The sequence below is a fragment of the Engystomops pustulosus genome, chromosome 3, assembly GCF_040894005.1.
Source record: "Engystomops pustulosus chromosome 3, aEngPut4.maternal, whole genome shotgun sequence".
In the NCBI taxonomy this organism is placed as follows: Eukaryota; Metazoa; Chordata; class Amphibia; order Anura; family Leptodactylidae; genus Engystomops; species Engystomops pustulosus.
Window position 1 is genome coordinate 222,380,634 of NC_092413.1, and position 67,500 is coordinate 222,448,133.

The 67,500-nt window shown below is 46.0% G+C and overlaps 2 protein-coding genes across 3 annotated transcripts in view; one reads left to right on the forward strand and one right to left on the reverse strand.

Moving 5' to 3' along the window:
• Nucleotides 1–16,426: 16,426 nt before the first annotated feature.
• Nucleotides 16,427–41,915, forward strand: CLU (clusterin). Its single transcript, XM_072143893.1, has 9 exons — nt 16,427–16,567; nt 23,221–23,303; nt 25,776–25,924; nt 32,509–32,679; nt 33,035–33,443; nt 34,612–34,719; nt 37,017–37,246; nt 41,364–41,530; nt 41,661–41,915. The coding sequence occupies exons 2-9, from the start codon at nt 23,225–23,227 to the stop codon at nt 41,671–41,673; spliced, it is 1,326 nt and encodes a 441-aa protein (XP_071999994.1). The 5' UTR covers nt 16,427–16,567; nt 23,221–23,224; the 3' UTR covers nt 41,674–41,915.
• Nucleotides 41,916–46,369: 4,454 nt separating this feature from the next.
• The window catches only part of SLC35F6 (solute carrier family 35 member F6), a 22,427-nt gene continuing 1,296 nt past the window's right edge, over nt 46,370–67,500 (reverse strand). The window contains exons 2-7 of one of the 2 annotated variants that reach the window (XR_011854368.1): nt 57,719–57,791; nt 56,776–56,947; nt 56,229–56,441; nt 50,163–50,273; nt 46,950–49,155; nt 46,370–46,757 (exon numbers count right to left, since the gene is read on the reverse strand). Coding sequence is in view for 1 of the 2 variants with exons in the window: in XM_072143895.1 (XP_071999996.1) it covers nt 48,698–49,155; nt 50,163–50,273; nt 56,229–56,441; nt 56,776–56,947; nt 57,719–57,791 (1,027 nt within the window). In the remaining variant the exon portion in view is untranslated. Of the gene's footprint in view, nt 49,156–50,162; nt 50,274–56,228; nt 56,442–56,775; nt 56,948–57,718; nt 57,792–67,500 lie in introns of both variants that reach the window. The other variant, XM_072143895.1, reaches the window with a different exon arrangement.

A 67,500-nucleotide genomic window follows, 5' to 3' on the forward strand; every position in this document is an offset into this window, starting at 1 on the left:
GGAGAGGAGACTGCATCACTACAGGAGAGGAGAGGAGACTGCATCCTACAGGAGAGGAGAGGAGACTGCATCACTACAGGAGAGGAGAGGAGACTGCATCACTACAGGAGAGGAGAGGAGACTGCATCACTACAGGAGAGGAGAGGAGACTGCATCCCTACAGGAGAGGAGAGGAGACTGCATCACTACATGAGAGGAGAGGAGACTGCATCACTACAGGAGAGGAGAGGAGACTGCATCACTACAGGAGAGGAGAGGAGACTGCATCACTACAGGAGAGGAGAGGAGACTGCATCCCTACAGGAGAGGAGAGGAGACTGCATCCCTACAGGAGAGGAGAGGAGACTGCATCACTACAGGAGAGGAGAGGAGACTGCAACACTACAGGAGAGGAGAGGAGACTGCATCCCTACAGGAGAGGAGAGTGCATCACTACAGGAGAGGAGAGGAGACTGCATCACTACAGGAGAGGAGACTGCATCCCTACAGGAGAGGAGACTGCATCACTACAGGAGAGGAGAGGAGACTGCATCACTACAGGAGAGGAGAGGAGACTGCATCACTACAGGAGAGGAGAGGAGACTGCATGACTACAGGAGAGGAGAGGAGACTGCATCACTACAGGAGAGGAGACTGCATGACTACAGGAGAGGAGAGGAGACTGCATCACTACAGGAGAGGAGAGGAGACTGCATCACTACAGGAGAGGAGACTGCATCACTACAGGAGAGGAGAGGAGACTGCATCACTACAGGAGAGGAGAGGAGACTGCATCACTACAGGAGAGGAGAGGAGACTGCATCCCTACAGGAGAGGAGAGGAGACTGCATCACTACAGGAGAGGAGAGGAGACTGCATCACTACAGGAGAGGAGAGGAGACTGCATCACTACAGGAGAGGAGAGGAGACTGCATCACTACAGGAGAGGAGAGGAGACTGCATCACTACAGGAGAGGAGAGGAGACTGCATCACTACAGGAGAGGAGACTGCATCACTACAGGAGAGGAGAGGAGACTGCATCACTACAGGAGAGGAGAGGAGACTGCATCCCTACAGGAGAGGAGAGGAGACTGCATCACTACAGGAGAGGAGAGGAGACTGCATCACTACAGGAGAGGAGAGGAGACTGCATCACTACAGGAGAGGAGAGGAGACTGCATCACTACAGGAGAGGAGACTGCATCACTACAGGAGAGGAGAGGAGACTGCATCACTACAGGAGAGGAGACTGCATCACTACAGGAGAGGAGAGGAGACTGCATCACTACAGGAGAGGAGAGGAGACTGCATCACTACAGGAGAGGAGAGGAGACTGCATCACTACAGGAGAGGAGAGGAGACTGCATCACTACAGGAGAGGAGAGGAGACTGCATCACTACAGGAGAGGAGACTGCATCACTACAGGAGAGGAGAGGAGACTGCATCGCTACAGGAGAGGAGAGGAGACTGCATCCCTACAGGAGAGGAGAGGAGACTGCATCACTATAGGAGAGGAGGCTGCATCACTATAGGAGAGGAGAGGAGACTGCATCACTACAGGAGAGGAGAGGAGACTGCATCCCTACAGGAGAGGAGAGGAGACTGCATCACTACAGGAGAGGAGAGGAGACTGCATCACTACAGGAGAGGAGCGGAGACTGCATCCCTACAGGAGAGGAGAGGAGACTGCATCACTACAGGAGAGGAGAGGAGACTGCATCCCTACAGGAGAGGAGAGGAGACTGCATCCCTACAGGAGAGGAGAGGAGACTGCATCACTACAGGAGAGGAGAGGAGACTGCATCCCTACAGGAGAGGAGACTGCATCACTACAGGAGAGGAGACTGCATCACTACAGGAGAGGAGATGAGAGGAGACTGCATCACTACAGGAGAGGAGAGGAGACTGCATCACTACAGGAGAGGAGACTGCATCCCTACAGGAGAGGAGACTGCATCACTACAGGAGAGGAGAGGAGACTGCATCCCTACAGGAGAGGAGACTGCATCACTACAGGAGAGGAGACTGCATCCCTACAGGAGAGGAGAGTGCATCCCTACAGGAGAGGAGAGGAGACTGCATCCCTACAGGAGAGGAGAGTGCATCCCTACAGGAGAGGAGAGGAGGCTGCATCACTACAGGAGAGGAGCGGAGAGTGCATCCCTACAGGAGAGGAGAGGAGACTGCATCACTACAGGAGAGGAGAGGAGACTGCATCAGTACAGGAGAGGAGCGGAGACTGCATCCCTACAGGAGAGGAGAGGAGACTGCATCACTACAGGAGAGGAGACTGCATCCCTACAGGAGAGGAGAGGAGGCTGCATCACTACAGGAGAGGAGAGTGCATCACTACAGGAGAGGAGAGGAGACTGCATCCCTACAGGAGAGGAGACTGCATCCCTACAGGAGAGGAGAGGAGACTGCATCACTACAGGAGAGGAGAGGAGACTGCATCACTACAGGAGAGGAGACTGCATCCCTACAGGAGAGGAGAGGAGACTGCATCACTACAGGAGAGGAGACTGCATCACTACAGGAGAGGAGGCTGCATCACTACAGGAGAGGAGAGGAGAGGAGAGTGCATCCCTACAGGAGAGGAGAGGAGACTGCATCACTACAGGAGAGGAGAGGAGACTGCATCACTACAGGAGAGGAGAGGAGAGTGCATCACTACAGGAGAGGAGAGGAGACTGCATCCCTACAGGAGAGGAGAGGAGACTGCATCACTACAGGAGGGGAGAGGAGACTGCATCACTACAGGAGAGGAGAGGAGGCTGCATCACTACAGGAGAGGAGAGGAGGCTGCATCACTACAGTAGAGGAGAGGAGACTACATCACTACAGGAGAGGAGAGGAGACTGCATCACTACAGGAGAGGAGACTGCATCCCTACAGGAGAGGAGAGGAGACTGCATCACTACAGGAGAGGAGAGGAGACTGCATCACTACAGGAGAGGAGAGGAGACTGCATCCCTACAGGAGAGGAGAGGAGAGTGCATCACTACAGGAGAGGAGAGGAGACTGCATCCCTACATGAGAGGAGAGGAGACTACATCACTACAGGAGAGGAGAGGAGACTGCATCACTACAGGAGAGGAGAGGAGACTGCATCACTACAGGAGAGGAGAGGAGACTGCATCCCTACAGGAGAGGAGAGGAGACTGCATCACTACAGGAGAGGAGACTGCATCACTACAGGAGAGGAGAGGAGACTGCATCCCTACAGGAGAGGAGAGGAGACTGCATCACTACAGGAGAGGAGACTGCATCACTACAGGAGAGGAGAGGAGGCTGCATCACTACAGTAGAGGAGAGGAGACTACATCACTACAGGAGAGGAGAGGAGACTGCATCACTACAGGAGAGGAGACTGCATCCCTACAGGAGAGGAGAGGAGACTACATCACTACAGTAGAGGAGAGGAGACTACATCACTACAGGAGAGGAGAGGAGACTGCATCACTACAGGAGAGGAGATGTCACCTAAAACTGCCCCTTTAGGTGACATCTTTTCTGTCTTTTCGGACACAGAGCAGCCACCACACAGAACTGGCGCAGACACTATAAATACATGGACAAGCAGTTTCCACGTTCTTTCTAGTGCAAAGTCAGACAGAAACCTGGTGCAAACACTAAATGTTGTCTCACTGGAGAGGACACGTTATCAGTGGAGAGAAGAAAGCCTTTAGATTAATTAAAATTCTGAAAATGTGGATCTGATCCTAAACAATAGGTTTTCCTTCACTGACCCAGAAATATTGGCAGTAGATCTCTATCGCCATCTCCTGGAATGATGTGGTCACTGCACAAGACGTATAAAGACATTGCGACTACTGTACCTGGTGTGGGCAAGTGCTCTGGTAGATGCCTTGTAGCAGTGCAGGAAGCAGGGACACGCAGAGTTAAAGTCCAAAAATCAAGTGTTTATTCACACTTCTTTGTCAAAAATTCAGCCTTGGTTTAGGCACATACAAAATAAATCCTGCCCGGCTGGGCGCTGCCTAATACAATAACAGCACCTGACTATACATGTACCCGGCTGCCTGGCACACGCTCTAGGCCAGCAGAATATCAGGAGGCACTCAGTTACCTTTGCTGTGAGAATGCAATCTCGCTTTCAGCTCTCCAGGTAGAGCCTCTCCTACTGCTTCTGGCCTGCAGACTAAATCAGGCTCTAACGAGGACTGTGACCCGCACCTGTGACCCTGCACCTGTGACCCTGCACCTGTGACCCTGCACCTATGACCCGCACCTGTGACCCTGCACCTGTGACCCTGCACCTGTGACCCTGCACCTGTGACCCGCACCTGTGACCCTGCACCTATGACCCGCACCTGTGACCCTGCACCTGTGACCCTGCACCTGTGACCCGCACCTGTGACCCTGCACCTGTGACCCGCACCTGTGACCCTGCACCTGTGACCCTGCACCTGTGACCCTGCACCTGTGACCTGCACCTGTGACCCGCACCTGTGACCCGCCCCTGTGACCCGCCCCTGTGACCCGCCCCTGTGACCCGCACCTGTGATCCGCCCCTGTGACCTGCACCTGTGACCCGCACCTGTGATCCGCCCCTGTGACCCGCACCTGTGACCCTGTACCTGTGACCCTGCACCTGTGATCCGCCCCTGTGACCTGGCACCTGTGACCTTTCCCTGTGACCCGCCCCTGTGACCCTTCACCTGTGACCCCGCCCCTGTGACCCGCCCCTGTGACCTGGCACCTGTGACCCGCCCCTGTGACCTGGCACCTGTGACCCGCCCCTGTGACCCGCACCTGTGGGCTATACAGAAACCCAGGACCGAAGCCGGGATGGAGTAGGAGTCCCACTACCAGCCTACCCCTCCTCCATAATAAGCAGGCCCAGTACGGACATTACAGAGAGGTTTATGCTAGCGAGGCCAACATGAACCAAACTGACCACTCCTGCTACCACATGTCTGTATTAACCCTTGGGTTACTGCAGACAAATCCAGGGCTTTTACCACATACTTTTTATCTGCCTGTTCTCCCACACGACACCTCTCACTTTCTCACTACCCTCCCCAAGGGGCATATCTAAGAGAGACAGGGCCCCCTAGCAGGCTACTGCATGGGGCCCCCCTTCCCATTTAAAAAATATATTAGTATACTCACACATGCGAGTTACAATGACATATACATACACTCGCGTGCACACACAACATATACAAACACATACAGGGCCATATGCAACATACTCACATACAGTGTATACACAGACACCATATACACATCACAGATACGGCATATATACATCACAGTGTATGTTATATACATATTATGCTGGACATGTGCAGTACAATATAGATATAATAGTGCACATCCTCCAATCTTTATTGTGTCAGGATGGATGAAGGGGCCCCCTGACACTGCGGACCCCTTAGCAGCTGCTATGGCTGCTACCGCTGTAGTTACACCCTGCCCTCCCCCTCAGTTCAGACCCACCGGGGCGAACTCCTGACATTAAGCAATGTGTTCGGGACAAGGCATCCGCATTGCCCTGTAGTTTCCCGGCTTTGTGCTCCACCGTGAAACTGAAATTTTGGAGGGACAAGAACCACCTAGTGACCCTGGCATTCTTCTCCTTAGTTCTACTCATCCATGTGAGAGGAGAGTGGTCAGTTATGAGACGGAACTGTCGTCCCAGCAAGTAGGACCGTAGGGACTCCAATGCCCATTTTATCGCCATGCATTCCTTCTCTACTATACTATAATTTTTCTCTGCTGACGTGAGCTTCCTGCTCAGGTAGGTAATGGGGTGTTCCTCTTCCTGCTCAGGTAGGTAATGGGGTGTTCCTCTTCCTGCTCAGGTAGGTAATGGGGTGTTCCTCTTCCTGCTCAGGTAGGTAATGGGGTGTTCCTCTTCCTGCTCAGGTAGGTAATGGGGTGTTCTTCTTCCTGCTCAGGTAGGTAATGGGGTGTTCCTCTTCCTGCTCAGGTAGGTAATGGGGTGTTCCTCTTCCTGCTCAGGTAGGTAATGGGGTGTTCCTCTTCCTGCTCAGGTAGGTAATGGGGTGTTCCTCTTCCTGCTCAGGTAGGTAATGGGGTGTTCCTCTTCCTGCTCAGGTAGGTAATGGGGTGTTCCTCTTCCTGCTCAGGTAGGTAATGGGGTGTTCCTCTTCCTGCTCAGGTAGGTAATGGGGTGTTCCTCTTCCTGCTCAGGTAGGTAATGGGGTGTTCCTCTTCCTGCTCAGGTAGGTAATGGGGTGTTCCTCTTCCTGCTCAGGTAGGTAATGGGGTGTTCCTCTTCCTGCTCAGGTAGGTAATGGGGTGTTCCTCTTCCTGCTCAGGTAGGTAATGGGGTGTTCCTCTTCCTGCTCAGGTAGGTAATGGGGTGTTCCTCTTCCTGCTCAGGTAGGTAATGGGGTGCTCCTCTTCCTGCTCAGGTAGGTAATGGGGTGTTCCTCTTCCTGCTCAGGTAGGTAATGGGGTGTTCTTCTTCCTGCTCAGGTAGGTAATGGGGTGTTCCTCTTCCTGCTCAGGTAGGTAATGGGGTGTTCCTCTTCCTGCTCAGGTAGGTAATGGGGTGTTCCTCTTCCTGCTCAGGTAGGTAATGGGGTGTTCCTCTTCCTGCTCAGGTAGGTAATGGGGTGCTCCTCTTCCTGCTCAGGTAGGTAATGGGGTGTTCCTCTTCCTGCTCAGGTAGGTAATGGGGTGTTCTTCTTCCTGCTCAGGTAGGTAATGGGGTGTTCCTCTTCCTGCTCAGGTAGGTAATGGGGTGTTCCTCTTCCTGCTCAGGTAGGTAATGGGGTGTTCCTCTTCCTGCTCAGGTAGGTAATGGGGTGTTCCTCTTCCTGCTCAGGTAGGTAATGGGGTGTTCCTCTTCCTGCTCAGGTAGGTAATGGGGTGTTCCTCTTCCTGCTCAGGTAGGTAATGGGGTGTTCCTCTTCCTGCTCAGGTAGGTAATGGGGTGTTCCTCTTCCTGCTCAGGTAGGTAATGGGGTGTTCTTCTTCCTGCTCAGGTAGGTAATGGGGTGTTCCTCTTCCTGCTCAGGTAGGTAATGGGGTGTTCCTCTTCCTGCTCAGGTAGGTAATGGGGTGTTCCTCTTCCTGCTCAGGTAGGTAATGGGGTGTTCCTCTTCCTGCTCAGGTAGGTAATGGAGTGTTCCTCTTCCTGCTCAGGTAGGTAATGGGGTGTTCCTCTTCCTGCTCAGGTAGGTAATGGGGTGTTCCTCTTCCTGCTCAGGTAGGTCATGGGGTGCTCCTCTTCCTGCTCAGGTAGGTCATGGGGTGTTCCTCTTCCTGCTCAGGTAGGTCATGGGGTGTTCCTCTTCCTGCTCAGGTAGGTAATGGGGTGCTCTTCTTCCTGCTCAGGTAGGTAATGGGGTGTTCCTCTTCCTGCTCAGGTAGGTAATGGGGTGTTCCTCTTCCTGCTCAGGTAGGTAATGGGGTGTTCCTCTTCCTGCTCAGGTAGGTAATGGGGTGTTCCTCTTCCTGCTCAGGTAGGTAATGGGGTGTTCCTCTTCCTGCTCAGGTAGGTAATGGGGTGTTCCTCTTCCTGCTCAGGTAGGTAATGGGGTGTTCCTCTTCCTGCTCAGGTAGGTAATGGGGTGTTCCTCTTCCTGCTCAGGTAGGTAATGGGGTGCTCCTCTTCCTGCTCAGGTAGGTAATGGGGTGTTCCTCTTCCTGCTCAGGTAGGTAATGGGGTGTTCCTCTTCCTGCTCAGGTTGTTAATGGGGTGTTCCTCTTCCTGCTCAGGTAGGTAATGGGGTGTTCCTCTTCCTGCTCAGGTAGGTAATGGGGTGTTCCTCTTCCTGCTCAGGTAGGTAATGGGGTGTTCCTCTTCCTGCTCAGGTAGGTAATGGGGTGTTCCTCTTCCTGCTCAGGTTGTTAATGGGGTGTTCCTCTTCCTGCTCAGGTAGGTAATGGGGTGTTCCTCTTCCTGCTCAGGTAGGTAATGGGGTGTTCCTCTTCCTGCTCAGGTAGGTAATGGGGTGTTCCTCTTCCTGCTCAGGTAGGTAATGGGGTGCTCCTCTTCCTGCTCAGGTAGGTAATGGGGTGTTCCTCTTCCTGCTCAGGTAGGTAATGGGGTGTTCCTCTTCCTGCTCAGGTTGTTAATGGGGTGTTCCTCTTCCTGCTCAGGTAGGTAATGGGGTGTTCCTCTTCCTGCTCAGGTAGGTAATGGGGTGTTCCTCTTCCTGCTCAGGTAGGTAATGGGGTGTTCCTCTTCCTGCTCAGGTAGGTAATGGGGTGTTCCTCTTCCTGCTCAGGTAGGTAATGGGGTGTTCCTCTTCCTGCTCAGGTAGGTAATGGGGTGTTCCTCTTCCTGCTCAGGTAGGTAATGGGGTGTTCCTCTTCCTGCTCAGGTAGGTAATGGGGTGCTCCTCTTCCTGCTCAGGTAGGTAATGGGGTGTTCCTCTTCCTGCTCAGGTAGGTAATGGGGTGTTCCTCTTCCTGCTCAGGTAGGTAATGGGGTGTTCCTCTTCCTGCTCAGGTAGGTAATGGGGTGCTCCTCTTCCTGCTCAGGTAGGTAATGGGGTGTTCCTCTTCCTGCTCAGGTAGGTAATGGGGTGTTCCTCTTCCTGCTCAGGTTGTTAATGGGGTGTTCCTCTTCCTGCTCAGGTAGGTAATGGGGTGTTCCTCTTCCTGCTCAGGTAGGTAATGGGGTGTTCCTCTTCCTGCTCAGGTAGGTAATGGGGTGTTCCTCTTCCTGCTCAGGTAGGTAATGGGGTGTTCCTCTTCCTGCTCAGGTAGGTAATGGGGTGTTCCTCTTCCTGCTCAGGTAGGTAATGGGGTGTTCCTCTTCCTGCTCAGGTAGGTAATGGGGTGTTCCTCTTCCTGCTCAGGTAGGTAATGGGGTGTTCCTCTTCCTGCTCAGGTAGGTAATGGGGTGTTTGGTAATGGGTAATGGGGGGAGATCCGCACATCGCAGACTTCGATGCCTGGAAAGCCCCTTCCGCTTGTTCCTTCCACTGCACCATGACCGGCCTTTTACCCTTCAGCAGGGCTGTCAGGGGAGTGGACACGGTGGCAAAGTTTGGAATAAACCATCGGTAGTCCCCGACAATTCCCAGGAACGCCCGGACTTGTTTGGTGCTCACTGGTTGGGGCCAACCCTGTATAGCGCCGATCTTGTTGACCTGAGGTTTAACTATCCCTCGATCGAGCACATACCCCAAATAGTGCGTCTCTCTATAAGCTCGTCCACCCGGGGCACGGCACAGGCATCGAAATTCAATTTTCTAAAATCGTTGCAAAATCACAAGGTCCCATCAGGTTTGGGGATTACATGATAAGTCTGCTCGGGTTTCCTCCGTCCGGGCTGACGTATCCTGTAGTTCACCTCCTCCAGCTCCTCATACGGTCCTTGCCGTTTAGCGAGAAACTTACTCTCTACAGTAGGGACTAGCACCAACACCCGATCACCGGGATTAAAGGTCCTTACTTTTGCTGTCCTGTTATAAACCCGGCTTTGGGTCCTTTGTGCCTCCTCCATCTGCTCCTTGACTATGGGCATGACGGCCGCCATTAAATTAATGCAAAACACCAGCGGCTCGTTACCATAGAAACACCGATGCGATCGGGCCACGGCCCGCCCCGGTGGGTGCGATTTGGTCTGCGTTTGGTCACGTGTGCCACCACCCTCATCTGCCTGTGGGGCGGATAGCAGTTCTCCCACACGACACCTCTCACTTCCTCACAATGGTTAGGATGGATCCTTACACTAAGAGTATCTGCACAGAGCACAGCAGTGTGAGGACCCACCCCTAATGCACCTGGAGAAGCTACAATCCTGGAATATAATTCTTTATATCACAGTCCTGCTGCTACTAACAACATACACAAAGGTCTCACATCCCTCCAAAGACAATACTATAACTTGCCTGCAGAGGGCACAGAGCACAGCAGTGTGAGGAGACGCCAACTGGGCATTTGAGAAGATATAATCCTGGAGTATAAATCCATATATCACAGTCCTGCTGCTACTAAGAACATACAAAGCGATGTAATTAGAAGTGTCTCCAGGGACAGTCTGTATGGTCACTCCTGCTGACAGCTTCTGAACTATTATTTGACAAGGGGGCAGTGACCCGCAGCCTCAGGGGGGTGAATACTTTAATATCTGTTTCCGGTTTTTACTTTAATTTGCAAAATAATAATAATAATAATAGAATCATATCCTGGAAATGTCCTGTAATAACCTGCAGGTGACCCCTGGGGGGTCTATGGTTGGGTTACATTGGGGGTCAGTAGCTAAGGTTGCGGAGGTCAGTGCATCATGAAATATGAATGTGTTCTGCCGCCAGAGCATTGTCACACACTGTCACACACTGTCACACGCTGTCACACGTTGTCACACGTTGTCACACGTTGTCACACACTGTCACACACTGTCACACACTGTCACACGTTGTCACACACTGTCACACACTGTCACACATTGTCACACACTGTCACACACTGTCACACACTGTCACACACTGTCACACGTTGTCACACACTGTCACACACTGTCACACACTGTCACACACTGTCACACGTTGTCACACACTGTCACACACTGTCACACACTGTCACACACTGTCACACACTGTCACACGTTGTCACACACTGTCACACGCTGTCACACACTGTCACACACTGTCACACGTTGTCACACACTGTCACACGTTGTCACACACTGTCACACACTGTGACACACTGTCACACACTGTCACACACTGTCACACGTTGTCACACACTGTCACACACTGTCACACACTGTCACACACTGTCACACGTTGTCACACACTGTCACACACTGTCACACACTGTCACACACTGTCACACACTGTCACACGTTGTCACACGTTGTCACACACTGTCACACACTGTCACACACTGTCACACACTGTCACACACTGTCACACGTTGTCACACACTGTCACACACTGTCACACACTGTCACACACTGTCACACGTTGTCACACACTGTCACACACTGTCACACGTTGTCACACACTGTCACACACTGTCACACACTGTCACACACTGTCACACGTTGTCACACACTGTCACACACTGTCACACACTGTCACACACTGTCACACACTGTCACACGTTGTCACACACTGTCACACACTGTCACACACTGTCACACACTGTCACACGTTGTCACACACTGTCACACACTGTCACACACTGTCACACACTGTCACACACTGTCACACACTGTCACACGTTGTCACACACTGTCACACATTGTCACACACTGTCACACGTTGTCACACACTGTCACACACTGTCACACGTTGTCACACACTGTCACACACTGTCACACACTGTCACACACTGTCACACGTTGTCACACACTGTCACACACTGTCACACACTGTCACACACTGTCACACACTGTCACACACTGTCACACGTTGTCACACACTGTCACACACTGTCACACACTGTCACACACTGTCACACACTGTCACACGTTGTCACACACTGTCACACACTGTCACACACTGTCACACACTGTCACACACTGTCACACATTGTCACACACTGTCACACACTGTCACACATTGTCACACACTGTCACACACTGTCACACACTGTCACACACTGTCACACGTTGTCACACACTGTCACACACTGTCACACACTGTCACACACTGTCACACGTTGTCACACACTGTCACACACTGTCACACACTGTCACACACTGTCACACACTGTCACACGTTGTCACACACTGTCACACGCTGTCACACACTGTCACACACTGTCACACGTTGTCACACACTGTCACACGTTGTCACACACTGTCACACACTGTCACACACTGTCACACACTGTCACACACTGTCACACGTTGTCACACACTGTCACACACTGTCACACACTGTCACACACTGTCACACGTTGTCACACACTGTCACACACTGTCACACACTGTCACACGTTGTCACACACTGTCACACGTTGTCACACACTGTCACACACTGTCACACACTGTCACACACTGTCACACACTGTCACACGTTGTCACACACTGTCACACACTGTCACACACTGTCACACACTGTCACACGTTGTCACACACTGTCACACACTGTCACACGTTGTCACACACTGTCACACACTGTCACACACTGTCACACACTGTCACACGTTGTCACACACTGTCACACACTGTCACACACTGTCACACACTGTCACACACTGTCACACGTTGTCACACTGTCACACACTGTCACACACTGTCACACACTGTCACACACTGTCACACGTTGTCACACACTGTCACACACTGTCACACACTGTCACACACTGTCACACACTGTCACACGTTGTCACACACTGTCACACACTGTCACACACTGTCACACACTGTCACACGTTGTCACACGTTGTCACACACTGTCACACATTGTCACACACTGTCACACGACGCGGCTGCTGCCCCCGGATCCGGACGCTTCCTGTGATTATTCTCGGACTGGCCGGGGGATCGTTATGTGGATGATGGATGAGTCCTGGATGTGACCCTTCCTCCTCCTCAGCTCTGCAGTGATAGCAGCAGATGGTACCAGATGTAGCAGAGCCGAGTATTTAGCAACTTTAAAGTGAACTTAAAGGGGTTGTACAAGGTTGAAGAACCTTCCATAAACAGCGCAGACCCTGGCTTGTGCCGGTATTGCACCTCACTTGTATAGAGATATAGGGGCAGATTTACTTACCCGGTCCATTCGCGATCCAGCGGCACGTTCTCTGTCTGCGCTGGATTCGGGTCCGGCCGGGATTCATTAAGGCAGTTCCTCCGCCGCGTTTTTTAAAAAAATGCAGCGGTTTTTCCGAATCCGTCGGGTTTTCGTTCGGCCACGCCCCCCGATTTCCGTCGCGTGCATGCCAGCACCGATGCGCCACAATCTGATCGTGTGCGCCAAAATCCCGGGGCAATTCAGGGAAAATCAGCGCAAATCGGAAATATTCAGGGAACACGTCGGGAAACCGCGAATCGGGCCCTTAGTAAATGACCCCCATAGAGTTGCAATACCACACATGGTCAGGAGTGGAGCTGTTTTTGGAAGAAGGGAGCCATGTATTTCACCATCGGACAACCCCTTTAAGTATGTATGTATTTGGCAACAACAAGAGAACTGTCCAAATTTTATTTTTTTTTGTGACAGACTGCGTAAGAGAAGAGGAAGGAGAAAACAAGGAGAAGATAGAAAGGAGATAGAAGAGACAGAGAAGAAAGTATCAGAGAGAAGACACAGAGCGAAGTATAAAGGGAGGAAAGTACCAGGAGAGTGAATGACCCCCATTTATTACAGACACACTGGGGGTCATTTACTAAGGGCCCGATTCGCGTTTTCCCGACGTGTTACCCGAATATTTCCGATTTGCATCGATTGTACCTGAATTGCCCCGGGTTTTTGGCGCACGCAATCGGATTGTGGCGCATCGGCGCTGGCATGCACACAACGGAAATCGGGGGGCGTGGCCAAATGGTGACCCGACGGATTCAGAAAAACCGCCATATTTAAAACAAAAAATTGGTCGCACGGGCCATACTCACCTGCACCAGAAAGAGATCAGTGAACTCCGACGCAATTCGGCGGACCTCGGCGCAGCAGCAACACCTGGTGGACATCGGGTGCAGGACCTTCATGAATCGCCGGAAGACCCGAACGCACGTCCGAGAAGCTGCCGCTGGAACGCGAATGGACCGGGTAAGTAAATGTGCCCCATACAGTATGTGGCTGCACTGCACCTGACGCCACACAAATCTCTGCACTTAAAGGGGGGTCCAGTGCTCTATCAGACCGTGCGCCACATACGTTATGAAAAGTCCAACTGAAGAGCATCACACCCCCATGGTGGTTACACCCCATTCTTGTCACACATACCCGGTCCGCTCGCGATCCAGCGGCGCGTTCTCTGCGCTGGATTGGGGTCCGGCCAGGATTCACTAAGGTAGATCCTCCGCCGTCCACCAGGTGGCGCTTCTGCGCTGAAGTTCCCCCGGAGGCGCGCTGGAATGCCCTGAAATTAACCGGCCTATACCTGGTGAAGGTAAGTGTCATTTTCGCGACACATTTTTTGTTTTAAATGCGGCGTTTTTTCCGAATCCATCGGGTTTTCGTTCGGCCACACCCCCCATTTCCGCCGCGTGCATGCCAGCGCATGCGCCAAAATCCCGGGGCAATTCAGGGAAAATCGGCGCAAATCGGAAATATTCGGGTAACACGTCGGGAAAACGTGAATCGGGCCCTTAGTAAATGACCCCCAATGTTTCCCTATTATCTGCTACCCAGTGCTCTGATGCCACGATTAGGCGCTGAGCTTGGTGGTTACGCTCTATTCTTGTCCTGATGTTGGCCTATTATCTGCTCCCCAATCCTCTGATACCAGGAGGAGGCGCTGAGCTTGGTGGTTACACTCCCTTCTTGTCCTGATGTTACCCTGTTATTTGCTCCCAAATCCTCTGATACCAGGAGGAGGCGCTGAGCTTGGTGGTTACACTCCTTTCTTGTCCTGATGTTACCCTGTTATTTGCTCCCCAATCCTCTGATACCTGGAGGAGGCGCTGAGCTTGGTGGTTACACTCCTTTCTTGTCCTGATGTTACCCTGTTATTTGCTCCCAAATCCTCTGATACCAGGAGGAGGCGCTGAGCTTGGTGGTTACACTCCTTTCTTGTCCTGATGTTACCCTGTTATTTGCTCCCCAATCCTCTGATACCTGGAGCAGGCGCTGAGCTTGGTGGTTACACTCCTTTCTTGTCCTGATGTTACCCTGTTATTTGCTCCCCAATCCTCTGATACCTGGAGAAGGCGCTGAGCTTGGTGGTTACACTCCTTTCTTGTCCTGATGTTGGCCTATTATCTGCTCCCCAATCCTCTGATACCTGGAGGAGGCGCTGAGCTTGGTGGTTATACTCCTTTCTTGTCCTGTTGTTACCCTGTTATTTGCTCCCCAATCCTCTGATACCAGGAGGAGGCGCTGAGCTTGGTGGTCACACTCCTTTCTTGTCCTGTTGTTACCCTGTTATTTGCTCCCCAATCCTCTGATACCTGGAGGAGGCGCTGAGCTTGGTGGTTACACTCCTTTCTTGTCCTGTTGTTACCCTGTTATTTGCTCCCCAATCCTCTGATACCTGGAGGAGGCGCTGAGCTTGGTGGTTACACTCCTTTCTTGTCCTGTTGTTACCCTGTTATTTGCTCCCCAATCCTCTGATACCTGGAGGAGGCGCTGAGCTTGGTGGTTACACTCCTTTCTTGTCCTGTTGTTACCCTGTTATTTGCTCCCCAATCCTCTGATACCTGGAGGAGGCGCTGAGCTTGGTGGTTACACTCCTTTCTTGTCCTGTTGTTACCCTGTTATTTGCTCCCCAATCCTCTGATACCTGGAGGAGGCGCTGAGCTTGGTGGTTATACTCCTTTCTTGTCCTGTTGTTACCCTGTTATTTGCTCCCCAATCCTCTGATACCTGGAGGAGGCGCTGAGCTTGGTGGTTACACTCCTTTCTTGTCCTGTTGTTACCCTGTTATTTGCTCCCCAATCCTCTGATACCTGGAGGAGGCGCTGAGCTTGGTGGTTACACTCCTTTCTTGTCCTGTTGTTACCCTGTTATTTGCTCCCCAATCCTCTGATACCTGGAGGAGGCGCTGAGCTTGGTGGTTACACTCCTTTCTTGTCCTGTTGTTACCCTGTTATCTGCTCCCCAATCCTCTGATACCAGGAGGAGGCGCTGAGCTTGGTGGTTACACTCCTTTCTTGTCCTGTTGTTACCCTGTTATTTGCTCCCCAATCCTCTGATACCTGAGGAGGCGCTGAGCTTGGTGGTTACACTCCCTTCTTGTAACAATGTTTCCCAGGAAACCAAATAATAACATAAAAAAGATATCAAGTCATTGAAATTTAAGCAAAATTGAGAACCATGGGTCCAAACCCCTGACAGAACTCCTGAGGCGATGGGATCTCTCGTGTGATGGAACGGTGCAACACTTCTGGGCAGAGGCACCGCGCCTGGTGGTTAACGCTCAGTAATATTTCATTCTGTGTTCAGGAAATCTGACAATCATAGCACTGGAGGAGCGAACATGTGAATACACTGGACTCATCCTACATCAGACTCATTGGAGGGGGTCCAGGCTGCCTAGTATAGTACAAGTAAGAGAACCCCCCCCCCCTGCATATCTACAACCAGCTTACTGACAGTTTTCCTCTCAAAAGGGTTAACTGTCTGGAGCAGGAGCGAGTCATCCATTGCTCAATCCTCAGGTTACGAAACTTAGAAAGTTTTTCGGTAAGATGTGACATTTACCGAAAACTCTTGTTTTTGCAGATCTTTAGACATTTGTGATGGAGCAGACGGCAGCTCATGTGACCGCGACACAAATAACAGCGTCTTAAGACGTTTTCTGAGAAGTGATGCTCATAGATTCCATCCTCTCACTGACCACCTGGTGGCGGCTCTGGGCACTGCAGGTCTATTACACACGTCTCCCCCGGTGGCCACTGTCTGTACTGCAGCCCAGAGTCTCTTCTAGAAACATTCCTGGCTGCTGACTCTGAGCAGCGGAGGCCGCTATATAAAGCTCCGCATCTCAGCCGCATCACACAGCCAGACGTCTCCCAGGTAAGCAGCGCACTGCGACGTGCATGATGTAACCCTTGCAGCACTGCTTCATACCGTCATTCCTTATATTATGCATATGGAGCTGAGCTACGCTGTAGCGATGTACATGACTGATACATTGTAACCCAATCACCTAATAATAAATAATTATAATTATTTGACACAGAGTAACGAGAAGTAACAGGACATCAGGACACAATGGGGCAGATTTATCAGAACCGGTACAACGTGCACTATATGCAGTGTGTACTATGTGCAGTGTGTGTACTATGTGCAGTGTGTGTACTATGTGCAGTGTGTACTATGTGCAGTGTGTGTACTATGTGCAGTGTGTGTACTATGTGCAGGGTGTACTATGTGCAGTGTTTACTATGTGCAGTGTGTACTATATGCAGTGTGTACTATGTGCAGTGTGTACTATGTGCAGTGTGTACTATGTGCAGTGTGTACTATGTGCAGTGTGTGTACTATGTGCAGTGTGTGTACTATGTGCAGATTGTACTATGTGCAGTGTCCTGTATACTATGTGCAGTGTGTAATATGTGTAGTGTGCACTATGTGCAGGTGGTGTACTATGTGTAGTGTGTAATATGTGAAGTGTGTACTATGTGCAGTGTGTACTATGTGCAGTGTGTACTATGTGCAGTGTGTACTATGTGCAGATTGTACTATGTGCAGATTGTACTATGTGCAGATTGTACTATGTGCAGTGTCCTGTATACTATGTGCAGTGTGTAATATGTGTAGTATGCACTATGTGCAGGGGATATACTATGTGTAGCCTGTACTATGTGCAGGGTGTGTACTATGTGCTGGGTGTACTATGTGCAGGGTGTGTACTATGTGCAGGGTGTGTACTATGTGCAGGGTGTGTACCATGTGCAGTGTGTACTATGTGCAGTGTGTACTATGTGCAGGGTGTACCATCTGCAGAGTGTATTATGTGCAGGGTATACTATGTGTAGGGTGTGTACCATGTGCAGGGTGTGTACTATGTGCAGGGTGTGTACTATGTGCAGGGTGTGTACTATGTGCAGGGTGTGTACTATATGCAGTGTCCTGTGTACTATGTGCAGGGGGTCTACTATGTGCAGGGGGTGTACTATGTGCAGTGTGTGTACTATGTGCACTGTGTAATTTGTGCAGGGTGTACTATGTGCAGGGTGTAGTGTGTGCAGGGTGTACTATGTGCAGTTTGTACTTTGTAAAGGGGGTGTACTATGTGCAGGGTTTAGTGTGTGCAGTGTGTACTATGTGCAGATTGTACTATGTGCAGATTGTACTATGTGCAGTGTCCTGTATACTATGTGCAGTGTGTAATATGTGTAGTATGCACTATGTGCAGGGGATATACTATGTGTAGCCTGTACTATGTGCAGGGTGTGTACTATGTGCTGGGTGTACTATGTGCAGGGTGTGTACTATGTGCAGGGTGTGTACTATGTGCAGGGTGTGTACTATATGCAGTGTCCTGTGTACTATGTGCAGGGGGTCTACTATGTGCAGGGTGTGTACCATGTGCAGTGTGTACTATGTGCAGTGTGTACTATGTGCAGGGTGTACCATCTGCAGAGTGTATTATGTGCAGGGTATACTATGTGTAGGGTGTGTACCATGTGCAGGGTGTGTACTATGTGCAGGGTGTGTACTATGTGCAGGGTGTGTACTATATGCAGTGTCCTGTGTACTATGTGCAGGGGGTGTACTATGTGCAGTGTGTGTACTATGTGCACTGTGTAATTTGTGCAGGGTGTACTATGTGCAGGGTGTAGTGTGTGCAGGGTGTACTATGTGCAGTTTGTACTTTGTAAAGGGGGTGTACTATGTGCAGGGTGTACTATGTGCAGTGTGTGTACTATGTGCAGTGTGTACCATGTGTGTTGTGTACTATGTGCAGTGTGTACTATGTGAAGGGTATGTACTATGTGCAGGGGGTGTACCATGTGCAGTGTGTACTATGTGCAGTGTGTACTATGTGCAGGGTGTACCATCTGCAGAGTGTATTATGTGCAGGGTATACTATGTGTAGGGTGTGTACCATGTGCAGGGTGTACCATGTGCAGGTTGTGTACTATGTGCAGGGTGTGTACTATGTGCAGGGTGTGTACTATATGCAGTGTCCTGTGTACTATGTGCAGGGGGTGTACTATGTGCAGTGTGTGTACTATGTGCACTGTGTAATTTGTGCAGGGTGTACTATGTGCAGGGTGTAGTGTGTGCAGGGTGTACTATGTGCAGTTTGTACTTTGTAAAGGGGGTGTACTATGTGCAGGGTGTACTATGTGCAGGGTGTACTATGTGCAGTGTGTGTACTATGTGCAGTGTGTGTACTATGTGCAGTGTGTACTATGTGCAGTGTGTACTATGTGCAGTGTGTGTACTATGTGCAGTGTGTGTACTATGTGCAGTGTGTACTATGTGCAGTGTGTACTATGTGCAGTGTGTGTACTATGTGCAGTGTGTGTACTATGTGCAGTGTGTATACTATGTGCAGTGTGTACCATGTGCGTTGTGTACTATGTGCAGTGTGTACTATGTGAAGGGTATGTACTATGTGCAGGGGGTGTAGTGTGTGCAGGGTGTGTAGTGTGTGCAGGGTGTGTACTGTGTGCCGGGTGTACTATTTGCAGTGTGTATACTATGTGCAGTGTATACTATGTGAAGGGTATGTACTATGTGCAGGGGGTGTACTATGTGCAGTGTGTGTACTATGTGCAAGGTGTGTACTATGTGCAGGGTGTGTACTATGTGCAGTGTGTGTACTATGTGCAGGGTGTACTATGTGCAGTGTGTGTACTATTTGCAGTGTGTATACTATGTGCAGTGTATACTATGTGAAGGGTATGTACTATGTGCAGGGGGTGTACTATGTGCAGGGGGTGTACTATGTGCAGGGTGTGTACTATGTGCAGGGTGTGTACTATGTGCAGTGTGTGTACTATGTGCAGGGTGTGTACTATGTGCAGTGTGTGTACTATGTGCAGGGTGTACTATGTGCAGTGTGTGTACTATGTGCAGTGTGTGTACTATGTGCAGTGTGTGTACTATGTGCAGTGTGTGTACTATGTGCAGTGTGTGTACTATGTGCAGTGTGTGTACTATGTGCAGGGGGTGTACTATGTGCAAGGTGTACTATGTGCAGTGTGTGTACTATGTGCAGTGTGTGTACTATGTGCAGGGTGTACTATGTGCAGTGTGTGTACTATGTGCAGTGTGTGTACTATGTGCAGTGTGTGTACTATGTGCAGGGTGTGTACTATGTGCAGGGGGTGTACTATGTGCAAGGTGTACTATGTGCAGTGTGTGTACTATGTGCAGTGTGTGTACTATGTGCAGTGTGTGTACTATGTGCAGGGTGTACTATGTGCAGTGTGTGTACTATGTGCAGGGTGTACTATGTGCAGTTTGTGTACTATGTGCAGTGTGTGTACTATGTGCAGGGTGTACTATGTGCAGTGTGTGTACTATGTGCAGGGGGTGTACTATGTGCAGGGTGTACTATGTGCAGTGTGTACACTATGTGCAGTGTGTGTACTATGTGCAGTGTGTGTACTATGTGCAGTGTGTGTACTATGTGCAGGGGGTGTACTATGTGCAGGGTGTACTATGTGCAGGGTGTGTACTATGTGCAGGGTGTGTACTATGTGCAGTGTGTACTATGTGCAGTGTGTGTACTATGTGCAGTGGGTGTACTATGTGCAGTGGGTGTACTATGTGCAGGGGGTGTGCTATGTGCAGGGGGTGTACTATGTGCAGTGTGTGTACTATGTGCAGTGTGTGTACTAATGTGCAGTGTGTGTACTATGTGCAGTGTGTGTACTATGTGCAGTGTGTGTACTATGTGCAGTGTGTACCATGTGCATTGTGTACTATGTGCAGTGTGTACTATGTGAAGGGTATGTACTATGTGCAGGGGGTGTAGTGTGTGCAGGGTGTGTAGTTTGTGCAGGGTGTGTACTGTGTGCCGGGTGTACTATGTGCAGTGTGTATACTATGTGCAGTGTGTACTATGTGCAGTGTTTACTATGTGCAGTGTTTACTATGTGAAGGGTATGTACTATGTGCAGGGGGTGTAGTGTGTGCAGGGTGTGTAGTGTGTGCAGGTTGTGTACTGTGTGCCGGGTGTACTATGTGCAGTGTGTATACTATGTGCAAGGTGTGTACTATGTGCAGGGTGTACTATGTGCAGTGTGTACTATGTACAGCGTGTACTATGTACAGCGTGTACTATGTGCAGTGTGTATACTATGTGCAGTGTGTACTATGTGCAGTGTGTACTATGTGCAGTGTATACTATGTGAAGGGTGTGTACTATGTGCAGTGCCCTGTGCACTATGTGCAGCGTGTATTATGTGCAGCGTGTATTATGTGCAGCGTGTATTATGTGCAGCGTTTACTATGTGCAGCGTGTACTATGTGCAGTGTGTACTATGTTCAGTGTGTACTATGTGCAGGGTGTGTACTATGTGCAGGGTGTACTATGTGCAGTGTGTGTACTATGTGCAGTGTGTGTACTATGTGCAGTGTGTACCATGTGCGTTGTGTACTATGTGCAGTGTGTACTATGTGAAGGGTATGTACTATGTGCAGGGTGTGTAGTTTGTGCCGGGTGTACTATGTGCAGTGTGTATACTATGTGCAGTGTGTACTATGTGCAGTGTGTACTATGTGCAGTGTATACTATGTGAAGGGTGTGTACTATGTGCAGTGTCCTGTGCACTATGTGCAGCGTGTATTATGTGCAGCGTGTATTATGTGCAGCGTGTACTATGTGCAGCGTGTACTATGTGCAGCGTGTACTATGTGCAGTGTGTACTATGTTCAGTGTGTACTATGTGCAGGGTGTGTACTATGTGCAGGGTGTACTATGTGCAGTGTGTGTACTATGTGCAGTGTGTGTACTATGTGCAGTGTGTACCATGTGCGTTGTGTACTATGTGCAGTGTGTACTATGTGAAGGGTATGTACTATGTGCAGGGTGTGTAGTTTGTGCCGGGTGTACTATGTGCAGTGTGTATACTATGTGCAGTGTGTACTATGTGCAGTGTGTACTATGTGCAGTGTATACTATGTGAAGGGTATGTACTATGTGCAGGGGGTGTACTATGTGCAGGGTGTGTAGTGTGTGCAGGTTGTGCAGTGTGTATACTATGTGCAAGGTGTGTACTATGTGCAGGGTGTACTATGTGCAGTGTGTACTATGTGCAGGGGGTTTACTATGTGCAGGGTGTACTATGTGCAGCGTGTACTATGTGCAGCGTGTACTATGTGCAGCGTGTACTATGTGCAGCGTGTACTATGTGCAGTGTGTACTATGTGCAGTGTGTACTATGTGCAGGGGGTGTACTATGCGCAGGGGGTGTACTATGTGCAGGGGGTGTACTATGTGCAGCGTGTACTATGTGCAGGGTGTTCTATGTGCAGTGTGTACTATGTGCAGTGTGTACTATGTGCAGTGTGTACTATGTGCAGGGTGTTCTATGTGCAGTGTGTATTATGTGCAGTGTGTACTATGTGCAGTGTGTACTATGTGGAGGGTGTGTACTATGTGCAGGGTGTACTATGTGCAGGGTGTGTACTATGTGCAGGGTGTGTACTATGTGCAGGGGGTGTAGTGTGTGCAGGGTGTGTAGTGTGTGCAGGGTGTGTAGTGTGTGTCGGGTGTACTATGTACAGGGTGTATACTATGTGCAGGGTGTATACTATGTGCAGGGTGTATTATGTGCAGTGTCCTGTGTACTATGTGCAGTGTGTACTATGTGCAGTGTGTACTATGTGCGGTGTGTACTATGTGCAGTGTGTACCATGTGAAGTAATATGCAGGTGATGGAGACTGTCAGTAAGATGCTGGTGATGGAGCTGCTGCTGTTGGTGGATCTGTTATTCTTGTGTCCATTGCCCACATGTAACATGATGACTGAGCTGTGTGATTAACTCCTTCATTACCCAGTATAAGGTTATTAACAATCACTGTGTCCGGTCTCCAGTCACCCAGCTTTCCAGGACCCTGAATGGTAATGTGTGAGTGCAGTGTCCTAAGGTCTGGGAGGATTTGGGACCACCTTGAGGGGATCATATTACAGAGTGAAAGAGGGGATTCCGAACAATGTATCTTCTGTGTATAATGCTATAGTTATTGTATCCCAGCAGCCTCCTCTCCCTGCAGCCAATCACATTCTCGCATGTACAGAAGCATCTGTGTCACCAGCCAAGGTCACCCAGCACCGCCTGCGGGGGATATCTGGGGATGACAGTGACCCCCCCACACCGCGCTCCTAAATAATCACTATATATCGGTATATCCCCTGCAGAGAGCGATGCAGTGTATGCCCTGTCCTAGAGTCACCTCTCCCTGGGATGAAATGGCTGATAACAGAGAGTAACAGAGTATTATATATTATGGGAGGGGGCAGTCAGGACCCCGTGTCTCTGTGGTGTCGCCCCCTCTCCTGCAGGTTTCTGGGACGCGGTTACATAATCTCCTGGGCTGATTATAGTGGAATGTCCCCGGGGGGGAGACGTGTGATGTTATATAACAGCAGATACATAGAATATAATGCGGGCTCTGGCTGTGTAAATGTCTCCCTGCTGCAGGTGCCCCTATATACCGGTCCTGGTGCACTGTATGATGGGGACTGTATGTGTCCTTACAGAGAGATGAAGCCGCTCGCCCTCCTCCCGCTCCTTGTCCTGATCAGTGTCACAGAGGCGCTGCTCCCCCCCGAAAACCTGAAACGTGAGTATACCGCAACCACAACTATAATACTCCCATACTGCATCATAATACTCCCATACTGCATCATAATACTCCCATACTGTATCATAATACTCCCATACTGCATCATAATACTCCCATACTGTATCATAATACTCCCATACTGTATCATAATACTCCCATACTGTATCATAATGCCCCCATACTGTATCATAATACTCCCATACTGCATCATAATACTCCCATACTGTATCATAATGCTCCCATACTGCATCATAATACTCCCATACTGTATCATAATGCTCCCATACTGTATCATAATACTCCCATACTGCATCATAATACTCCCATACTGTATCATAATGCTCCCATACTGCATCATAATACTCCCATACTGTATCATAATACTCCCATACTGCATCATAATACTCCCATACTGTATCATAATGCTCCCATACACGATGACAATCATACTCCCATACTGTATCATAATACTCCCATACACTATGACAATAATACTCCCATACTGTATCATAATACTCCCATACACTATGACAATAATACTCCCATACTGTATCATAATACTCCCATACTGTATCATAATACTCCCATACACTATGCCAATAATACTCCCATACTGTATCATAATACTCCCATACTGTATCATAATACTCCCATACACTATGACAATCATACTCCCATACTGCATCATAATACTCCCATACTGCATCATAATACTCCCATACACTATGACAATCATACTCCCATACTGTATCATAATACTCCCATACTGCATCATAATACTCCCATACTGTATCATAATACTCCCATACTGCATCATAATACTCCCATACTGTATCATAATGCTCCCATACACGATGACAATCATACTCCCATACTGTATCATAATACTCCCATACACTATGACAATAATACTCCCATACTGTATCATAATACTCCCATACACTATGACAATAATACTCCCATACTGTATCATAATACTCCCATACTGTATCATAATACTCCCATACACTATGCCAATAATACTCCCATACTGTATCATAATACTCCCATACTGTATCATAATACTCCCATACACTATGACAATCATACTCCCATACTGCATCATAATACTCCCATACTGCATCATAATACTCCCATACACTATGACAATAATACTCCCATACTGTATCATAATACTCCCATACTGTATCATAATACCCCCATACACTATGACAATCATACTCCCATAGTGCATCATAATACTCCCATACTGTATCATAATACTCCCATACTGTATCATAATACCCCCATACACTATGACAATCATACTCCCATACTGCATCATAATACTCCCATACTGTATCATAATACCCCCATACTGTATCATAATACCCCCATACACTATGACAATCATACTCCCATACTGTATCATAATACTCCCATACACTATGACAATCATACTCCCATACTGCATCATAATACTCCCATACTGTATCATAATACTCCCATAATGTATAATAATACTCCCATACTGTATCATAATACTCCCATACTGTATCATAATACCCCCATACACTATGACAATAATACTCCCATACTGTATCATAATACCCCCATACTGTATCATAATACCCCCATACACTATGACAATCATACTCCCATACTGTATCATAATACTCCCATAATGTATAATAATACTCCCATACTGTGTCATAATACTCCCATACTGTATCATAAAACTCCCATACTGTATCATAATACCCCCATACTGTATCATAATACTCCCATACTGCATCATAATACTACCATACTGCATCATAATACTCCCATACTGTATCATAATACCCCCAAACTGTATCATAATACCCCCATACTGCATCATAATACCCCCATACACTATGACAATCATACTCCCAATAATACTGTCATATACAGACAGTCCCTGGGTTACAAACAAGATAGTTGAATTTGTATGTAAGTCGAAACTGTATATTTTATAATTGTAAATCCAGACAAAAATTTTTTTTTGCCCCAGTGACAATCTGAGTTTCAACATTTTTTGCTGTAATGGGACAAGGATTATTAATAAAACTTCATTACAGACACCTTACAGCTGATCATTGCAGCCTGGGGCTATAGTAACATCCAGAGAGGTCACCAGAGGTCACAGAGGGCAGAGGGGTCCGTCTGTAACTAGGGGTCGTCTGTAAGTCTGGTGTCCTTAAGTAGGGGACCGCCTGTAGTATTTGGTTTTTGGCGCACGCGATCGGATTTTGGCGCATCGGCGCTGGCATGCACGCAACAAAAATCGGGGGGCGTGGCCAAACGAAAACCCGACGGATTCGGAAAGACCCGAACACTCGTCCGAGAAGCCGCCGCTGGAACGCGAATGGAGCGGGTAAGTAAATGTGCCCCACTGTCTTTGAGTTGCTGGACACCTCTGCTGTGCTGGATGACACACTCAGCTCTGCTCCATCCCTCCCGCTGCAGAGATCTCGGAGGACGGCAGGAGGTACATCGCCGCACAGTTCGAGAATGCGCTGAGCGGGGTGAGACAGATGAAGATCCTCATGGACCAGACTGGACAGGAGCACCAGGAGATCCTGCGCTCCCTGGAGGAGACCAAGAGGAACAAGGAGGTCAGTGCTGTACCCCGTCACCACAGCAGCACAGAGGATTTCCAGGGAGCAGCAGTGTATTGCAGCTGTAGGATATCTCTACCAGAAGTGCAACATCCCCACGGGGGCAGCAGTGATCAGGAGGGGCAGGCTATGATGGTGGCTAGGCCGCAGGGGTTCTTATATTGGGAGGGTTAGAACAGAAGAAAAAAAGGCTGTCAGGAAACTCCTTACTTTGGAAGCTAGCAGGCCAGGAGATTGTCTGACCTGGAGACTAGAAGACCTGTAGACTAGCAGGCCTGGAGACTGTCTGACCTGGAGACAAGCAGGCCTGGAGACTGTCTGACCTGGAGACAAGCAGGCCTGGAGACTGTCTGACCTGGAGACAAGCAGGCCTGGAGACTGTCTGACCTGGAGAATGGCAGGCCTGGAGACTAGCAGGACTGGAGACTGTCTGACCTGGAGACTGTCTGACCTGGAGACTGTCTGACCTGGAGACTGGCAGGCCTGGTGACTGGCTGACCTGGAGACTGGCAGGCCTGGAGACTAGCAGGACTGGTGACTGTCTGACCTGTAAACTGTCTGACCTGGAGACTGGCAGGCCTGGTGACTGGCTGACCTGGAGACTGGCAGGCCTGGAGACTAGCAGGACTGGTGACTGTCTGACCTGTAAACTGTCTGACCTGGAGACTGTCTGACCTGGAGACTGTCTGACCTGGAGACTGGCAGGCCTGGAGACTAGCAGGCATGGAGACTGGCAGGCCTGGAGACTAGCAGGCATGGAGACTGGCTGACCTGGAGACTGGCTGACCTGGATACTAGCAGGCATGGAGACTGGCTGACCTGGAGACTGTCTGACCTGGAGACAAGCAGGCCTGGAGACTGGCTGACCTGGAGACTAGAAGACCTGTAGACTAGCAGGCCTGGAGACTGTCTGACCTGGAGACTGGCAGGCCTGGAGACTAGCAGGACTGGTGACTGTCTGACCTGTAAACTGTCTGACCTGGAGATTAGCAGGCATGGAGACTGGCTGACCTGGAGACTGGCTGACCTGCAGACTGGCTGACCTGGATACTAGCAGGCATGGAGACTGGCTGACCTCCAGACTGGCTGACCTGGATACTAGCAGGCATGGAGACTGGCTGACCTGGAGACTGGCTGACCTGGAGATTAGCAGGCATGGAGACTGGCTGACCTGGAGACTGGCTGACCTGAAGATTAGCAGGACTGGAGACTGTCTGACCTGGAGACTGTCTGACCTGGAGACTGGCAGGCCTGGTGACTGGCTGACCTGGAGACTGGCAGGCCTGGAGACTAGCAGGACTGGTGACTGTCTGACCTGTAAACTGTCTGACCTGGAGACTGTCTGACCTGGAGACTGGCAGGCCTGGTGACTGGCTGACCTGGAGACTGGCAGGCCTGGAGATTAGCAGGACTGGTGACTGTCTGACCTGTAAACTGTCTGACCTGGAGACTGTCTGACCTGGAGACTGTCTGACCTGGAGACTGGCAGGCCTGGAGACTAGCAGGCATGGAGACTGGCAGGCCTGGAGACTAGCAGGCATGGAGACTGGCTGACCTGGAGACTGGCTGACCTGGATACTAGCAGGCATGGAGACTGGCTGACCTGGAGACTGTCTGACCTGGAGACAAGCAGGCCTGGAGACTGGCTGACCTGGAGACTAGAAGACCTGTAGACTAGCAGGCCTGGAGACTGTCTGACCTGGAGACTGGCAGGCCTGGAGACTAGCAGGACTGGTGACTGTCTGACCTGTAAACTGTCTGACCTGGAGATTAGCAGGCATGGAGACTGGCTGACCTGGAGACTGGCTGACCTGCAGACTGGCTGACCTGGATACTAGCAGGCATGGAGACGGGCTGACCTCCAGACTGGCTGACCTGGATACTAGCAGGCATGGAGACTGGCTGACCTGGAGACTGGCTGACCTGGATACTAGCAGGCATGGAGACTGGCTGACCTGGAGACTGGCTGACCTGGAGATTAGCAGGCATGGAGACTGGCTGACCTGGAGACTGGCTGACCTGGAGCCTTGCAGGCCTGGAGACCGGCTGACCTGCAGACTGGCTGACCTGGAGATTAGCAGGCATGGAGACTGGCTGACCTGGGGACTGGCTGACCTGGAGACTGTCTGACCTGGAGACTGTCTGACCTTTAGACTGGCTGACCTGGATACTAGCAGGCCTGGAGACTGGCTGACCTGGAGACTGGCTGACCTGGAGGCTGGCAGGCATGGAGACTGGCTGACCTGGAGACTGGCTGACCTGGAGCCTTGCAGGCCTGGAGACTGGCTGACCTGGAGACTGGCTGACCTGGAGACTGGCTGACCTGGATACTAGCAGGCATAGAGACTGGCTGACCTGGAGACTGGCTGACCTGGAGCCTTGCAGGCCTGGAGACTGGCTGACCTGCAGACTGGCTGACCTGGAGATTAGCAGGCATGGAGACTGGCTGACCTGCAGACTGGCTGACCTGGAGACTGGCTGACCTGGATACTAGCAGGCCTGGAGACTGGCTGACCTGGAGACTGGCTGACCTGGAGACTGGCTGACCTGGATACTAGCAGGCCTGGAGACTGGCTGACCTGGAGACTGGCTGACCTGGAGACTGGCTGACCTGGATACTAGCAGGCCTGGAGACTGGCTGACCTGGAGACTGGCTGACCTGGAGACTAGCAGGCATGGAAACTATAGTGAACACCCTTGGCTTGCTGGAATGTCAGCCTGGACTAGTGGTCAGTTTTGGTGGTAGTGTTGCTCAATGCAGTATAACCAGGGGAAGAAATATGTAATTCAATATAAAGGGATCCTGGGACAGGGGCCTCATTACCTGAGTAGGGGAAGGTAATGGGGTCATCAGTCCCAGGAGTAATGGCACTACTCTAGGATATAACAGAAGGAACAGAGTCTCACAGCAGTACAAAGTGGAAAAGATTGACTGATCGGTAAAAGGCCATAGACTGAGTGTGATATAACGCAGGGTCTGTAGCAGCACAGAGTATTTCAGCAGAGGAGTGTACAGATCTTGTGGGTGGCCGCTGATGAAGACTACATGATGGACAGAGCAGAGTCCACAGCAGCACAGAGTACTTTAGGAGAGGACATTGTAGCTCAAAGGCTGGAAATAAGGTAATAAAGAAAGGAGCAGAGTATTTCAGCAGAACAGAGTATTTCAGCAGAACAGAGTATTTCAGCAGAGGAGCCCATTGATCTTAGAGAAGGTTACAGAATGAGAGTTATAAAGTGGGAAAAGTAGCATCTCTCAGCAGCACAAAGTATTTCAGGAGATGAGTATGATGCCAGGTCACACCGTAAGTTGCAGGTGATGTCACTATACTCATGATGATGATGATGTCACTTTACTCATGATGATGATGTCACTATACTCATGATGATGATGATGTCACTATACACATGATGATGATGTCACTATACTCATGGTGATGATGTCACTATACTCATGGTGATGATGTCACTATACTCATGGTGATGATGTCACTATACTCGTGATGATGATGTCACTATACTCATGATGATGATGTCACTATACTCATGATGATGATGATGTCACTATACACATGATGATGATGTCACTATACTCATGGTGATGATGTCACTATACTCATGGTGATGATGTCACTATACTCATGGTGATGATGTCACTATACTCGTGATGATGATGTCACTATACTCATGATGATGATGATGTCACTATACTCGTGATGATGATGTCACTATACTCATGATGATTATGATGTCACTGTACACATGATGATGATGTCACTATACTCATGATGATGATGTCACTATACTCATGATGATGATGATGTCACTATACACATGATGATGATGTCACTATACTCGTGATGATGATGTCACTATACTCGTGATGATGATGTCACTATACTCATGGTGATGATGTCACTATACTCATGGTGATGATGTCACTATACTCATGGTGATGATGTCACTATACTCATGGTGATGATGTCACTATACTCATGGTGATGATGTCACTATACTCATGGTGATGATGTCACTATACTCGTGATGATGATGTCACTATACTCATGATGATGATGATGTCACTGTACACATGATGATGATGTCACTATACTCATGGTGATGATGTCACTATACTCATGGTGATGATGTCACTATACTCATGGTGATGATGTCACTATACTCGTGATGATGATGTCACTATACTCGTGATGATGATGTCACTATACTCATGATGATGATGATGTCACTGTACACATGATGATGATGATGTCACTGTACACATGATGATGATGATGTCACTATACTCATGGTGATGATGTCACTATACTCATGGTGATGATGTCACTATACTCGTGATGATGATGTCACTATACTCATGGTGATGATGTCACTATACTCATGGTGATGATGTCACTATACTCGTGATGATGATGTCACTATACTCATGATGATGATGATGTCACTATACTCATGGTGATGATGTCACTATACTCATGATGATGATGTCACTATACTCATGGTGATGATGTCACTATACTCATGATGATGATGATGATGTCACTGTACTCGTGATGATGATGTCACTATACTCATGATGATGATGATGTCACTGTACACATGATGATGATGATGTCACTGTACACATGATGATGATGATGTCACTATACTCATGGTGATGATGTCACTATACTCATGGTGATGATGTCACTATACTCGTGATGATGATGTCACTATACTCATGGTGATGATGTCACTATACTCGTGATGATGATGTCACTATACTCATGATGATGATGATGTCACTATACTCATGGTGATGATGTCACTATACTCGTGATGATGATGTCACTATACTCATGATGATGATGATGTCACTATACTCATGGTGATGATGTCACTATACTCATGATGATGATGTCACTATACTCATGATGATGATGATGTCACTATACTCATGGTGATGATGTCACTATACTCATGGTGATGATGTCACTATACTCATGGTGATGATGTCACTATACTCATGGTGATGATGTCACTATACTCATGGTGATGATGTCACTATACTCGTGATGATGATGTCACTATACTCATGATGATGATGATGTCACTATACACATGGTGATGATGTCACTATACTCATGGTGATGATGTCACTATACTCATGATGATGATGTCACTATACTCATGATGATGATGATGTCACTATACTCATGGTGATGATGTCACTATACTCATGGTGATGATGTCACTATACTCATGATGATGATGATGTCACTATACACATGGTGATGATGTCACTATACTCATGGTGATGATGTCACTGTACACATGATGATGATGTCACTATACTCGTGATGATGATGTCACTATACTCGTGATGATGATGTCACTATACTCGTGATGATGATGATGTCACTATACTCATGATGATGATGATGTCACTATACTCATGATGATTATGATGTCACTGTACACATGATGATGATGTCACTATACTCATGGTGATGATGATGTCACTATACTCATGGTGATGATGATGTCACTATACTCATGATGATGATGATGTCACTATACTCATGGTGATGATGATGTCACTATACTCATGATGATGATGATGTCACTATACTCGTGATGATGTCACTGTACACATGATGATGATGTCACTATACTCGTGATGATGATGTCACTATACTCATGATGATGATGATGTCACTGTACACATGGTGATGATGTCACTATACTCATGGTGATGATGTCACTATACTCATGATGATGATGTCACTATACTCATGATGATGATGATGTCACTATACACATGGTGATGATGTCACTATACTCATGGTGATGATGTCACTATACTCATGGTGATGATGTCACTATACTCATGGTGATGATGTCACTATACTTGTGATGATGATGATGTCACTATACTCATGATGATGATGATGTCACTATACTCGTGATGATGATGTCACTATACTCATGATGATGATGATGTCACTATACTTGTGATGATGATGATGTCACTATACTCATGATGATGATGATGTCACTATACTCATGATGATGATGATGTCACTATACTCATGATGATGATGTCACTATACTTGTGATGATGATGATGTCACTATACTCATGATGATGATGTCACTATACTTGTGATGATGATGATGTCACTATACTCGTGATGATGATGTCACTATACTCATGATGATGATGATGTCACTATACACATGATGATGATGATGATGTCACTATACTCATGGTGATGATGTCACTATACTCATGATGATGATGATGTCACTATACTCGTGATGATGATGATGTCACTATACTCATGATGATGATGATGTCACTATACTCATGATGATTATGATGTCACTGTACACATGATTATGATGTCACTATACTCGTGATGATGTCACTATACTCATGGTGATGATGTCACTATACTCATGGTGATGATGTCACTATACTCATGATGATGATGATGTCACTGTACACATGGTGATGATGTCACTATAGTCATGATGATGATGATGATGTCACTATACATTATTCGTTTTCCTCACTTGCAGGAAGCCCTCAGATCTGCGCAGGTGTATGAGCAGCGCCTCTCGGACGCTCAGGAGATTTGTAATGACACGGTGCTGGCGCTGTGGGAGGAGTGTAAACCCTGCTTAAAGCAGAGCTGCGTCCGCTTCTACTCCAAGACGTGCCGCAGCGGCTCCGGCCTGGTAGGACGTCAGGTGAGTGTGTTGTAGCAGAGCCATGTTGTAGTATTTGCTTGCAATACCATGCCAGACCACACGGAGTGCTGTTAATGCCCACATACTGGGCAGGAGACTCTCATCACTCCAGAGGTGTAACATAAACGTGCAGTACCATGCCAGACCACAAGGAGTGCTGTTAATGTCCACACACTGGGCAGGAGACTCTCATCACTCCAGAGGTGTAATATAAAAGTGCAATACCATGCCAGACCACACGGTGCGCTGTCAGGACAAGCACTCATGTAGCACACTGCTCTGCGTCGCCACCTAGTGCAGCTATCAGCATGTCCGCTAGTCGTCCAGTGACTCCAGTGTGTTCTGTCATCCACAGTTTGAGGAGTTCCTGAACCAGTCGTCTCCATTGTCCATATCCATGAATGGAGACAAGATGGACTCCCTGAGCCGCCAGGACGAGCAGCAGCACATGAGCCTGGAGGACCTGGAGGACGGCTACAGCATGGTGGAGGACAGCGTGGACGAGCTCTTCCAGCACAGCATCAAAGCCTTCGCCCAGATGAAGCCCTTCGTCTCTAGTCCCTTCCAGCAGTCATTTAGCGCCCCCTTGTGGGGTCCCTTCCCGTTTGAGAGACTCAACTTCCCCTTCACCCGCCACACCCGCAGGGAGCGCTCTGCCCTCTTTGACCCGTTTTTCTCCGGTAACTTTGAGTCGCTGTTTGAAGCCGCAAAGAAGATGATGGAGAGGCACAGCCAGCTGGCGGAGCAGGGGGCAGAGGGGAGAGGTACATGATACCACCTCATGTAGTCCTTACACACCAGTATATATATATATATATATATACAGCACCAGCACAAGTCCCTACAGTAGAAGAACTGCTTGTGGAGACAGCAACAGCACAAATCCCAGTTTGTTACAATGTTTAGAGTCCATATAGTCTCCACTGAACACAATTGTATCCACTTCTCCACTGGACATGGAGGACCTATTGTGGTCCATTTATTCAAAGGTCTTATAATTAGGGGAATGCTTAGAGATCGGACCCCCCCAAAATTCACCACAGAGTACTTCCCCAAGCAGTGGTGTCATGCCCCCGGGTCACACGGCCCAGATGCAGCCTAGCTGCAATACTATGTACAGCCACTATACAATGTATGGTCCTGTGCCTCAGGTCCTGTGCCTCAGTGATCACCTAAATGCACTTCAGATTTTCGCTATTGGCAAACGTTGGACAACCACCAACCTCTCCTAAGGATGTTTAAAAAATAAGACCTTTGGAATACCCCTTTAATTTTGAGGCCATACCTTGTAAAATACAAAAGTGAGAATTATTAAACATCTTTTCCCCAGTTTTCTAGCCTAAAAAAGATGCAAATTTTCACTTAGACCTTTAAAGGAGTGAGAAAATCTAGAAGGGGTGGGGTTAAATATTTTTGACAAAAATTTGTGTAAGTTTTAGCACAAAACTTTATGTTCTCTGTTTAAAGGAAATCCACCACCTGGATGAAGGATTGTAAACCCAGCACACTGACATACGGGTGTGCGCCCCCTCTGGCAGGATCCGCTCTTCTCTTAGCTTCCTATGCCCTGGTTTTTAGAAAAAAGGCTTTGAGAATTATGCAAATGCATAGATGTTAATAGAACATGGGGCCTCAAGCTCATTTGCATAATTTTTAAAGCCTTTTTCTCTTAAAAACAAGGGCTGGAAGAGGGGGCACACACCAGTATGTCAGTGTTCTTGGTTTACAATGCTTCATCCTGGTGCTAGATGTCCAAGCCAACCTATAGAGGTGCCAAGTCTCAGAAGAGTCTTGTGCTACCTAAACAATGAGGTGCTCTTTAGTCCAACTAACATTTTTGATAGTCCATCAGAAGGTTGTGGAATTACATGGCGACTCTTCTCTCTTTCTAGAATCATTAACCTCCTGATAATTTTGACTGTTTATGATCAGGGAATTCCACAGATGACAAGATGGTCTGCCGGGAACTGAGGAGGAACTCTGCCGGATGCCTGAGGATGAAGGAGAAGTGCGAGAAGTGCAAGGAGATCCTGGCCATCGGTAAGAAGCCGCGAGGAACTAGTAAGATATTCAATAAGGTTCCGGGGGTAAGATGGAGGAGATGTAGATGCTGATATTGTAGATGATTTAGATCTTGTTCATATCGGTAGTGATGATGATGATGATGGTGATGATGATGGTGATTTTTATGTTGATGTATTTGTAGATGATGAAGGTCATGGCTGAGTAGATGTTTATGTTGGTGAAGATAAAGTGGATAATAATGATGCATGTGCCACATCCCCCACCGGGGCCTAGCCTTTTCTTGGGGCCCGGAGGCAACCGGAGCCCAGAATACCCGAGTGGCTGGCGGTTGCGGCCTAGGGCGCGCTAGTGTCACGGTGCATGGTATGGGGACTGGAGGGCTGTCCTACAGCCTGGCAGGTCTCCAGCAGGTGGTGTGTGCAAGAAATATGGAGGGAGAGGCTGATGCAATGGTTTCTCCCTGGGACAACCCTTGAGGTGTCTGTAGGATGAGTCCCTGGGTAATGGATGGGGAAGCCCGTGGTGGTGACAGCCATATCCAGAGATCAGACAGAGCCAACATTGTGCAAATCAACTTACAGTTCTTTATTCAACAGCAGGCAATGGCCAAACAGTGGCAGCAGATTCAGCAAGCTGGAAGGGTCATGGAGGTAGCTGGTCCGCAGGAAGGTTGTACACCACCTGCTATTAGCTTCGGGCTGGGCTGGTAGAGATCTACTATGTAGATGATGAAGAAGATGATGAGGGAGGTCCTGCTCATGTAGATGATGGAGCTCGTAGTCATGTAGATGATGAAGAAGATGATAATGGAGGTCCTGGTCATGTAGATGATGAAGAAGATAATGATGGAGGTTCTGCTCATGTAGATGATGGAGCTCGTAGTCATGTAGATGATGAAGAAGATGATGATGGAAGTCATGATCATGTAGATGATGAAGAAGATAATGATAGAGGTCCTGGTCATGTAGATGATGAAGAAGATGATGATGGAGGTCCTGCTCATGTAGATGATGGAGCTTGTAGTCATGTAGATGATGAAGAAGATGATGCTGGAGGTCCTGCTCATGTAGATGATGAAGAAGATGATAATGGAGGTCCTGCTCATGTAGATGATGAAGAAGATGATAATGGAGGTCCTGCTCATGTAGATGATGGAGCTTGTAGTCATGTAGATGATAAAGAAGATGATGATGGAGGACATGCTCATGTAGATGATGAAGAAGATGATGCTGGAGGTCCTGCTCATGTAGATGATGAAGAAGATGATAATGGAGCTCGTAGTCATGTAGATGTTGTAGGTGAACAGGCAATGATATCGATGATGGTCATGTAATTAATTGGGAGATCTTGGTCACATACAGCAGATTATTAAGAGAGTGAAGATGTAGATGATTATGAAAAAAAAAGTTCATGTAGATGACGATGAAGATGACAGCGGTGTAGATTGTGATGGTGATGAATGTGTAGATAATAATGAAGATTACGGTCACGTAGATGATGATGAAGAAGACGTAGATGATGATGGACATGTTAAAGATTAATATGGTGGTGATCATGGTTATAATTGGGTGTGTGATTAGATGATGGTCAACTAGAGGGTTTTGTGTTGAATGTACATGGACATGATGGACATGAAAACCTTTATGTACAGTAAACACGGTGTAGAGAAAGGCCATGGTCATGGTGGTCATGGTGGTCATTTAGATGATTATGTAGCTGATGATGGACTAGGAAAAGCTTATGGACATGGTGGTCATGGTGGTCATGGTGGTCATGAAGGTCATTTAGATGATTATGCAGCTGATGATGGACTAGGAAAAGGTAATGGACATGATGGTGATGTAGATGATGGTGGAGATTGTGATGGAGCTGATGATATAAATAATGGTGGATTAGATGATGTAGATGTTGGTCATGAAGAAGGTGGTGGTCCATGTGGAGGTAATGATTATGATGAAGTAGGTGATGAAGATATCAGAAGAAGTTTATGATGAAGGGTTATGAGATAAATCAGAAAATAATAATCTTGCTGATGTTGGGATGGGTTGCAGATGACAAGGAATGGTCATGTAGATGCAGTTGTTGATGATTATGTAGAAGGTAACGATGATGTACGTAGCGTATGGATGAAGATGGTGATGATGGCGCAGATGGAGATCAAGTAGATGTTTTTGATGATGGAGGAGTTTGAAGTAATGAGTAATGAAGACCTGGCGCCACTATTTATTAATCTGCCGCACTCAGCATATTCCACAGGCAAACGGATATAATTGTGGGCCAATGACTGATGATATATGTCTTCTCCTGCCCAGACTGCACCAGGAGTGACCAAATGCAAGGAAACCTAAAGGAGACGTTTGAGGAGTCCATCCGTCTCTCCGAGACGTTCACCAGGCAGTACGAGGACCTGCTGCAGAGGTTCAGAGAGAAGATGCTCAATACCACCACAGTATTAGAGGACCTGAGTGAGCAGTATGGATGGGTGTCTAAGCTGGCCAACCTCACCCAGAGCGATAAGGGAGGGATATTCCAAGTATCAACAGTGAGTACAAAGAGTATTGTAACCAATATGTATATTCCTGTACATAGGGGCAGTATTATAGTAGTTATATTCTTGTACATAGGAGGCAGTATTATAGTAGTTATATTCTTGTACATAGGGGGCAGTATTATAGTAGTTATATTCTTGTACATAGGGAGCAGTATTATAGTAGTTATATTCCTGTACATAGGGGGCAGTATTATAGTAGTTATATTCCTGTACATAGGGGGCAGTATTATAGTAGTTATATTCCTGTACATAGGGGGCAGTATTATAGTAGTTATATTCCTGTACATAGGGGGCAGTATTATAGTAGTTATATTCTTGTACATAGGAGGCAGTATTATAGTAGTTATATTCTTGTACATAGGGGGCAGTATTATAGTAGTTATATTCTTGTACATAGGGGGCAGTATTATAGTAGTTATATTCCTGTACATAGGGAGCAGAATTATAGTAGTTATATTCTTGTACATAGGGGGCAGTATTATAGTAGTTATATTCTTGTACATAGGGGGCAGTATTATAGTAGTTATATTCTTGTACATTGGGGGCAGTATTATAGTAGTTATATTCTTGTACATAGGGGGCAGTATTATAGTAGTTATATTCCTGTACATAGGGGGCAGTATTATAATAGTTATATTCTTATACATAGGGGACAGTATTATAGTAGTTATATTCTTGTACATAGGGGCAGTATTATAGTAGTTATATTCTTGTGCATAGGGCCAGTATTATAGTAGTTATATTCCTGTACATAGGGGGCAGTATTATAGTAGTTATATTCCTGTACATAGGGGGCAGTATTATAGTAGTTATATTCTTGTACATAGGGGGCAGTATTGTAGTAGTTATATTCTTGTACATAGGGGGCAGTATTATAGTAGTTATATTCCTGTACATAGGGGGCAGTATTATAGTAGTTACATTCCTGTACATATGGGGCAGTATTATAGTAGTTATATTCTTGTACATAGGGGGCAGTATTATAGTAGTTATATTCCTGTACATAGGGGGCAGTATTATAGTAGTTATATTCCTGTACATAGGGGGCAGTATTATAGTAGTTATATACTTGTACATAGGGGCCAGTATTATAGTAGTTATATTCCTGTACATAGGGGGCAGTATTATAGTAGTTACATTCTTGTACATAGGAGGCAGTATTATAGTAGTTATATTCCTGTACATAGGGGGCAGTATTATAGTAGTTATATTCCTGTACATAGGGGGCAGTATTATAGTAGTTATATTCCTGTACATAGGGGGCAGTATTATAGTAGTTATATTCTTGTACATAGGGGGCAGTATTATAGTAGTTATATTCTTGTGCATAGGGGCAGTATTATAGTAGTTATATTCCTGTACATAGGGGGCAGTATTATAGTAGTTATATTCCTGTACATAGGGGGCAGTATTATAGTAGTTATATTCTTGTACATAGGAGGCAGTATTATAGTAGTTATATTCTTGTACATAGGGGGCAGTATTATAGTAGTTATATTCTTGTACATAGGGGGCAGTATTATAGTAGTTATATTCCTGTACATAGGGGGCAGTATTATAGTAGTTATATTCCTGTACATAGGGGGCAGTATTATAGTAGTTATATTCCTGTACATAGGGGGCAGTATTATAGTAGTTATATACTTGTACATAGGGGCCAGTATTATAGTAGTTATATTCTTGTACATAGGGGGCAGTATTATAGTAGTTATATTCCTGTACATAGGGGGCAGTATTATAGTAGTTATATTCCTGTACATAGGGGGCAGTATTATAGTAGTTATATTCCTGTACATAGGGGGCAGTATTATAGTAGTTATATACTTGTACATAGGGGCCAGTATTATAGTAGTTATATTCTTGTACATAGGGGGCAGTATTATAGTAGTTATATTCCTGTACATAGGGGGCAGTATTATAGTAGTTATATTCCTGTACATAGGGGGCAGTATTATAGTAGTTATATTCCTGTACATAGGGGGCAGTATTATAGTAGTTATATACTTGTACATAGGGGCCAGTATTATAGTAGTTATATTCTTGTACATAGGGGGCAGTATTATAGTAGTTATATTCCTGTACATAGGGGGCAGTATTATAGTAGTTATATTCCTGTACATAGGGGGCAGTATTATAGTAGTTATATTCCTGTACATAGGGGGCAGTATTATAGTAGTTATATACTTGTACATAGGGGCCAGTATTATAGTAGTTATATTCCTGTACATAGGGGGCAGTATTATAGTAGTTATATTCTTGTACATAGGGGGCAGTATTATAGTAGTTATATTCCTGTACATAGGGGGCAGTATTATAATAGTTATATTCCTGTACATAGGGGCCAGTATTATAGTAGTTATATTCCTGTACATAGGGGGCAGTATTATAGTAGTTATATTCTTGTACATAGGGGGCAGTATTATAGTAGTTATATTCTTGTGCATAGGGGCAGTATTATAGTAGTTATATTCCTGTACATAGGGGGCAGTATTATAGTAGTTATATTCTTGTACATAGGGGGCAGTATTATAGTAGTTATATTCCTGTACATAGGGGGCATTATTATAGTAGTTATATTCTTGTACATAGGGGGCAGTATTGTAGTAGTTATATTCTTGTACATAGGGGGCAGTATTATAGTAGTTATATTCCTGTACATAGGGGGCAGTATTATAGTAGTTACATTCCTGTACATAGGGGGCAGTATTATAGTAGTTATATTCTTGTACATAGGTGGCAGTATTATAGTAGTTATATTCTTGTGCATAGGGGCAGTATTATAGTAGTTATATTCCTGTACATAGGGGGCAGTATTATAGTAGTTATATTCTTGTACATAGGGGGCAGTATTATAGTAGTTATATTCCTGTACATAGGGGGCATTATTATAGTAGTTATATTCTTGTACATAGGGGGCAGTATTGTAGTAGTTATATTCTTGTACATAGGGGGCAGTATTATAGTAGTTATATTCCTGTACATAGGGGGCAGTATTATAGTAGTTACATTCCTGTACATAGGGGGCAGTATTATAGTAGTTATATTCTTGTACATAGGTGGCAGTATTATAGTAGTTATATTCCTGTACATAGGGGGCAGTATTATAGTAGTTATATACTTGTACATAGGGGGCAGTATTATAGTAGTTATATTCTTGTACATAGGGGGCAGTATTATAGTAGGTATATTCTTGTACATAGGGGGCAGTATTTTAGTAGTTATATTCCTGTACATAGGGGGCAGTATTATAGTAGTTATATTCTTGTACATAGGGGGAAGTATTATAGTAGTTATATTCTTGTACATAGGGGGCAGTAATATAGTAGTTATATCCTTGTACATAGGGGGCAGTATTATAGTAGTTATATTCCTGTACATAGGGGGCAGTATTATAGTAGTTATATTCCTGTACATAGGGGGCAGTATTATAGTAGTTATATTCCTGTACATAGGGGGCAGTATTATAGTAGTTATATTCCTGTACATAGGGGGCAGTATTATAGTAGTTATATTCCTGTACATAGGGGGCAGTATTATAGTAGTTATATTCCTGTACATAGGGGGCAGTATTATAGTAGTTATATTCCTGTACATAGGGGGCAGTATTATAGTAGTTATTTTCTTGTACATAGGAGGCAGTATTATAGTAGTTATATTCTTGTACATAGGAGTCAGTATTATAGTAGTTATATTCCTGTACATAGGGGGCAGTATAATAGTAGTTATATTCCTGTACATAGGGGGCAGTATTATAGTAGTTATATTCTTGTACATAGAGGGCAGTATTATAGTAGTTATATTCTTGTACATAGGGGGCAGTATTATAGTAGTTATATTCCTGTACATAGGGGGCAGTATTATAGTAGTTATATTCCTGTACATAGGGGGCAGTATTATAGTAGTTATATTCTTGTACATAGGGGGCAGTATTATAGTAGTTATATTCTTGTACATAGGGGCAGTATTATAGTAGTTATATTCTTGTACATAGGGGGCAGTATTATAGTAGTTATATTCCTGTACATAGGGGGCAGTATTATAGTAGTTATATTCCTGTACACAGGGGGCAGTATTATAGTAGTTATACTCTTTTACATTCCTCTTCCAGGCATCCTCCAGTATTGGGGGGGAGCCCTCTGAGACCACTGTTACGGTGAATCTATTTGATTCTGAGCCTTTCACCTTCTCTGTCCCGGGCCACATCCACATGGAGGATCCTAAATTTGCTGAACTTGTAGCTGAAGAGGCTTTGAAGAGATTCAAGAAAGAAGTCATGTAAGTTCTCTATGATGGCAGATTATGAGGTGTACATACATACAGTGTCCTGTAGTTGGTGGTATTATGGGCTGTGTTTCCCATACATTGGGGAAGTGGGGTAACATCTGATGTCTCTCTTATCTCATAGTGAGGCCGCCTGATTGGACGCCGGGGCTGAGTAGCCGCATGCTGCCTTCCATACCCCAGTAGGACTCCGCCTTCACTGTCCTGATCCAGATCGCCCAGTATTCCGGGACCGACGCCTATATTACGCTCCCGTTTTGGCGCTAACACCTCGTATTACTACTGTTACTATATTACTACTGGTTCTAATGTTTGCTGCTTTTTTTAGGGACCAAAAATAGAAAAAAAAACAATAAAAGAAAGGACCTTTAGTGTTCAAGGAGTCTGTGTCATCCATTGTCTATATAAATAAAGTTATGAAGAAGACAAGATGCAAGTGCTGAGCCGCTGCCTGGTCTCATATCAGCTCAATATAGAGGATAAAATACTCCCATATAGAGGATAAAATACTCCCATGTAGTGGATAAAATACTCCCATGTAGTGGATAAAATACTCCCATGTAGTGGATAAAATATTCTCATGTAGTGGATAAAATACTCCCATGTAGTGGATAAAATACTCTCATATAGTGGATAAAATACTCTCATATAGTGGATAAAATACTCTCATATAGTGGATAAAATACTCTCATATAGTGGATAAAATACTCTCATATAGTGGATAAAATACTCCCATATAGTGGATAAAATACTGCCATATAGTGGATAAAATACTCTCATATAGTGGGTAAAATACTCTCATATAGTGGGTAAAATACTCTCATATAGTGGGTAAAATACTCTCATATAGTGGGTAAAATACTCTCATATAGTGGGTAAAATACTCCCATATAGTGGGTAAAATACTCCCATATAGTGGATAAAATACTCCCATATAGTGCATGAAATAATCCCATATAGTGGATAAAATACTCCCATATACAGGATGAAATACTCCCATATACAGGATGAAATACTCCCATATACAGGATGAAATACTCCCATATACAGGATGAAATACTCCCATATACAGGATGAAATACTCCCATATACAGGATGAAATACTCCCATATAGTGCATGAAATACTCCCATATAGTGCATGAAATACTCCCATATAGTGGATGAAATACTCCCATATAGTAGATAAAATACACTCATATAGTGAATAAAATACTCCCATATAGAGGATAGAAATACTCCCATCTAGTGGGTAAAATATTCCCATATAGTGGATGAAATACTCTCATATTGTGGATGAAATACTCCCCTATAGAGGATGAAATACTCCCATATAGTGCATGAAATACTCCCATATAGTGGATGAAATACTCCCATATAGAGGATAGCATATTTCCATGCAGTTGATAAAATACTCCCATGTAGTGGGTAAAATACTCTCATATAATGGATAAAATACTCCCATATGGAGGATAAAATACTCTCATATGGAGGATAAAATACTCTCATATGGAGGATAAAATACTCCCATATGGAGGATAAAATACTCTCATATAGAGGATAAAATACTCTCATATAGAGGATAAAATACTCTCATATAGAGGATAAAATACTCTCATATAGTGGATAAAATACTCTCATATAGTGGATGAAATACTCTCATATAGAGGATAAAATACTCTCATATATTGGATGAAATACTCCCATATAGTGGATAAAATACTCCCATATAGTGGATAAAATACTCCCATGTAGTGGATAAAATACTCTCATATATTGGATGAAATACTCCCATATAGTGGATAAAATACTCCCATATAGTGGATAAAATACTCCCATATAGTGGATAAAATACTCTCATATATTGGATGAAATACTCCCATATAGTGGATAAAATACTCCCATATAGTGGATAAAATACTCCCATATAGTGGATAAAATACTCCCATATACAGGATGAAATACTCCCATATACAGGATGAAATACTCCCATATACAGGATGAAATACTCCCATATAGTGGATAAAATACTCCCATATAGTGGATAAAATACTCTCATATATTGGATGAAATACTCCCATATAGTGGATAAAATACTCCCATATAGTGGATAAAATACTCCCATATAGTGGATAAAATACTCCCATATACAGGATGAAATACTCCCATATACAGGATGAAATACTCCCATATAGTGGATAAAATACTCCCATATAGTGGATAAAATACTCCCATATAGAGGATAAAATACTCCCATATAGAGGATAAAATACTCCAGCGTTCACAGTCAGACTCGTATTGTTAGGTTGTTGTTGGGATAACGAGGTGTAGAAATGCCATCGCTGAGGCGCGGAGATAAGATCAGTCCGGAGACTCCGACCACAAAAGCTTCAGGGTGGAAGAAAACCTCATTGTGGTGATAAAGGCCGCAGGGGAATGAGCGCGATCAGAGAGTCCGGGGGAGGTAAGTGGACACCGGCGCCTCACACTATGAGGGAACCCAAGGAGGCACCTGGCAAGGACCCGGCACAGGTCCTGCTGCTTAATCTGTGCAAAGGGCAGCGGCTTCTCAGAGGGAGAGGCACAAGGACACCCGAGACATCGAGAAGTCACACAAACTGAGAAACTGAGATACAGAATACAAATACCGCAGAGAGAACACAAGAAATACTGCACATAATACTGCCATATGGTGCTTACACAATACAGTATCATAGTGTCTCCATAATACTGCCATATGGTCCATACACAATACAGTATCATAGTGTCTATAATACTGCCATATGGTGCTTACACAATACATTATCAGAGTGTCTATAATACTGCCATATGGTCCATACACAATACAGTATCATAGTGTCTATAATACTGCCATATGGTCCATACACAATACAGTATCATAGTGTCTATAATACTGCCATATGGTCCATACACAATACAGTATCATAGTGTCTATAATACTGCCATATGGTCCATACACAATACAGTATCATAGTGTCTATAATACTGCCATATGGTCCATACACAATACAGTATCATAGTGTCTATAATACTGCCATATGGTCCATACACAATACAGTATCATAGTGTCTATAATACTGCCATATGGTCCCTACACAATACAGTATCATAGTGTCTCCATTATACTGCCATATGGTCCATACACAATACAGTATCATAGTATCTCCATAACACTGCCATATGGTCCCTACACAATGCTGTATCATAGTGTCTCCATAATACTGCCATATGGTCCCTACACAATGCTGTATCATAGTGCCTCCATAATACTTCCATATGGTCCCTACACAATGCTGTATCATAGTGTCTCCATAATACTGCCATATGGTCCCTACACAATGCTGTATCATAGTGTCTCCATAATACTGCCATATAGTCCATACACAATACAGTATCATAGTGCCTCCATAATACTGCCATATGGTCCCTACACAATGCTGTATCATAGTGTCTCCATAATACTGCCATATGGTCCCTACACAATGCTGTATCATAGTGTCTCCATAATACTGCCATATAGTCCATACACAATACAGTATCATAGTGCCTCCATAATACTGCCATATGGTCCCTACACAATGCTGTATCATAGTGTCTCCATAATACTGCCATATGGTCCCTACACAATGCTGTATCATAGTGTCTCCATAATACTGCCATATAGTCCATACACAATACAGTATCATAGTGCCTCCATAATACTGCCATATGGTCCCTACACAATACAGTATCATAGTGTCTCTATAATACTGCCATATGGTCCCTACACAATACAGTATCATAGTGTCTATAATACTGCCATATGGTCCCTACACAATACAGTATAATAGTGTCTCTATAATACTGCCATATGGTCCCTACACAATGCTGTATCACAGTGTCTCCATAATACTGCCATAGAGTTTCCACATTATTCTGCCAAATGCTACCCCCCATAATACTATATGTAGGGACAGACTGATCGCTGCTTCTTTGGCAGTTTTTGGCACACAAGTGCTGAAATAATCACAATTTCTTGCGCACTGCTAGAAATAGTGGAGGGGGCGGGCGCGCGGAGTTCCAACCCGCCACCAACATACATGCAATATCCCCCGCAGTCGTTTGCAGGTTTTTCAGCGCAACAACGCAAGTTAAATATAAATGAGGTCATTGTATAAGACACTGATCAAAATAAGATCCCTGCAAGTTACTGGTGATAATCCAGCACCTGGTTCTCATTTCCATAGCAAGAGAAGTTGTCGCTAGAAGTCTGAGATTTCTGGAATATTACATCTGGAAAGATAACCCAAAGTGTGTAAAGAAGTCAGTGAAAGGTGGTGGAGGAAGTGTCATGGTTTGGGGAATGTTACATGGCCGAGTGAATGCAGGTGTGTATCAGAACCTTCTTCAACAACACAAATTAGCAGGAGATTATTATAGGAAATGGATAACATAACTATATTTTGGGTCTCTTCAATGTGTTCATATACTTTCCGGAATTTACTGACAGAATCAAGAGTTGACAGGTGTCTACTAGGAGCCACAGCGTGGTCATTCCAGAAACCATCCATGGTTTGAGGACCTGGACCCCACTTTAGACACATCCATGAGATTGCAGAAGTCCATTTACAGGTATCTGTCCCTTTAAGGATCCTTTGGATAACTTTTTGGTCAACTCAAGTTTACGAGGCATTTCGAGGTAATGGAATCACATCTTCAATTTGGCCCCAAAGCAAAGAATCGAGACAAGCACAACCCAACATAACGCACCTTAGGTGTCTGCTGGAACGAATCCTGGAAAATCCCTTTTAACAGGAGAAAATCTAAAAACAATGTATTCGATTTGTATTAATTTGTGCATTTAAAATGGAATTTATTTAATGTTTAGTACAGTTCTATGTAATGTGTCAACAAGTAAGATCCCAAATTTCAGAAGACATAAGGCATCAGAAGAGCAACATATAAATATTCTCCTAGTAAGGACTAAAAAAATTCATGCTAGAGCCATAAGTAGATAAAGTGCAACTCTACCTAAGAAGGTGCCAACTGTGCTTCATGGGTGTCCACCAAACCCAGGACCTGGAGAGACCCTACACGGATATCATGGGTCTCCACCAAATCCAGGACCTGGAGAGACCCTACAAGGATATCATGGGCCTCCACCACACCCAGGACCTGGAGAGACCCTACACGGATATCATGGGTCTCCACCAAACTCAGGAGCTGGAGAGACCTTACACGGATATCATGGGCCTCCACCACACCCAGGGCCTGGAGAGACCCTACACGGATATTATGGGCCTCCACCAAACCAAGGACCTGGAGAGATCCTACACAGATATCATGGGTCTCCACCAAACCCAGGACCTGGAGAGACCCTACAAAGATATCATGGGCCTCCACCAAACCCAGGACCTGGAGAGACCCTACACGGATATCATGGGTCTCCACCACACCCAGGAGCTGGAGAGACCCTACACGGATATCATGGGTCTCCACCAAACCCGGGACCTGGAGAGACCCTACACGGATATCATGGGTCTCCACCAAACCCAGGAGCTGGAGAGACCCTACACGGATATCATGGGTCTCCACCAAACCCAGGAGCTGGAGAGACCCTACATGGATATCATGGGTCTCCACCAAACCCAGGAGCTGGAGAGACCCTACAAAGATATCATGGGCCTCCACCAAACCCAGGACCTGGAGAGACCCTACACGGATATCATGGGTCTCCACCACACCCAGGAGCTGGAGAGACCCTACACGGATATCATGGGTCTCCACCAAACCCGGGACCTGGAGAGACCCTACACGGATATCATGGGTCTCCACCAAACCCAGGAGCTGGAGAGACCCTACACGGATATCATGGGTCTCCACCAAACCCAGGAGCTGGAGAGACCCTACATGGATATCATGGGTCTCCACCAAACCCAGGAGCTGGAGAGACCCTACACGGATATCATGGGTCTCCACCAAACCTAAGAGCTGGAGAGCCCTACACGGATATCATGGGCCTCCAGATGTGGTGCTCATGTTAGTTATTATGTTACTTCCTCTGCATTGGAGTAGAAAAGGAGGTGGGATCTGTGTAGGAGCCCTACATCTCCTCAGGGGTGGGGCTTGCCAAATTAGAAATTTAACAGGAAAACTGATACAATAAAGTTAAAGTGCAGAGAAGAAATAAGCTAAATAGCAAGGAATTCCCTAAACATAATTCCCCGTCTCTAACCACCTCATATTTAGAGATCTGTACAAGGTCACTTAGAGTCTTCCATTAAAATGTTAAAAAAAACCTTTAACTTTCCCAATTTTACTTTAAAATGACTATAATAAAAAATAAAATCCTAGGACTATTTTGCTTGACTCTTCCCTTTCTGTACATTGTCCCATCCATCTCCCTGTAGGTTCTTCTTAGCAGGTGATATCTCGCAGGGGTTTAGAGACTTCACCGAAGGTCGTTGGGAGACGTCTGTCCAGGTTCAGGACACACAATCCATAACTGAATTATGTGACGTCCATCAAACAGTATGAGTTGTACACTGTATGGAAGTGAACGTGTCCTACTGTAGATGTGACCAACAAGATGGACCTGAGATTGTCCAACCCAGTTCTCTCTACTAAGTCATTCTCTTATCCTGTTGTCGAGCCCTTAGACATCTGGTCCATAATCTTCTCAGTTGGTTAACTATCTTTCCAAACAGTTGGCGAGCCATCTTCAGAGGTGGTAACCCATCTTTCGAAACCGGTGGTGAGTCATCTTCAGAGTTGGTACCCGGTGGTGAGTCATCTTCAGAGTTGGTACCCGGTGGTGAGTCATCTTCTCATCCTTAGAGCCTCAAAGCCATGAACACTTATTTTTGAGCTTAGAACTTGTCTGAAGATCTCTATGTACAACTTTGAGTTGTAGTTATGGGAAATCCTCTTTGACCAAGTGCTTGGCCTGGTCAGAAGATAAGACCATAGACTGGTCAACAAAGTGCACAATTTCAATAATCTTGGGGGTTTATCCATTCAACCTAAACTTTGTAGGTCCTTTGACAATGTCCATCACGATTGGATTGGTGTCTAGAGATGATGATACGTAGCTCTACGTAGAGTCCATCCAGACAGAATCATCAGTTCATGTAAGTTCTAGGTGGGAAGTTTTGGAATGTTCATTAGCAGTCTGCGTTGATGGGTGTCCGTTCTCCTTGTAGAAGACCTTGTGTCTCCTCGCTCTCCCCTCTGCAACGTCTACACATTAATGGTTTGTGTAACCCATTGTAGAGTCCAGTCCCTAACAAGAGAATGATGAAGCCAAGGATCTGCAGGGCATGAAACTTCTCCCACCCCACGGCCAGGCTGACCACCCAGATGACCACAGTGCGGAGGCTGTCCAGGACCATACGAGTGGTGGCACTGATTTCTTTTGTGACGCTGATGCCGGCGAAGTTGAAGAAGGCGATGCTACTGATGTTACCCAGTAGAGCTAAAATAATGAGAGGTTGGTTCCCCATCTGGCAAAAAGCGTCCAAAGAATCTTCTAGGACCCCGCGGTCACTGCTGCTAAAATCTCCGGCCGGGATGTAGTAGAAGGGGATCAGCAGTAACGTGAGGATGCAAAATCCAAAAAGACCTAAGAAAGACAAACAAGCCAGTGTTACATTATGCGGAGTCATCAGCCACCAGACACAATATTGTCTTGAAGGAGATGTCCACTTTGGACCATCAATAACTGAGTCTAGAAGATAGGTTGACCTTGGATCTGATCTGAAATATTTTGGAGGGTAGGTGGGAGTGTGCATCTTGGGTAAGGTGAAACATTGGGGCACATTTACTTACCCAGTTCAGTCGCGATCCCGCGGTGCTTTGTCCAACGCTGATTCGGGTCTGCCACGATTCACTAAGGTCCGTGCGCCCGATATCCAGCAGGTGTCACTGCTGCGCTGAAGTCCGCCGGAGTTCACCTTCTTCGTCCCAGTGCATGTGAGTGCTGATCTTGCAACACAAAGGGGCAGATTTACTTACCCGGCCCATTCGCGATCCAGCGGCGTGTTCTGTGCGGTGCATTCGGGTCTTCCGGTGATTCACTAAGGTAGTTCCTCCGCCGTCCACCAGATGTCGCTGCTGCGCTAAAGTTCCCCGAGGCCCGCTGGAATGCATGAGCCTATACCTGGATGAAGGTAAGCGCGTGTCCCGTGACACATTTTTTTTTTAAAATGCGGCGGTTTTTCTGAATCCGTCGGGTTTTTGTTTGGCCATGCCCCCCGATTTTCGTTGCGTGCATGCCGGCGCCGATGCACCAAAATCCGATCGCGTGCGCCAAAATCCCAGGGCAATTCGTCGCAATTGTGTCTTCCCCCATGAACTACTGCAGTACTCCTGAGATGTAGTTGTTTGTTGGGGGATGTAAGGGAAGACCCTCCATTATTGGTAACACTTTCGGGATGCACTCCTCCTGTGCAGCGTCCTGCACCATCAGAAACGGCTCAGAGGGTGAGTTGGTTCTATCCTCCTCCTGCCATGGCTCTTGGATCCCATGGATCAGACACTAATATCCCATCCTGTGCTTAGGGGACAATGTCAAAGAGGAGCAGCAGAGCTGTGAAAGTGTCCTAGAAGCATAAAACAAGATGTACTGACCCTCGGTGCCCACTGCCCGCAGCGGGTGCACGTTGTGTTTGTAGACAAATTTCTCTTCCAAGACCATTTGGATGGCGACAATAATCTGGGCCATAATGATCAGGAGATCTCCTGTACAAGAGAGAAAGAGGAGAATAATGATCCATAGTACCAGATACACCTAATACAGATACACATAGAAGCCTGTACTGTGACATCACTGTGTGTATTATCCCTGTACTGTGACATCACTGTGTGTATTATCTCTGTACTGTGACATCACTGTGTGTATTATCCCTGTACTGTGACATCACTGTGTGTATTATCTCTGTACTGTGACATCACTGTGTGTATTATCCCTGTACTGTGACATCACTGTGTGTATTATCCCTGTACTGTGACATCACTGTGTCTATTATCCCTGTACTGTGACCTCACTGTGTGTATTATCCCTGTACTGTGACATCACTGTGTGTATTATCCCTGTACTGTGACATCACTGTGTGTATTATCCCTGTACTGTGACATCACTGTGTGTATTATCTCTGTACTGTGACATCACTGTGTGTATTATCTCTGTACTGTGACATCACTGTGTGTATTATCCCTGTACTGTGACATCACTGTGTGTATTATCTCTGTACTGTGACATCACTGTGTGTATTATCCCTGTACTGTGACATCACTGTGTGTATTATCCCTGTACTGTGACATCACTGTGTCTATTATCCCTGTACTGTGACCTCACTGTGTGTATTATCCCTGTACTGTGACATCACTGTGTGTATTATCCCTGTACTGTGACATCACTGTGTGTATTATCCCTGTACTGTGACATCACTGTGTGTATTATCTCTGTACTGTGACATCACTGTGTGTATTATCTCTGTACTGTGACATCACTGTGTGTATTATCCTGTACTGTGACATCACTGTGTGTATTATCCCTGTACTGTGACATCACTGTGTGTATTATCCCTGTACTGTGACATCACTGTGTCTATTATCCGTGTACTGTGACATCACTGTGTGTATTATCTCTGTACTGTGACATCACTGTGTGTATTATCCCTGTACTGTGACATCACTGTGTGTATTATCTCTGTACTGTGACATCACTGTGTGTATTATCCCTGTACTGTGACATCACTGTGTGTATTATCCATGTACTGTGACATCACTGTGTGTATTATCCCTGCACTGTGACATCACTGTGTGTATTATCTCTGTACTGTGACATCACTGTGTGTATTATCCCTGTACTGTGACATCACTGTGTGTATTATCCCTGTACTGTGACATCACTGTGTGTATTATCCCTGTAATGTGACATCACTGTGTGTATTATCCCTGTACTGTGACATCACTGTGTGTATTATCCCTGTACTGTGACATCACTGTGTGTATTATCCGTGTACTGTGACATCACTGTGTGTATTATCCGTGTACTGTGACATCACTGTGTGTATTACCCCTGTACTGTGACATCACTGTGTGTATTATCCCTGTATGGTGACATCACTGTGTGTATTATCCCTGTACTGTGATATCACTGTGTGTATTATCCATGTACTGTGACATCACTGTGTGTATTATCCCTGTACTGTGACATCACTGTGTGTATTATCCCTGTACTGTGACATCACTGTGTGTATTATCCCTGCACTGTGACATCACTATGTGTATGATCCCTGTACTGTGACATCACTGTGTGTATTATCCCTGTACTGTGACATCACTGTGTGTATTATCCCTGTACTGTGACATCACTGTGTGTATTATCTCTGTACTGTGACATCACTGTGTGTATTATCCCTGTACTGTGACATCACTGTGTGTATTATCCTGTACTGTGACATCACTGTGTGTATTATCCTGTACTGTGACATCACTGTGTGTATTATCCCTGCACTGTGACATCACTGTGTGTATTATCCCTGTACTGTGACATCACTGTGTGTATTATCCGTGTACTGTGACATCACTGTGTGTATTACCCCTGTACTGTGACATCACTGTGTGTATTATCCCTGTATGGTGACATCACTGTGTGTATTATCTCTGTACTGTGACATCACTGTGTGTATTATCCCTGTACTGTGATATCACTGTGTCTATTATCCGTGTACTGTGACATCACTGTGTGTATTATCCCTGTACTGTGACATCACTGTGTGTATTATCTCTGTACTGTGACATCACTGTGTGTATTATCCCTGTACTGTGACATCACTGTGTGTATTATCTCTGTACTGGGACATCACTGTGTGTATTATCTCTGTATTGTGACATCACTGTGTGTATATCCCTGTACTGTGACATCACTGTGTGTATTATCCCTGTACTGTGACATCACTGTGTGTATATCCCTGTACTGTGACATCACTGTGTGTATTATCCCTGTACTGTGACATCACTGTGTGTATTATCTCTGTACTGTGACATCACTGTGTGTATTATCCCTGTACTGTGACATCACTGTGTGTATTATCCCTGTACTGTGACATCACTGTGTCTATTATCCGTGTACTGTGACATCACTGTGTGTATTATCTCTGTACTGTGACATCACTGTGTGTATTATCCCTGTACTGTGACATCACTGTGTGTATTATCTCTGTACTGTGACATCACTGTGTGTATTGTCCCTGTACTGTGACATCACTGTGTGTATTATCCATGTACTGTGACATCACTGTGTGTATTATCCCTGCACTGTGACATCACTGTGTGTATTATCCCTGTGCTGTGACATCACTGTGTGTATTATCCCTGTAATGTGACATCACTGTGTGCATTATCCCTGTACTGTGACATCACTGTGTGTATTATCCCTGTACTGTGACATCACTGTGTGTATTATCCCTGTACTGTGACATCACTGTGTGTATTACCCCTGTACTGTGACATCACTGTGTGTATTATCCCTGTACTGTGATATCACTGTGTGTATTATCCATGTACTGTGACATCACTGTGTGTATTATCCCTGTACTGTGACATCACTGTGTGTATTATCCCTGTACTGTGACATCACTGTGTGTATTATCCCTGTACTGTGACATCACTGTGTGTATTATCCCTGCACTGTGACATCACTATGTGTATGATCCCTGTACTGTGACATCACTGTGTGTATTATCCCTGTACTGTGACATCGCTGTGTGTATTATCCCTGTACTGTGACATCACTGTGTGTATTATCCCTGCACTGTGACATCACTGTGTGTATTATCCCTGTACTGTGACATCACTGTGTGTATTATCCGTGTACTGTGACATCACTGTGTGTATTACCCCTGTACTGTGACATCACTGTGTGTATTATCTCTGTACTGTGACATCACTGTGTGTATTATCCCTGTACTGTGACATCACTGTGTGTATTATCTCTGTATTGTGACATCACTGTGTGTATTATCCCTGTACTGTGACATCACTGTGTGTATTATCCCTGCACTGTGACATCACTATGTGTATGATCCCTGTACTGTGACATCACTGTGTGTATTATCCATGTACTGTGACATCACTGTGTGTATTATCTCTGCACTGTGACATCACTGTGTGTATTATCCCTGTACTGTGACATCACTGTGTGTATTATCCCTGTACTGTGACATCACTGTGTGTATTATCCCTGCACTGTGACATCACTGTGTGTATTATCCGTGTACTGTGACATCACTGTGTGTATTACCCCTGTATGGTGACATCACTGTGTGTATTATCTCTGTACTGTGACATCACTGTGTGTATTATCCCTGTATGGTGACATCACTGTGTGTATTATCTCTGTACTGTGACATCACTGTGTGTATTATCCCTGTACTGTGATATCACTGTGTCTATTATCCGTGTACTGTGACATCACTGTGTGTATTATCCCTGTACTGTGACATCACTGTGTGTATTATCTCTGTACTGTGACATCACTGTGTGTATTATCCCTGTACTGTGACATCACTGTGTGTATTATCTCTGTACTGGGACATCACTGTGTGTATTATCTCTGTATTGTAACATCACTGTGTGTATATCCCTGTACTGTGACATCACTGTGTGTATTATCCCTGTACTGTGACATCACTGTGTGTATATCCCTGTACTGTGACATCACTGTGTGTATTATCCCTGTACTGTGACATCACTGTGTGTATTATTCCTGTACTGTGACATCACTGTGTGTATTATCCCTGTACTGTGACATCACTGTGTGTATTATCTCTGTATTGTGACATCACTGTGTGTATATCCCTGTACTGTGACATCACTGTGTGTATTATCCCTGTACTGTGACATCACTGTGTGTATTATCCCTGTACTGTGACATCACTGTGTGTATTATCTCTGTATTGTGACATCACTGTGTGTATTATCTCTGTACTGTGACAACACTGTGTGTATTATCCCTGTACTGTGACATCACTGTGTGTATTATCCCTGTACTGTGACATCACTGTGTGTATTATCTCTGTATTGTGACATCACTGTGTGTATTATCTCTGTACTGTGACATCACTGTGTGTATTATCCCTGTACTGTGACATCACTGTGTGTATTATCCCTGTACTGTGATATCACTGTGTCTATTATCCGTGTACTGTGACATCACTGTGTGTATTATCCCTGTACTGTGACATCACTGTGTGTATTATCTCTGTACTGTGACATCACTGTGTGTATTATCCCTGTACTGTGACATCACTGTGTGTATTATCTCTGTACTGGGACATCACTGTGTGTATTATCTCTGTATTGTAACATCACTGTGTGTATATCCCTGTACTGTGACATCACTGTGTGTATTATCCCTGTACTGTGACATCACTGTGTGTATATCCCTGTACTGTGACATCACTGTGTGTATTATCCCTGTACTGTGACATCACTGTGTGTATTATTCCTGTACTGTGACATCACTGTGTGTATTATCCCTGTACTGTGACATCACTGTGTGTATTATCTCTGTATTGTGACATCACTGTGTGTATATCCCTGTACTGTGACATCACTGTGTGTATTATCCCTGTACTGTGACATCACTGTGTGTATTATCCCTGTACTGTGACATCACTGTGTGTATTATCTCTGTATTGTGACATCACTGTGTGTATTATCTCTGTACTGTGACAACACTGTGTGTATTATCCCTGTACTGTGACATCACTGTGTGTATTATCCCTGTACTGTGACATCACTGTGTGTATTATCTCTGTATTGTGACATCACTGTGTGTATTATCTCTGTACTGTGACATCACTGTGTGTATTATCCCTGTACTGTGACATCACTGTGTGTATTATCCCTGTACTGTGACATCACTGTGTGTATTATCTCTTTATTGTGACATCACTGTGTGTATTATCCCTGTACTGTGACATCACTGTGTGTATTATCCCTGTACTGTGACATCACTGTGTGTATTATCTCTGTATTGTGACATCACTGTGTGTATTATCCCTGTACTGTGACATCACTGTGTGTATTATTCCTGTACTGTGACATCACTGTGTGTATTATCTCTGTATTGTGACATCACTGTGTGTATTATCCCTGTACTGTGACATCACTGTGTGTATTATTCCTGTACTGTGACATCACTGTGTGTATTATCCCTGTACTGTGACATCACTGTGTGTATTATCTCTGTATTGTGACATCACTGTGTGTATATCCCTGTACTGTGACATCACTGTGTGTATTATCCCTGTACTGTGACATCACTGTGTGTATTATCCCTGTACTGTGACATCACTGTGTGTATTATCTCTGTATTGTGACATCACTGTGTGTATTATCTCTGTACTGTGACAACACTGTGTGTATTATCCCTGTACTGTGACATCACTGTGTGTATTATCCCTGTACTGTGACATCACTGTGTGTATTATCTCTGTATTGTGACATCACTGTGTGTATTATCTCTGTACTGTGACATCACTGTGTGTATTATCCCTGTACTGTGACATCACTGTGTGTATTATCCCTGTACTGTGACATCACTGTGTGTATTATCTCTTTATTGTGACATCACTGTGTGTATTATCCCTGTACTGTGACATCACTGTGTGTATATCCCTGTACCTGTTATGACATCACTGAGATTCCTCCCGCTCCCATGACCGCTCAGCAGATCTGCCAGTCCTACGATGACCAGTCCTGCGATGGTGACAAATATCCCGACCCATTGGCTGTTCTCCAGTTTCCTCCCCAGGAAGGCGACGGATAGGAGTCCAGTGAAGATGATGACGGCTCCTCGTAACATCTGGAAGCTGGAGGCGCTGGTCATGTTCAGAGCTGGAATATGGAAAACACAAGATATATATGTATATATGTGCAGCTCACAGAGTGTTGTCTATACCAGATACAATCATATATAATCCTGCCCTCAGCTGAGACTTTGTTACAATGTGTTTAGCACATGGCTGGTCCTGCGCTCTGTATTCAGGTCAAACAATGCTCTGTGAGTCTTTGAACCAAGACTGATACATTGTAGCAAACCCTAGAACTGCTCAGCTGAGAAGTGGAGACAATTGTTTCTGGTGCAGACAATGCTCTGTGAGCTAAACAGAAGCACATAATGTACTGAACAATACGTGCAGATGGTTGTGCCCTCGGGGCCGGTACTTACCTACATACATGATGCTGGTGCCCGTCATGTCACAGATCGCCGGAGGAAGGAAGAGCAGGGAGCTGAAGGGCTGCGATGGCGCCAGGGTGGGCTCCGGGGATCGGCGGTCCTTGAATACCAGGATGTAGAAGACGGCCAGACAGGAGAGCTCACCCAGGAACATGCCCACCGCCTAGGAGACAGACACCCGATCAGCCGGCCACCTCTTAAAGGGGAAATCCAGGACTTCATGGCCTATTCCCAGCAACCCTGTGGTCCCTAGGACTGACTGTGGTCTGACTACAAGCACCCAGGCTGCACATGTCATAGTGGCCAGGAGCGGTACTGCAGGCTCTGTCCCATTCAGTGGCCGGGAGTTAAGAATCAATCCCACACATCAGTCTGATAATAATATGTCATCATTATCTAAATTCTGAAACATCCCTTTAAGTGATGTGATGTTTAAAGGGAATGTAATTTAAGGGCAAACGACAGTCAATGTTAATTGTATCCCTTACCTTTGTGTGTTGTTAATAGTAGCAGAACCGTGTAATATGGATTAATATAGCAGGATTGTGTCTGGGGGTGTGTCCTCACACTGCTGTGCTCTGTGCTCTATGCACACAGGTATTGTCCCTGGAGAGCAGTGTATTCAGACCTTTGTGTGTGTTGTTAGTAGCAGCAGGACTATGAGGTATGGATTTATATTCCAGGATCGTGTCAGGTGTTTTCCTCACACTGCTGTGCTCTGTGCTCTATGCACACAGTTTTAGGTAATGTCCCTGGAGAGAGGTTTAATCACACCTTTGTGTGTGTTGTTAGTAGCAGCAGGATGATTCGGACTGAGTGCGGGATTTAACTTTAAACCCCCCATGTTAAAGATGCCCCACAAAAAAGATGGTGAACTCCAGTGACCCTGTAAGTAACTGTGCCCCTACGTGTCCTCCATAGAGGGGTCTCCCACCTGCAGGAACGGGTGCTGGAACTGATGGGACTGCGATCCTTTACATCCTTTAGCTTCAAAGTTGTCTGCCCACCTACAAGACAGAGGTAAGTTATCAGTGAGGAGAGCACCCCGGGTGACATCTGTGTAAGATATGGCAGGAGAAGTTCTGGACTATCACCACCAGGGGGCAGCGTTACAGTAATGGCAGAGTATAGCGGTTATATAATACTGCACACACAAGTTTCAGATTATTTCCGATGTGTCCAGGCACAAAACCTGATAAATCCCCCCATAGTCTCTGTGTAATACTGCTATATTATTTTTATATAATGCTAACATATACTGTCATACTGTGCATCATGGTACTACAGACACCGCTTAATACTACCATATAGTTCCCACTTTACTGCTATATACTGCTATACAGATCTCATATAATATGGCCGTACAGTTTCTGTGTCATACTGTCATTATCTTCCCACAGAATTCCGCCATATACTGTTGCTCCTACGTAATTCTGCCATATACTGCTGCTCCTACGTAATTCTGCCATATACTGCTGCTCCTACGTAATTCTGCCATATACTGCTGCTCCTACGTAATTCCGCCATATACTGCTGCTCCTACGTAATTCCGCCATATACTGCTGCTCCAACGTAATTCTGCCATATACTGCTGCTCCTACGTAATTCTGCCATATACTGCTGCTCCTACGTAATTCTGCCATATACTGCTGCTGCAACGTAATTCTGCCATATACTGCTGCTCCAACGTAATTCCGCCATATACTGCTGCTCCTACGTAATTCTGCCATATACTGCTGCTCCTACGTAATTCTGCCATATACTGCTGCTCCTACGTAATTCTGCCATATACTGCTGCTCCAACGTAATTCCGCCATATACTGCTGCTCCAACGTAATTCTGCCATATACTGCTGCTCCTACGTAATTCTGCCATATACTGCTGCTCCCACGTAATTCTGCCATATACTGCTGCTCCAACGTAATTCTGCCATATACTGCTGCTCCTACGTAATTCTGCCATATACTGCTGCTCCTACGTAATTCTGCCATATACTGCTGCTCCTACGTAATTCTGCCATATACTGCTGCTCCTACGTAATTCCGCCATATACTGCTGCTCCTACGTAATTCCGCCATATACTGCTGCTCCAACGTAATTCTGCCATATACTGCTGCTCCTACGTAATTCTGCCATATACTGCTGCTCCTACGTAATTCTGCCATATACTGCTGCTGCAACGTAATTCTGCCATATACTGCTGCTCCAACGTAATTCCGCCATATACTGCTGCTCCTACGTAATTCTGCCATATACTGCTGCTCCTACGTAATTCTGCCATATACTGCTGCTCCTACGTAATTCTGCCATATACTGCTGCTCCAACGTAATTCCGCCATATACTGCTGCTCCAACGTAATTCTGCCATATACTGCTGCTCCTACGTAATTCTGCCATATACTGCTGCTCCTACGTAATTCTGCCATATACTGCTGCTCCAACGTAATTCTGCCATATACTGCTGCTCCTACGTAATTCTGCCATATACTGCTGCTCCTACGTAATTCTGCCATATACTGCTGCTCCAACGTAATTCCGCCATATACTGCTGCTCCTACGTAATTCTGCCATATACTGCTGCTCCTACGTAATTCTGCCATATACTGCTGCTCCTACGTAATTCTGCCATATACTGCTGCTCCAACGTAATTCCGCCATATACTGCTGCTCCTACGTAATTCTGCCATATACTGCTGCTGCAACATAATTCTGCCATATACTGCTGCTCCAACGTAATTCCGCCATATACTGCTGCTCCTACGTAATTCTGCCATATACTGCTGCTCCTACGTAATTCTGCCATATACTGCTGCTCCTACGTAATTCCGCCATATACTGCTGCTCCTACGTAATTCTGCCATATACTGCTGCTGCAACGTAATTCTGCCATATACTGCTGCTCCTACGTAATTCTGCCATATACTGACTTCTTGTAGAGGTCAGGTGATGGGAACTGCGTATGTCTATGGTAGAGCGCGTGTACATTATACCGCACTGCGTATGTCTCTGGTAGAGCGCGTGTACATAATACCGCACTGTGTATGTCTCTGGTAGAGCGTGTGTACATAATACCGCACTGCGTGCGTCTCTGGTAGAGCGCGTGTACATAATACCGCACTGCATATGTCTCTGGTAGAGCACGTGTACATAATACCGCACTGGGTATGTCTCTGGTAGAGCGTGTGTACATAATACCGCACTGCGTGCGTCTCTGGTAGAGCGTGTGTACATAATACCGCACTGCGTATGTCTCTGGTAGAGCGTGTGTACATAATACCGCACTGCGTATGTCTCTGGTAGAGCGTGTGTACATAATACCGCACTGCGTATGTCTCTGGTAGATCATGTGTACATAATACCGCACTGCGTATGTCTCTGGTAGAGCGCGTGTACATTATACCGCACTGCGTATGTCTCAGGTAGAGCGTGTGTACATAATACCGCACTGCGTATGTCTCTGGTAGAGCGCGTGTACATAATACCGCACTGCGTATGTCTCTGGTAGAGCGTGTGTACATAATACCGCACTGCGTATGTCTCTGGTAGAGCGTGTGTACATAATACCGCACTGTGTATGTCTCTGGTAGAGGGTGTGTACATAATACCGCACTGCGTGCGTCTCTGGTAGAGCACGTGTACATAATACCGCACTGCGTATGTCTCTGGTAGAGCGTGTGTACATAATACCGCACTGCGTATGTCTCTGGTAGAGCGCGTGTACATTATACCGCACTGCGTATGTCTCTGGTAGAGCATGTGTACATAATACCGCACTGCGTATGTCTCTGGTAGATCATGTGTACATAATACCGCACTGTGTATGTCTCTGGTAGAGCGTGTGTACATAATACCGCACTGCGTATGTCTCTGGTAGAGCGTGTGTACATAATACCGCACTGCGTATGTCTCTGGTAGAGCGTGTGTACATAATACCACACTGCGTATGTCTCTGGTAGAGCGCGTGTACATAATACCGCACTGCGTATGTCTCAGGTAGAGCGCGTGTACATAATACCGCACTGCGTATGTCTCTGGTAGAGCGCGTGTACATAATACCGCACTGCGTATGTCTCTGGTACAGCGCGTGTACATAATATCGCACTGCGTGCGTCTCTGGTAGAGCGCGTGTACATAATACCGCACTGCGTATGTCTCAGGTAGAGCGTGTGTACATAATACTGCACTGCGTATGTCTCAGGTAGAGCGCGTGTACGTAATACCGCACTGCGTATGTCTCTGGTAGAGCGTGTGTACATAATACTGCACTGCGTATGTCTCAGGTAGAGCGCGTGTACATAATACCGCACTGCGTATGTCTCAGGTAGAGCGTGTGTACATAATACTGCACTGCGTATGTCTCAGGTAGAGCGCGTGTACATAATACCGCACTGCGTATGTCTCAGGTAGAGCGTGTGTACATAATACCGCACTGCGTATGTCTCAGGTAGAGCGTGTGTACATAATACTGCATTGCGTATGTCTCAGGTAGAGCGCATGTACATAATACCGCACTGCGTATGTCTCTGGTAGAGCGTGTGTACATAATACTGCACTGCGTATGTCTCCGGTAGAGCGTGTGTACATAATACCGCACTGCGTATGTCTCAGGTAGAGCGTGTGTACATAATACCGCACTGCGTATGTCTCTGGTAGAGCGTGTGTACATAATACTGCACTGCGTATGTCTCTGGTAGAGCGTGTGTACATAATACCGCACTGCGTATGTCTCAGGTAGAGCGTGTGTACATAATACTGCACTGCGTATGTCTCAGGTAGAGCGCGTGTACATAATACCGCACTGCGTATGTCTCTGGTAGAGCGCGTGTACATAATACCGCACTGCGTATGTCTCTGGTAGAGCCCGTGTACATAATACCGTACTGCGTGCGTCTCTGGTAGAGCGCGTGTATATAATACCGTACTGCGTATATGTCTCTGGTAGAGCGCGTGTACATAATACCGCACTGCGTGCGTCTCTGGTAGAGCGCGTGTACATTATACCGCACTGCGTAGGTCTCAGGTAGAGCGTGTGTACATATTACCGCACTGCGTGCGTCTCTGGTAGAGCGCGTGTACATAATACCGCACTGCGTATGTCTTTGGTAGAGCGCGTGTACATAATACCGCACTGCGTGCGTCTCTGGTAGTGCGCGTGTACATAATACCGCACTGTGTATGTCTCTGGTAGAGCACGTGTACATAATACCGCACTGCGTGCGTCTCTGGTAGAGTGCGTGTACACATTACCGCACTGCGTATGTCTCTGGTAGAGCGCGTGTACATAATACCGCACTGCGTAGGTCTCTGGTAGAGCGTGTGTACATAATACCGCACTGCGTGCGTCTCAGGTAGAGCGCGTGTACATAATACCGCACTGCGTAGGTCTCTGGTAGAGCGCGTCCCGGCAATGACCCAGGAATGTGGCGCTCAGGTGACGCCTCCTGTCAGGACGAGGTGTGTGAGTCACTCAGGTGACGCCTCCTGTCAGGACGAGGTGTGTGAGTCACACTCAGGTGACGCCTCCTGTCAGGACGAGGTGTGTGAGTCACACTCAGGTGACGCCTCCTGTCAGGACGAGGTGTGTGAGTCACGCTCAGGTGACGCCTCCTGTCAGGACGAGGTGTGTGAGTCACACTCAGGTGACGCCTCCTGTCAGGACGAGGTGTGTGAGTCACACTCAGGTGAAGGAACCTACTGATCCAGAGAATAACAGAGACAACTTGAAAACAACCCGTGACCTCCATCTATGCCGACAACACCGCGACCAGCGCCCTGGAGGAACCGCATGACCTGTACATACTAAGTCACTCATATATTCTCAATATAGTTCTCACCTAATACTGCCATATAGTTCTCATATAATACTGCCATATAGTTCTCATATAATACTGCCATATAGTTCCCATATAATACTGCTATATAGTTCTCCAGTAATACCGCCATATAGTTCTCACATAATACCGCCATATAGTTCTCATATTACACTGATCCAGGATATTTATCAGCTTAGTTGCAGGTATCAGTGATGAAAAAGAAGCAGAGAATCAGTTACTTTTTGACGCAGCTCTGGATGTGACTAGAGTACAAGACATAACGCACCGCTAAGGGTTAATCGTGTGAGTCTACGCTGCGGGTCTTGTACATTTTCCTGGGCCTGGATGGAGGTTTCACTTTCCGCTGCAGCTTGGGTAATACCGGAGGACGGACTCTGCTCCCGCTCACTCATAGTTTTGGCAGCAGAAGTGTTTGGCGTCAGATAATCAGATGATGTTACAGCGAGATGTAAAACTATACGGATGTAGCAGAGCTGAGAGTGTCAGGAGGCGACTGCCGTGATGTGTGGGGTCTTACATAGGACTGCCAGGGAGGGTCTCCACCAGAGACACCCCAACAGATAAGTGTCCCCCCTACTTCACTCATCACTGGTGGCTTTACATCTCCTGAGCTGCCTCCAGACATTGTGCTTACTGTGACATGTGTTCAGAGGTGATGGAGGTTGTCCAAGTGTCTACTAATGAGATGGGACAAGCTGAGTCCGGAGAATGTAGTGTCTACTTCATGGGTCACTAGTGGCTTTACATCTCCTGAGCTGCCTCCTGACATTGTGCTTACTGTGACATAATGATTGTGTCCAGAGGTGATGGAGGTTGTCCTAGTGACTACTAATGAGATGGGTACAAGCTGAGTCCAGAGAATGTAGTGTCTCCTTCATGGTTCACTGGTGGCTTTACATCTCCTCAGCTGCCTCCTGACATTGTGCATTGTGTGACCTGCAGATTGTATCCAGTAGAGGTGGAGGTTGTTCTAGTGTTTACTTATGAGATGGGACAAGCTGGGTCCAGAGAATGTGCTCTGCCTATGTCATTGTTCACTGGCGGCTTTACATCTCCTCAGCTGCCTCCTGACATTGTGCTTACCGGAGATGAGGAGGAGGTCCTATCATAGGATGATCTACGGATTTAGTCTAGAGGTGACTCCAATCCTCATTAATGTGATGGAAGAAGTTGAGTCCCCTCTTCCATGAGGTTCTCCTTACTTTATGGTTACCTGGTGGCTTTACATCTTCTCGGCTGCTTCCTGACATTTATTGGAGGCCTATTGTCTACCAATGGGATGGGACAAGCTGAGAGCATTTCCCTTGTCTGTCTGCTTCTCTGGTGGCTTTTCTCATCCTGCATTGTCCTAATGTCCTCTAATGAGAGGGAAGAAGCTCAATCACCCTCCACAGAATGGACTCTTCATGGTTCACTCATCTCATCAGCTGCCTCCTGACATTGTGCTTACTGGAGCTTAGAACTGTGTCTACAGGAGGAGGAGGTCCTATTGTCCATTAATATTGTGTGCTGATGTGACAATATTGTGTCCTACTGAGCTGTAGGCTCTGGCAGCTTCCTGACACTGTGAGCACACTGAGCTGTAGACTGTGGTGGCCTCCTGACACTGTGCACATGCTGAGCTGTAGACTATTGCTGCCTCCTGACACTGTGCACACAGTGAGATGTAGACTGTGGCTGCCTCCTCCTGACACTGTGCACACACTGATCTGTAGACTGTGGCTGCCTCCTCCTGACACTGTGCACACACTGATCTGTAGACTGTGGCTGCCTCCTCCTGACACTGTGCACACACTGAGCTGTAGACTGTGGTTGCCTCCTCCTGACACTGTGCACACACTGAGCTGTAGACTGTGGCTGCCTCCTCCTATCTCTGTGCACACACTGAGCTGTAGACTGTGGCTGCCTCCTCCTGACACTGTGCACACACTGAGCTGTAGACTCTGGCGACCTCCTGACACTGTGCACACACTGAGCTGTAGACTCTGGCTGCGCGATTCCTGCACCTTTCCCCTGCAGTGAGACTGCACAATGTGACTGTATAAAGTAACTGCTGACTAAGGGAAGAGATTTCCTGTGACAGCCGCTGTCTGACTCATCACGTGAGATGTCCGATCCCGCATCGTCATGTGACCACAGTTTTTTTACATGAGCTGCAATCTGAAAAGTGCAAGCACTGAAAAAATTCTCAGGGACATAAATGGACATAAAGGTGAAAGGATTCAAAAAATTCTTCATATTTATGCAAAAATGTGTGCTGACACAGCAGAGCTGAGACTGTCATCCTGCGCTGCGGATTATCAATCACTTCCTACTGCTGGATTTTAACCCCTTGAGGGGCGTCACCATATTTTTAGTTAAAATCATTGGGGGTCATTTACTAAGGGCCTGATTCGCGTTTTTCTGACGTGTTACCCGAATATTTCCGATTTGCGCCAATTTCCCCTGAATTGCCCCGGGATTTTGGCGCACGCCATCGGATTATGGCGCATGCACGCGACGGAAATCGGGGGCGTGGCCGGATTCGGAAAAACCGTCCGCATTTAAAAAAAAAAATCTGTTGCGGAGCTTGCACTTACCTTCACTCAGCCCGGCTCAGTGAACTCCAGCGCGTTCCGATGCTTTTCACCGCAGCAGCGCCACCTGGTGGACGTCGGAGGAACTACCTTAATAAATCCTGGCCGGACCCGAATCCAGCGCAGAGAATGCGCCGCTGGATCGCGAATGGACCGGGTAAGTAAATCTGCCCCATTGTCTCCTCGCATGACCCTCCTATTAACACTGACAATAACAGCACATGACAAACTCGGCTCTGCTACATCACCACATGTATATATATATATATATATATATATATATATATATATATATATATATATATATATATATACACATCCTGCACTATCTATAATCTATGTTCAATCATTTCATCTTTCCTCTAGTCACACCCAGAGCAGTTTTCAAAATCCACCCTTTGCTCCGCCCACTATCAGTCATGTGACCCAACAGCTCCTCTGCAACTGCCACCCTGACTCTCCTTATCTGAAAGTTTGTTACAATGTATCAGGTAAAATCTGAAGAAGAGAATTGTAACAAAATCTTCAGATTCTTCTGTTTACATGCAGGTCTTGACCTAGTTCTTGTGTTTGTTACAATGTATCAGTTCAGGACACAGATAGAGTCCAGGACAGGGGAGAGATTGGTTATTGACAAGATTGAAGACAAACTTCAACAGCTGAATTCATACTGCTGTTCTGATTGTTTGTTACAATGTATCAGTGCAGGTAAACCAGTTTGTTACAATGAGTCAGTGCAGGTAAAATGTTGCAGTCTACATTCCTGGCTCTGTAGATCACAGATGACTGAATACAACTGTAACAAATCCTCAGATATGACAACTAATAGTTCTGTTTATATTCAAGGACTTACAACAGTCCTTGAGTTAGTCCCTCTGACACTGCTGAGGTGTTGCTGCAATGTGCCAGTACTAGTTGTGGTAAGGATTGAAGATTGATCTTTTCAGTGAGCGGAACTCATCAGAAGCAGAAATCCCTTTGCTTTTCTGATATTTTGGTACAATGTATCAGTGCAGGTAAAATCTTGGCTAAGGATTTTCCATATGACTTGGTACAATTGTAACAAATCCTCAGCTGTAAGAACTAATTTATTTGTTTGCATTATGTTCTTGACCTAGTCCTTCTTAAACTGCAAAGCTATTTGTTACAATGTATCAGTGCAGGTCAAAGCTGGCGCCCAGGATGGGGGAGAGAGGCAAGTCCTGGTGATGACAGAAGAATAAATGCGGCAGATTTATCAAGCTGTCTGAAAGTCAGAATATTTCTGGTTGTCCATGGCGACCAATCACAGCTCCCCTTTAAAATATTCATGAGCACTGGTGAAATGAAAGCTGAGCTGTGATTGGTTGCCATGGGCAACTAGAAATATTCTGACTTTCAGACTGCTTGATAAATCTGCCCCAATGTGTCTGAAAGCAGAACACGCCAGGAGCAGAAATCCTCTGCTATTCTGAGACTTTGTTACAGTGTATCAGTGTATGTCAAAGCCACAAGCCTGGAGATTAGTGCATAGGATCCAGAGGGGATCCTTGGCTGATACACTGCACCAAAATGTCAGCTGTCTCAGGTCAGGACAGGCATTAAGACCCTGGACACATGGCTTTACTTCTCTTAGGGTTAGCCAAGGATTTGAGCCAGACACCTTCTCCTCTCTGCCCTGTCTGTGCACATGCTGGATGCGAGACCTGATGTAGCAGAGGCGATTGTGTTATCATGTAATATCCCAGCAGATACCACATTGTGATATTACTCTAAGTTCTACCCAATGACACACTCAGCTCTACTACATCTGTTCCTATATTTGATGTAGCAGAGGCGATTGTGGTATCATGTAATATTCCAGCAGATACCACATTGTGATATTACTCTAAGTTCTACCCAATGACACACTCAGCTCTGCTACATCTGTTCGTATATCTGATGTAGCAGTGGCGATTGTGCTATCATGTAATATCCCAGCAGATACCACATTATTACATTACTATAAGTTCTACCCAATGACACACTCAGCTCTGCTACATCTGTTCCTATATTTGATGTAGCAGAGGCGACTGTGTTATCATATAATATCCCAGCAGATACCCCATTGTGATATTACTCTACATTCTACCTAATGACACACTCAGCTCTGCTACATCTGTTCTTATATCTGGTGTAGTAGAGGCGATTGTGCTATCATGTAATATCCCAGCAGATACCACATTATTACATTACTATAAGTTCTACCCAATGACACACTCAGCTCTGCTACAGCTGTTCCTATATTTGATGTAGCAGAGGCGACTGTGTTATCATATAATATCCCA

What these genes read in the sequence shown, in the direction of transcription:
- CLU (XM_072143893.1), top strand. Translation starts at nt 23,225, where the DNA reads ATGAAGCCGCTCGCCCTCCTCCCGCTCCTTGTCCTGATCAGTGTCACA. An exon ending in AGACCAAGAGGAACAAGGAG is followed by an intron (nt 25,925 to 32,508) that starts GTCAGTGCTGTA and finishes CCTCACTTGCAG; the next exon opens with GAAGCCCTCAGATCTGCGCA. An exon ending in GCAGGGGGCAGAGGGGAGAG is followed by an intron (nt 33,444 to 34,611) that starts GTACATGATACC and finishes GTTTATGATCAG; the next exon opens with GGAATTCCACAGATGACAAG.